Source organism: Argiope bruennichi, chromosome 6 (genome assembly GCF_947563725.1).
Source record: "Argiope bruennichi chromosome 6, qqArgBrue1.1, whole genome shotgun sequence".
NCBI lineage: Eukaryota > Metazoa > Arthropoda > Arachnida > Araneae > Araneidae > Argiope > Argiope bruennichi.
In genome coordinates, this window is record NC_079156.1 from 97,137,146 (window position 1) to 97,209,234 (window position 72,089).

Genomic DNA, 72,089 nt, shown 5'->3' on the forward strand with positions numbered 1-72,089 from the left:
ATTTCATCTGTCTAGCTCAAAATGTTTTTGAGTTATCTTTGTCATAGACAGATATATAGTCAGACAAACATTTTCCAGAAATGTGTTTTTTGAGCTGAAGAAGGTCACAGACGTAAATACTAGTCGAAATCTCGAGTTTAAATGTTTTGACGATACTTTCTTTACACTTCGAATGCGAGAAAGTAATAATCAGAAAAATAGTGGGAATTTCATTATTAAATTAGAGTTTTACATAACATAAACATGAGAGGTTAAATAAAAATACTGAACAGGAGATGGCATAGTTGAGTGTTGTTGCAAAGTTGTTGAGTTTTGACTAGAATGAGTAGCAGAGGTTAAAAAATATTTTTAATGCAATTGTATATATTGTAATTGTAAATATACCTAAATGCAATTGTAATTATAAAATTGAATTAGATATTGCATTTACCTAAATGCAATTGTAATTATAAAATGGAATTAGATATTGTATTTACCTAAATGCAATATCTAATTCAATTTTATAATTATAATTGCATTTAGGTAAATACAATATCTAATTCAATTTTATAATTATAATTGCATTTAGGTAAATACAATATCTAATTCAATTTTATAATTACAATTGCATTTAGGTTTTTCAAATTTTGATCAATTGACTAATTCAATTTTTGATCTCGTTCTGAAATCTGACACAGAATTATGGTTATAGTTAAATATCACATTTTATATATTTAAGTCATCGCTTTTTTGAGTTATGACATGTTTCAGAAGGTACAGACAGACATACGTTCAATTCCTTGTTAGATATGGCTCAACAACTGATAGGTGTCTACACTGAGATGCCAAATCTGTGCACCGAATTTTATCTATCTAGATTGCTCCGTTTTGTTGATATCATGTTAACGTATATTCGGACAGCTGGACAGACAGACTTCCTCTGAAAGGAGTGTGCTCAAAATGTGATAAAAAATCTGTAAATTTAATGTATAGATCGTATACCAAATTCATCCGTCATTTTTAAAGTGTATTTGAATTATTTTTTGTCACAGATAGACGAACTAAGAGACATTTTTCGGTGTTTTCGAACTCAGGTAGATCTAAAACCTGGAAATTAGTAATCTGAGAAACCAAGATGGTTGGCATAAATTATAATAAATTTATAATATTTCTTATAATAAGTTAATTATAATTATAATAAACTTATATAATCTTCATAAATTATAATATTTCTTATCACAATAATATTTTTTGGAAAAAGAAGAAAATAATAATAATAATAATAAAAAAAAAACCCATTGGGAGTGATTTCTCCCAAAACTTTTGCATTCTCTCTAATAAACTTACCGTGCCAGAGAACCCCTTACATGGTACTGGCGTTCAGGAGTTACAAAATAAGAACTTTTGGCTTGAATTTAGCATTTTTACTGAATTTATCATGTGAACCTTGGCGAGTTATTTGTTGATTAATCCGTTGCATGCGGTTAATAGTATCCGAAAATCGATTTTCTACTTTAGACATATTTTTCTCAACCTATTGAAACAAAAAGTTGACACAAAACGGTTATTGTAGGTACCAAATCTCTTACCAAATTTGATATATTTAAGTCATTGCGTTTTTGAGTTATTGGGTTTACATTGAAAGAGTAGAAACCGATAGAAAGTCAACCCATTAATGAATTTGGGATAAATTCATTCAATTCGGTTTTCAAAGGCGTCTACACTATAAATGTTAAATCTATATACCAAAATTTAGCTATCTGGCTCTCTTCGTTTTGTAAATATCGTGTTATCTTACATTCGAAGAGCAGGAAAAACGGCTTCCTATGAACAGATATTACTCAAAAGTTGATAGAAATCTGGAAATTTTGTGTAAATACCGTATACCAAATTGAAATATCTAGCTGAAAGAACTTTTAATTAATTTTTATCACAAATTGGCAGAATTAAATTTTCTAAAAGTGTATTTTTCGAACTCAGAGTGGTTTAAAACGTGAAGATTCATCAAAATCTCGAATTCGAATTTTTCGACAATTACAATAATTCCTCTGTACTTCTACGAGAAAGTAAATAGCAAATATAACCTTATTGTATTATATAAATACAATGGAACAGAGTTGAGGGATGAACACTTTCTCTAAATCGAGAAAGCCTTTCTTGTAAATAATCTTAAATAGACTTCAGTTTTCTTTCTTAGAATACCTACACCTACTTTTGAAAGTTGTTAATTTTATGGAGGCAATGGACCAAATGGAATAGCCCTTATTTTAAAGAACTATTATAACATTCTTTAGGCTCTTTCTTCTTCCTATTTTGGCTTTCCATCTCCATTATTCTTAAAGTCTTCAAGTAGGGTTAAATTTTCATTAGACTCTGCACTCTGGAAAGAGAGAGAATATATAGATAAAAAAAAGTAAAAAAATATATTGGAAAAAAAAACGTATTTGGAAACGACGTAATTGCGAATTTGAAATAATCGTTTCATGTGTTTTCTTAAGAATAAAAAAAAAAGATACAGAAATGTCTCAAATGTTGAAAGAGAGAATAGAAAATTGCCTAACAAAATTACTGCATATTATCAGTGGAAAGATAGCTGCGTGAAGTGAGATATCGGCACATGGATTGATTAATATATTTCACTGGGTATTTTTTTCAATTTGGGACATTGCTTATATTTTGAAGTCAAAAGGTGTAGTCTCCTTAAAACTTTCCCTCATACCGTCCAAAATGTTTTTAATCCGTTCCACAAAAAATTGTGGGCCGTGGTAAAGTCACGAATATCATGCATGGCAATGGTGAACGATCGTTTCATTATTTTGTAAGAACATGATGTTCTGATTTGTTATTTTTCAAGCCTCAAAATGCACGAGCAGTATTTGTATTGCAAGTCAGAAGTATTTTGTGTGCTTCGTGGTGTATTTTTTGTGTTTGTATTAATCGTTTAGTAAAGGAAGCGAATATTGTACAGATATTTTAAGAAGAGTGAGAATGTAAACTTTTTGTAAACTTCCACAGTGTGATGTATTTTGTGTTTGTATTCATTGTAAAGGGAATGAATATTCAATAGAAATTTTAAATAGATTGAGAATGTAAACTTTTTAAAAACTTCCACAATATGATGCTTTTTGTTTTTTGTGATGTCTTTTTTTTGTATCCATCGCTTAGCAAGGAGGACAGATAATTATTTTGGTCACCTTTTTATCGGATTCAGAAGCAAATTTATTCAGGATTTTACAATTTTTGTGTAAATATCACATAACAAAATCCCCCCATCGAAGTACTCGTATTTTTAAATTATAGTTCTTTTTACATACGTACATATAGACATACCAACATACATTCAATCCAGCATTAGTTTTAATTCAAAGTTCGAAATGTATCTGTTATTCTAATGACAAAATCACACCTCAAAATGTATCCATCTAATGCATTCTATTCATTCACGGGCATTTAGTCAAAATTCATGTTGGTGTATTTCGTTATAAGATTTAAGAAAATTTATAATTTTTGTTTGCGAACTAAGTACAAAAATTCATCTTCCGAGTTTGTCACGAAACGGATATCTTAGCGGAACGAGTGGGAGTGGTCTTTCTTAAACTTACTCCCAGAATCTTCAATGCTTTTTTTTATCCTCTTCTCCCTTCTAAAACTGTTTAACTTGTGTAACGCAATGAATACCCTGCATGGCATTGATGGCTAATTGTTACGAAATCTGGATATTTTGCGTGAATCTAGCATTTTTACTGATTATATCATGAGAATATATATGACTTAAGTTCAAAATGGTGGAAATATATGGGACAAAGACAGTGATTTGTAACTGCTTGGGTAAAGAATCGATTATTTATGTGTGTATGAGGGAACATTTTCAATTATTTAGATATTTCATATGCGAATCTTTCTTTTTCTTCAATAATTTATCATTTTTGATATTTGATTCTTACCAAATTTGAATTTTAGGCGTAAATGTTCTTCCGGAAATTTTCAAATAACTTCCAATATATATACAAATGGATTTTTAATGTTATTTATTTTCCAAATCAGTATTTTAAATTGTAAATTGAGTGTTTTAGAATTTGCCCATATTATAAAATATAGTAAAATTAACTGATAGCAAAACAACAGCTCTGTGCAGAAGTATTTAGCCTTTAAAACAACACTTATCAAAGCATATGAATAAATGCCAAACTTATATTATTTTTGATGAAGAAAGCAGTCAGTTTAACATTGTGCTTGTAAATACCAATAAAAATATTTATTTTTCTGAAGGTGTTATTATAATTTTATAACGTTTACTTTTGGATGTTAGTAATATTATTGAGCCTAACATTTAAATAATAATGATTGAAATCCATCAATCTGCACATATTCTCAACTTAGAAAAATTGAATTACTTCAAAACAAATGCCATACAAGATATTAAATACATGTATTTTGAATGTTTAATGCAGGTAGTGATTTTTTGTGGCACGTAAATGTAAATGCGTAACTTCAAAAAAAAAAAAAAAGACTGTTTTGTCAGAATATAATTTCTTTATTTAAATATTTTGCTTGAGTAGCCTCTTAGCCGTTGCAGTTCCAGGGAACTGCCCCGTTGCCCAGGGAACACCACGTGGAGGTGTGCTACTCTCGTTCCCCACCCGCCAACCCTCCCTTGATGGCTGCATCTCATTTCTCTGCGACCGATAATTGAAGACAGTCTTTGAATGAGCGTCTGTCAATCGATGACACTTGTCGGAAAAGCATCTAGTGACCGATGTCGATTTTTGACGCAGATCTGGCAAGTGAAGACAGTTTTAAACACTATTGGCAGCTGAGGACAGTTTTGATGTTATACTGCATTCTGCCGTTGTCGGTACTCAGCTGGTAAGTCCAGAGCCATGCAAAGTTTGTAGACGGCATAGGACTCCACAACTGGTGTTCCTATGGGAGCCAGGCGTGCCGGCAAGCTTAGGGCGCAGCACATTTTGTAAATCGTTAACGATTTAACAATTGGAAGATCAGTCTTCTGAACTTCGATAGGAGCGAGTTCAGCAGGTATCTCTAAAGCCTGGCAGATCTTATAAACTACAAACGAGCGCACCACAGCAACTCGCGGAACAGGCGGATGAGATGGTACATCCATATCAAGATCTGTATCAACATCCCCAATAGATGGCGAATCGGGGTAAAGGAAATATTTTAGTATTTCCCTAATCATCAGTAACACGATGAAAACAGCGATGGCCGTAGCCTCACTGAAATCCTCGAAAATCGCACCAAACATTATTACTCAGCAAAAACAGTCGCACAACGTTCGGTTGCAAAACAAAGAATGAATTTTAACATAAAGCAACAGAGCAGGGATCCATTGTTTGTTCTATTAGATTGTTTACATTTTTTAACTTTGTTGAGCACTTCAACAGTTATTTTACTGCTGACAACAATTTCAAAGAGGACTGTTGGAATATTTTGAGTTCAGTAACAATTGAAATGTGGCGAATAGTTATTACTTACTTAACAATTGAATATCAGTAATTGGTAGTCGGGTGGTGGTAAAAAAAAGGGGAATTAATAATCTTATAAATAGGTATAAGTTTTTATTGTAAGAGGGATTAGTATTAGAATTATTACTTACTAATTTATTAAAAGTCATTTCCCAATTGAAAATCGATGCAAAATAGCACACTCGCACACTTGCGAGTAGACACACACGCACATACACAAACACTGTCATCTTTATTATTAGTAAAGATTTCCCTCATGCTGTTGTTCTGATGCTGATGTGATTTCAAAATTTTTTCCTTTTTTTTTGTAGGATTCTAAATCTAATTGGTGTGGTCCCCGTTCAAGTACAAAATGCTATGCCAATACATTTCGGAAATAATTTAGTCCAATTTCGTCATATAACAACTTCCTTTCATTGACGAGCGGAAACAACTTACGTCTCAACGCACGACTATAAATAGTTGCTTCTGCGAAAAAGGTGACGACATTACCCCAGGGTGTCTACGAAAACCAAAGGGGTTGAACTGATTGAGTCCATCAGTGAGTGTCATTGATAAGTTGATCTGAATAATGTACAAGGCTTGAGGGAGAGGACGCGGGTTCTGGAAGTGACAGTTCCCAATTCTTGTGTGATATCACCCGTGGTCATGTTTCTTCAGGTGCAAGAAGGGAATTGGTTTCCCTGTCATGCAAAGAATATGAATAGATATGTGGACAAATAAAGAAAAAAAAAGGATCGTTCTCGAGTGAAGAAATTATTTTTGGTTAGTTTCTTTTAAGCGAATCGTATTTATTTACATAGCGGATTAATATAAGTAAGCCAATCATTTTATTAGACAGTGTAATGCCATCATGTATTATTAGTATACCATTAATATTGATTAATATATTGCTTTTTAACATGCTATTGATCTATTTTAGATTTTCAAAACTTATTTCTTCTTTTCCTTTATTGATATTATTTTAAATTTTATTTCTTAACTTTCATGTGACATAAATTTCTTGTACTTTTTGCACTGATTTATTTATTTGTTTATATATTAAGTATTTTTTTAAATCGATTCATTTCATTAATTTAATTTCATTGCAATTGCCTTTGGAAATCAGTTGGTTTATGTGTAATACTGGATATATTTAATTTTAAATAAATCTCATATTCATAACTTGATGACCCTAAATGTCTCAATAAAGTGTCCATAAGCATTGAATTGTGTTAGATAATAACGGTGTTATTTCAGTAGTTTAACCCAACCTTCTCCATTTATTGTGTAAGCGAGCCTTCTTAATGAAATCAAGTTCCATGACATAACTATCTGTGCGATATAATTGTATGTCGCTTTTCTAGGTGCTGAAGCCACATTCTCTTATTCCTCATTAAAACTGCCGAAATAATAAGAATTATGTTTCTTCTTTAATTTTCAATAATGGGTGAATATTATAAGATTAAAAATTTGTTGAAACGCTGGAAGCTATTTGAATTTCCTTTTGCAGTGATATTGTTGAAAGCTTTATTAAAAAGAAACAATGTTTTTTTCGAAATTAAAGGAAAAAATTACAGGAGAAATAAATTGAAAACTTTAAAAATATATTTTTTTCCAGTTTAAAAGCGCTTCAAAATCATTATTGTATGGCATTTGGAGAATTTGTCACAGAAAAATTCCAACATCACGCTTAATTTTCATTCTCTATTTAAAAAAATCATCTTTGATGCATATATTTCCATAGTATGTTTGTATTAAATTCTACATGAATTCTCTTATATCTATGATGAACTATCTGCTATGAACGCACATATACATACAAACTATTAGAAGAGATTGCATTTGAGTGCTCCATACTCTTTAGAATTGAAATGTGATATTTTACGTTCTCACGAAAATTAAAGCCGATTTCACACAAAAGTGCCATTTTTAGAATCTATAGCACCAAATTTCTTTAAAGTCCTTGGATTATTGTTGACAATAAAGTAAGGGTTGAACAAGTGAACTTTGCATTTTGTGCCCTTATTCGTAACTTGAAAGATACTTTGATAATGATAATGTAAAATTTAAAATTTATTTGCTGAATAAAGAGTAGATTAAAACTTAATAAGAATTGTTAATCTTTAAATAATTGTTTTTTAATTTTTATATGATCACTCATTGTGAAACTCTCGTTTAATAAAAATTTAATTGGTTTAAATCTATTTTCTTCGATTCCTTCGTATCGAAATTGGGTGTCAAGTGGAACTTTATGTTGTTATCTTGCTTTTTGCCCCGATTTCCAACTGCAAGTGTTCTAGGAATCTGATAAGTTGTGATTTCCCAGTCTTACTCCATCTCCATCCTGGTCTTCATACAAGGCGAGGCAAAAAAAAAAAAAAAAAAAAAAAAAAAAAAAAAAAAAAAAAAACACCGGACAAAGTTATTACATCATAGATGAGAAGTTAATTAATTTCTTTTTAATTTTTGTTCATTTCTTTTTATCTACCACTTCAATTATAACACATTTTATAATGTATCTTTTAGTTTACATATTGCTTTTTGGATTTTTTTACAATGCTACACAAACAAACAAACAAAAAAAACTTAGTATTTTAGAGTTGTTTAAGCAAAGATAACGACAGTATGAAGTCGTTCGCTTGCTTAATGTATCTCCGTAAACAGTGTCTGATGAAATATATCGTTTCCATAAGCTTGGTAATGATGGTCAAAGTCCTGGAAATGAACGAAAACGTATGGTAAACACTTTTAATAGTCGTAAGATTATCAAAAAGCGAGTTCAATGAAATTCAAGGGTTTCCATGGAAAGATCGCTCTTGAACTAGGAATAAGGGACCAATCAGTGCAATGAATTGCAAAAAGAGAGCTTGGACTGAAGCTTTCAAGTTTCAAAAAGTACAGCTTCTCACTAAAGAAAGCAAACTCGTGCGGTCCAAAGATGCCGAACACTTTTGAGACGGGTCGCAAGTCAGTGTTGGGAGAGATTCCTTTTCACTAATGAGAAGCTCTTTACCGTCCAAAAGCTCATAACTCCTAGAACTATAGGATCTGGTCTGTAGACGCTCCAATTGTTTAACATTGCAAAAATTCAAAGTCTATCATGGTCTGCGGCGGAATTTGTGCAAGCTGCAAAACATGTCTTGTTTTTGTGGATGAGAGAGTTAAAATATTGCAAAAAGTGTACCAGCGGGACATTCTTGAAGCTGTTGTACTTCCGTAGTCCAAAACACACTTCGACAATGTAAAGTGAAAGTTTCAACAAGATCCTGCACCAGCTCACAAGACTAAGAGTGGTGCAAGGCGCATTTTCCGGACATGATATCAAATGGAGAGTGGGCACAATATTCACCGAATCTCAATCCCATGCTTACAATGCCTGGTCCATTTTGGAGTCTAGAGTATGCACTAAAGAACATAAAAGTTTCGACTCTCTAAATCAATGTCTTCGGCGGGAATGAGATAGATTAAAAGTAGAAGACTTGTTGCCCATTGCTGAACATTTCTACAAGCGTTGGCGCCTCTGCATCACTGCAAAAGGTGGCCACTTTGAAAAAAGTTAAATTTATTTATTAGTTAAAGTCTACTTTTATTATTATTTGTTAAATTTTATTAATTTATTTATTCTTAATCATGTTATATTAAAAATTGTTTGTCTGGGTTTTTCTGCCGCACCCTGTACGAAGACGGAGATGACATTTTCTTATGTAAGGTGGGCCGCGGTGGACTGGTGGTAAGGTCTGCGCTTGTAAGCCGTCGGGTTTTAGGTTCGAGACCCGATTTCACCGAAGAACCGTCGTGTAAGGGGATCTGTTGCACGTTAAATCCGTCATGCCAAACATTCTCCCGCTGGTGTAGTGTGGTGTGGAGAGGAGTGTGCCAGCTCAGGTGTCGTCGTCCTCGTCATCTGACCGCGGTTCAAAGTTACGTGGCCCGTCCCAAAATAGCCCTAGTGTTGCTTTATAACGGGACGTTAATATAACTTAACTAAACTTTTATTAGAAAATACATGACAAAATCTAAAGGAGATTAAAAACACTGGTTTCTGTCTTTTATTCTGCCACATTCAAACTGGCGAATGGCTCCGATTCTTGTTATAGGGGGATGCATCGGTGTTAATCTGAACTGTGAACGCAATGAACACTCGTCAAAGTTTATAAATTTGATTGATCCTGAAAATCATTGTGTAAGGAATGTAATATACCATTCTTTATTTTGTTCAACTTTTTTTGTAAAATGAATAATCAAGGCTATATAGAAATTGTAAAAACTGACAAAAAATTAATTTATATGCTGGTCATATAACAAAATTTTTTTCCTAATAAATGACTTATGTATCCTGATATAATCCTTAAAAATAATTGTAATTAAAATAGTGTAGAAGAGATAAAAAGTATAACAAAAAAAATCTGTCTTCTAATCTATACTACAAAATACAAATAAGTAAAAAAATATGTTAAAGTGTAATTTAGATATTAAAAAAATACAGTAAATATGAATAATTTTTCTCTAATTCGTAATTTTTTCAAACGAATTCGGAATTTTCTTCTTCTCGAGAGTATTTGCATTAAAAAAAAACAAATCCGCAACTTTGATGAATAACTAAATTTTTTTTGCAAAGAAAGCTCTAATGTAAAATAAAAATCAATTAACGAAGATAAAAATTAAATTTTACTTAAATTTTCTTCTATTAGAATTTCTGCAGAATTAAAAAAAAGAAAAACACAATGATTTCTCTAATCATAATAATTAAATATTCTGTTTAATAGGATTAGAATTAAAATCTATGATTCTACTTGATCAATGATTGTTTTTAATTCATAGGCAACACGATTGAAACAACACAATGATTGTTTGAGCACGTTAGTATTCGTTTAAAATCTAATTTTGATAACAACAATTGTAGGAAAACATTGAAAAAGAAATGATAAAAAAATATTCTTTATTTACACATCATAATGAATATGACATTCTTATGTTTTCAACAATAAATATATTTCTTCGATTAATTTTGTTGTTCAAAAATTTTTTGGTGTTTGTTTCAAATTTTGAAAATAGTTTTTAATGGATGAGAGCTTTGCCATATCCCAAACCGTATCCGAGGCCAAGAGGAGCTGCAAGGCCAAGACCATGTCCGAGCACTCCACCGTAAGCTACTGGGGCAGCAAGGGCGGCTCCGTGTGCGATCACTCCACCATAGGCAACTGGGGCAGCGACAGCTGGGGCAGCAACAGCCAAAGGAGCAGCGTAGGTGGCAGCATGTCCGACAACAGCGGCAGCAGGAGCTACATGGTTGACGACTGGGGCAACGGGTCCGGCGTAGGGGCTGGCGACGAGGGCGGCTGCTGGGGCGCTGGCAGCGGTTCCGGGTTCGTTGGTCTTGACGGTGGCTCGGAATCCGTGTCCGTCAGCAACGTAGTCGACTCGTCGGGCTCGTCCGTCGATGTCGGCAATGGTGTAAGATCCCTTCTTGTTTCCGTGGGCATCTCCTACTTCGGCGCGGGAGTTGGCAGCACCTAGTCCGTCTTGGATTCCATAATTGAAAGCGTAGTTGCCGAATGCCTATTAAAAATATAAAAAGAAATTATTTCAAAAGAAGTATGCAAAATTGATTTTCATACTCATCATTACATATAATATCTTACGGAAATAGGAAGTACATATTTTATGATTCATATGTAATGAAAACAGATACGTTTATTGGTTACAATATATTAAACTTTTTTAAATTTTAAACTTTTTAAATTCCAAAACTTTAAAAATCAACATCTGAATTGTTCTTTTTATGTAAGAAAACTGCGGTAAACCGTTCCCTTATATGAAGCACTTGAAATATCAAAAGAGAAATAGAAATTCTTATGAAATCCAAAAATGTTATTGCACTTTATAAATAACTAAATTAAGAAATTCCATTTTATTCACGATTTATCCTTAAACAAAGCTAAAACATGCGGAATTTTACAGCGAAGTTTCTTTTATGTTTAAACACAAATGCTTTCATCATTGTATCGCCGTATCGATAAAAAAGTAAAGCACATTTTTAGTTTTTTTTCAAAATTTCCGTTATAAGTGGTGAGTAAAAATATAATATATTTGATTATGAATTACCAGAATTTTATTTTTTCGCAATTGTTTCAAAAACCTTTTTTTGTCAGTTCACTTCAAATGTTAAGAAATTAGCTTTCTTGCTTTACAAATACAATAATTTAGTTACATATAACAATGAAGCATAATTCAAAGCGATTACTTACATCTTGAGATCGTGCACTGGTGCTAACACCGGTGTTGACTAAAGCGGCGTGTCCTCCGTACAAGATGGATGCCTGAGCAGCAGCGACGGCTACGAGAAGGATAGCGACCTGTTGAAGAAGACAAATGATCATCTGTAGGTGTCATTATGTGATTAAAAGAAAAGCAGGGACAAAATGTTATCGATTATATAATTTTTTGAAAAGAAAGGATTATAATCAGAGAATGTATTAAGTTTTTTTAAATATATGTGCTAATTTACCGAATTAATTTAAAATTTTACTTATAGAAATAATTTTATAGTAAAGGAATAAAAGAGAAATTAGTTATGAAACAAAAACATGTTTGAAACGTTCTTAGAATGATGATGATGTCTTGTCCGTGTTTTCACTGAAAAGGGATGCAGCAGCTTCTGAGGGTAAAGACCCCTGAGCACCCGATGGCAGAAGTCTGACTCCTAGCTCATATGAAGATGACACTCACGCAATCGCTTGCGCAACCCCTGTCTACAGGGTAGTTCTTTCACACATCTCACAGATAAAACACAGGGTAAAGGTATAACCATGCCTGGACCCCGGACTCAAAGATCATAGTTCTACACCTAGACCACGACACTGGCAGTGTTATTAGAAATCAAATTCTGAATGAAACTCACCAATTTCGAAACTATGATCAAAGAAACTTAAGCTATTAACATTTAAGTGCATTAAATGCATATAGAAAATATTGCATTTTGTTTGGTTTATCATTTCATATTTCGTTAACAAGATAATAAAAGTTAAATGTTCCAGTGAATAATGAGAAAATACTTTAACCACAACGATAATTAAATATTTTACAACTTTTAATATCCTATGAAATAATATAAGATAGATTTGTATATTTGCCACTTTAAAGCTTGCATATTCAGTTAAATATTACGTTATCTATCTAAATAACTGAAATTTTAAATTAATTTACAGTAAACATGTTTAGATTATCAATTGTTTAAAATCAGATAAGGAATTTGATTGGTGATAAAATATGAAATAAATGTTACATTTAAGAAGATGAGGCATATTTGTTTTCTATAGCGAATGGAACAGACAACAAAATTTTTTTATACAAAAAAAAAAAAAAACGAACAAATGATATTTGTTTATGTGCTTAAATTGATTATGACCCAGCGATAAGAATAGTTTCTTTTTAGAGTTTCTTTTTACCGAATGATTAATTTTTACTCATCGAGTTTTAGATTTTAATTATTTGACAACTTTTATGATAAAACGTGATTAAAGAATGTAGTCTTGACACTATAATAATCTTCTCAAATTCTGAAAGCACTTAATGAAATTAGATTTTTCAAAAGTATGTTTATATAAATTATGCAAGTATTCGAAAAAAATTCATTTTATTAAACATAGGACAGAAAAAAACCCCGGTAGAGTATGAAAAATTCGACTTACCTTAGTGAACATTTTAGATTACTTTTTGGTTAGTTCAAGAAACTGAATGAGTTATGTTTAGAATCAAATCCAATTTATATTCGTAATTCCCAAGGATTTTTAGTAATCGAATACGTAACAAGCGACAACATACGGAAACATTTTTGTTCATTTCAATGTCTTCACCCAAACCAACTAGTTAACACGCCCGCGTTACAATGTATGTGATATTTGGATGAAAAGAAGGAAATCCACGAGACTGACCTTCATTGAAGTAACTTACCTTCCTTTCAGGCGAGTATCAGACAGTTAATTTGCATCAAATAAGTAAAGAATTTTTTAAGGTTTCTTTTAATATCACCTTAATTCTTTTTGTTTTCTTGAATGCTATCGTGCATGTATACTATCTTATAAATAATTGATTTTGTTTTTTTATGTTTTAAAAACAAACTTATCTACCATATTTTATTAAATATTTCGTATTATTTTTTTCAAACTTTAGAATTCATTATGACTTTTCAAAGTACAGGGGTCAATACTGCAGGGAAACACTCGTAGAAATAATAAAAACAAAGAAAATATTTTTTGTTGAAATTCTTAGTGAAATAATTGAACATGCAAATGTGTGAGACATTGAGATATATTTTAATAAAATTTTAATTTCGTTAATCAGGAAATAGAATTTATAATTGATTTTTTAGAATTTTCTTCTTATTATTATATTAGTTGGGAAATAATTGCCGTATTGAGTTTAGATGCTTACTATCATGTGAGACATAATGTTGCTTTTGTTTGCGATTTTTGAAGCCTCAAAATGCGTAGACAAAAACTAAAGATTATGATTTGTTGGAACTCATAAATTGTAGGAGTATTTTTCTGATCGGAACCATAAATATGAGAAAATAATCTAAATTCCAAATTCTTAAGATTAGATTCTGAATCAAAACTACCTAACAGTTTTGTTATAAAACATCTTTGCAAAATGATCAGGATGCGAAATTCAATTCCTTTTTTCAAAATGATTTTGATGTCTCACTTTAATAATGAATTTCATGAAAGGAATGATGATTTAAGCTTTTAATTTTTGCTCACAAATTTGAAGTATTGTCAAATAAAATTGTTCTCTCATGATAATTTGAAATTTGCGACAGCAGATTTCAATTTATTTTTTAACATTTTGTTGAATTTGCTCTTGTTTGATAACAATATTAAGAATTTCTACTTTTAAATACTTTAAAAATAACTTTAATTAATAAAAACTATTTTCCATTTTTTTTATTCAGTCTTAATATTCTTCATAATTCTAATATACCAAATGTAACTCTAATATATACAATTCATAAATGAGTGAACAAACTTTGCAAGGCTATTAGAAGAAAGTGAAATAAAATACAACTTCGTTGTTCTTCAGAAGTTTAAAACAAAAATTGTTTTAAATTTAGTACAATAATAAGTGCTCAGTGTGAGCTCTCCGTTCCCTCTACCAACACGAATAATATGGATTAGTTACGATAAATCATCTCGCACTTTTTTAAGCATGTCTGATGTGAAGCTTTGAAAGGCTGCAGACACGTTTGTCTTTTTAAGTTCTTTAATATCGATTGGAAACAGTAACAAAAATACATGCAGTTACATAACTTTGATAACTATGTTGAATTTAAATTTTCAACTGTTATTCTTGATTTCATATGAATAACAAAGTTGTACTTTTTCTGTTTCAGCTTTAATAGCTCTGTAAATTTGGGATTTCATTTATGAGACATGGTGAGTGTAATGAAATATTACAATCAATTCATTTCTCATATACGATCAAAATACCATATTTTTATTCTATTATTTCTTTTGGAATTACAGTAGAAAGCCCATATTGACAATAAGCCTTTAACAGTTTCACACGTTTTATAACAATACATAGAATATGTAAGATATAATAGCTAATTTCCTTCCCCTGTATAAAAATGAATAAAAAATAAGTAAATAGAACGCATCAGATGTACAAATCATCATAAGAAAATATGTATTCTGAAGCTTTTAGAAAAATATAAATTGGTTCGTAAATTGAAATCACGAAATTTTTTTACGAAATCAATGGCTTTGTACATGTAGATCGAATAATCTTCATGAGATGAAAAATAATAAAACAAGGAGCTGAAAAAAAAATACATTTAACATGAAAGTACTTATATTCGACACTAAAAAAGATTACATGCATTTTAAAGATAAATAAATATATTATTTTATTCTAATAGATTGTTAAATCCGTATAAATACCAAATAATTCTAAAATACCAAAACAATTTGAAGAAATCGACATTTCTGGAAATAAATTAACATAAAAAGGTGCTGTTTGCTCAGAAATGTTGGATATCTTTTTTTTCGTGTAATCAGTATTTATCGGTAACGCAGCTCACAATTTATGCCGTTGTATGATTGTCTAGGTTTTGGAATCATGCATTATGTAGGTAAAGATACTGATCGGAAAAATTGTATGCAAATGTTCAATGCGTTTTCATTAGTTTGGGAAATTAAATATTGATGGAATGTTAAAACACAGAGTATAGAATTTCTACTTGCTGCAGTAAAATATTGTCTTATACTTAACGTAGCACGACTCTTCGATTATGTGTACTTTATAAACCACGAAACCATCTGATTCTGGATTTCTGAGCAAAAAAGTCGGATTTCAGTTTCATTCTTTTATTTTTTATCATCATGATTTTGCCAATTATTTATTTTTAAAGCTGCATCGGATTTTTTTATCACCCTTTTATCAACACTGTCTTTATTTTTGATCTCTGCAAATTCATTCTTATTTATATTAAAATCTGCAGTTTCTCTAAATTCTGAAAAGAATAAATTTCTCATATATTTCAAAATATTGATTTTCTTCATTTGAAATTCATTCAGTAATTCTTTTAAATTATAACTATTCTGGTGTGTTACATTTCCTTAATTCTTTATCTTACATACGTATACGTGATACAACGATTACTTTTATATTTATTTACAATTCTAAAACTTATTTGAATGTTAAAGAAAAGATCATTATATTAAGATGATTAATATATAAAGTTATATCTTAAATATATTTTATTTAGTATGTTTATTTGAAAGATAATTAATATAAAGGAATGCTTATTAAATTATATATTAAAATGCAGTAAAGACTTCATGTAAAATTATTTGACGCAACAAGTTCCTATATAGAATTTTAAATATATCTCATAGATTCCTTTTTACTATCTCGTATACGAAATATAGAAAAATTACTGTATTTAAAATACTCGAATTCGAGCATCTATCATATCTACAGGTTGGTTTAAATTAAACTTCCCCTATAAACAGCATCATACAACGCTAACAGGTGAACGGAACGTCCAAAATGTCCACTAGAGGGCACTTTTCCCGGAAAAACAATAATTTTAACACAATAAACGACCAAAACGGAATACAGAAACATTTATTGACTAGTTTCTGATCACTTTGTCATGGCACCCCACTAAGTAAAGAGAAGGAAAAAAAAAATAACAGTACGCTGTTTGAGGGGAAAAAATAATTCAATTTGCAAAAACAAGAACAGATTAGGACGAAATAGAACAAGAGGAGTAGTTGTTCATCGTGTCCAGGGGAACGTGCTTCATGTGGCCATCCTCCTTGACCTGCGAAATTTCAAGTAGATGGACAATGTGTTCAACAACAAATCGTAACTGATCAGTTGTGATGCTTCGTAGATGAAGCATTATGGAGTTCTTTAAGTCATTCGACGTCGCAACAAGATACCTTCATCATTACAGTCGGAAACATTGACATAAAGCATGACAACGACTGCAAACGTTTCTTACCCTAACCTGTTTTGCACAAAGCCTACTCTTCCTCGCAAGCATGCAAATCTAGACATTTTTTTCCCCTAGAATTGACAGTTTTCCCCGGTTTTACATTTTATTACTCATAATTCTTATTATGGCTTATTAATATTGTTTCTGTATTCCATTTTGGTCGTTTAATGTGTTAAAATTAATGTTTTTTGGGAAAAGGCGCCCTCTGGTGGACATTTTTTTCTGAAATTTCGTGAGAGCATCTCGTGTATAGTCTATATACTAAATTTCGCTGCAATTCGTTCATCCGTTTGCATTGTAGGATACTGTTTATAAGGGAATTTTAATTATAACCACCCTGTACAAGTTTCAGATTCGAAAACAGATACATTTGCATTATCACCTTGTAAAATTTTAATCTCATACGGTTTTATAGTTATTTTCAAGGTCAATAAATTGACACTTTTAAGATTTTTTTTATAAAAAAAAAAGTAAAATTTCTATAAATTGTAAAAAGAATAAATTTCTCATTCTTTTTTCAAAATATTGATGTTCTTCAGTAAAATTTTTGTCTTAATTCATTAGTTTATAGCTATCTTGTTATGTAACAGTTCCTGAAGCCTTTGTCATACTTCTGTATTCAGAATGCTAAGGCTAATTTAATATTCCTCATTTACAATCACAAAATGTATATGAATGTTATAGAAAAGTAAAAACAAACATCTTAAACATATCTTATTAAATTATGCTTATTCGAAATATTATTCATCAAAAAAAAAAAAAAATGCTGTAGAGATTTCGTAAAAAAATTCTTCAACGCAACGTTATCTTATACGAAATTCTAATTGGCTCATCGATTCATTTTTACTTTCTAGTAAACGAAGTAGGGAGAAAGATATTCGAATTCGAGAATTTCACATATCTCCAAGATTCAGATCTCTCTAGCTGGAAAAGCTTTTTTTTTTAGCATCATGTCTGTTTGTCGCTCTGTTTCCCTCAGTTTGTCTGTCTTTCTATTAACAAGATAAAAACTGGACTTATGAAATTTGGTATATGATCTTTAGACCAAGTTTGTAGATTTCTTTTATATTCTAAATAAAATTTAGTAAGAGAAACTTTGTCCCTCTGCCTGTTTGAGATCAAGATGAAATTAGGTACACATGCGTATAATCTAGGCGTCAAGTTTTGATTGAACTCTTTCAAAGAGTTAACCGTCTTTCTGTTATTTGGTATGGATAAAAACACTATAATAGGAAAACTTAATAACTTAAATAAGTGAAATATGATATGTAATCTGGTAATTATAATTGTTGATGTCTAATATTGATTTCAATTATTTGGTATAAAGGGCATCCGAGATACATATTTGAGTTTCAGTCCACATACATATGATCAATATCTAAGATTATGCGCTAATTTAGTAAAAATGCTAATTTTACTTCAAACAACGATCTTTTGTAACTATTGTTCACCAATTGATTGCAATTAATACACAAATACTAGTTTCTCCCGCTGCAGTGTGAAGTATATAACTCTCATGTGTAGGACTATGAAAATAAAAATCTGAGCAATAGCGGCATGATCCATAATTTTATGTCGTTAGAAAAGGATAACACTTTTATTATTGAATGCGCGAAAAAGTTCTGGGGAGGCAACATCCGCTGATATATATTAACCGCATTCCAATGATTCGCTTAAGATTCCACACAAATTGATTGAATAGGTAATGATATACACGTACCGAATTTCTTTACTAACCTGTGAAAACTCTCTCATGTGCATTAATCAAAGAACCCTTATTTTCAAAGAAAGGAAAATCTTCTTTTAACAGGGAAATACGAAAAAATATAGGGAAGACAACACTCATTGATTGCTACCTTTCGCAATTCTTTTTGACTGCCACGCGTAATTAACAAGGGCAATTAATCATGGTCCAAATTTATAAATATGATCAATCCAAAAAACCACCATATAAAAAAAGAGATATGGAATTCCTTATTATGACTTAGGCAATATTTAACTTAATTTAGTATGAAATATATTAGATGTTTCTGTAGAAAAGTTATAAGCAAATCTACAAACCGTGAAGAGACAAGGGAAAAAATTAATTGTTTTTACAAAATTATATCTAAATTATTAACCATGGCTGTATGGAAGTTGCAACAAATGAAAAAAAAATTCTTTATACAATTGCGAGTTACGCAATAAAATGCTTTTTTTTCCTTAAAAATTTTTTTTTTCATAATTAGTACCTCACTCGTGCATTAAAAAAAAATTTTTTTTGTTAATGCATCACTTTAAAAAAAATGCAATTTTGATAGCTATTTGTATTTTTTTTTGCACGAAAGAATTAATTCCATTGGATATGACATAGAATTAAAATCAACTATATACAAGTATATACCAAAAACAAATATTTATATTAAATTTTTATTTGACTTCCTAATATCATGATTTTTGTTAAAGTAAAAAATCTAAAAACACAGTTATTTCTTTAAATATCCTGTTAAACAGGTTACATTCCCGATGTTTTCCCCCTTTATGAATGATTTACGAACCAAGATATAAGTCATAAAAATGATTGTAATTAGAATACTACAGGAAAAATAAAATGTATAGCAAAAAAGAGGTAAGTTTACTAATCTATGCTAGGAAAATTCGAATAAATTCCAAAAATATATAGTACAATATACTAAAGAATAATTTAAAAATTGTAATAAATCCAAATAAAGAAAATATGGAAATATTAATAAATTTTCTCTAATTTCGTGACAAAATCATAATTTTTTTCTTCTTGAGAGCATTTACCTTTTCTTAAATAAATTTCATAATTTTTTGAATAACTGACATTTTTTTTTGCCAGAAAAGAATTACACCCAACGCATATGATGCAGAATCAAAAACAATTAAAGAGTTTAAAAATTTAAGTTTTATTTGACTTTTTTTTATAATTTATAATAAAAACTCACAGTTATTTAAAAAAATAAATATGCTGTTCAAAAGGATTAGGATTAAAATCTATAATACTACATATTAATCAGTGGTCGTTTGTAATTTATAGCTAAGCTTTGGGAATGAACACATTAATGTTCACTTAAAAATTCTTTTTGATAACAACAGTAGTAGAAAAACATTGAAACAAAAATAATGACAAATGCTTCTTTATTTACACATCACAATGAATTTATAATCTTATGTTCTCAACAATGAATACATTTCTTCGACTAATTTTGCTGTTCAAAATATTTTGGTGTTTGTTTCAAATTCTGAGAGTAATTTTTAATGGATGAGAGCTTTGCCATATCCCAAGCCGTATCCGAGTCCAAGAGGAGCTGCAAGGCCAAGACCATATCCGAGCACTCCACCGTAAGCTACTGGGGAAGCAAGGGCGGCACCGTGTGCGATCACTCCACCATACGCAACTGGGGCAGCGACAGCTGGAGCGGCAACAGCCAATGGAGCAGCGTAGGAAGCAGCATGTCCAACAACGGCGGCAGCAGGGGCTACATGGTTGACGACTGGGGCAACAGGTCCGGCGTAAGGGCTGGCGACGAGGGCTGCTGCTGGAGCACTGGCAGCGGTTCCTGGTTCATTGGTCTTGACCGTGGCTCGGAATCCGTGTCCGTCAGCGACGTAGTCGACTCGTCGGGCCCTTCCGTCGATGTCGGCAATGGTATAGGACCCCTTCTTGTTTCCGTGGGCATCTCCTACTTCGGATCGGGAGTTGGCAGCACCGAGTCCGTCCTGGATTCCATAATTGAAAGCGTAGTTGCCGAATGCCTATTAAAAAAATAAAAATGACTAAATTATTTAATAAGAAATATGCAAAATTATTTTTATACCAATCATTACATATTACATCTCACGGAAATAAGTATATTTTTTTTTATAATTTGATTGCAATGTAAATAGATTTGTTATGGGTCGTTCTAAATGATACCTTTTTAAACTGAAGTTTTGAAACTTTAAAGATCAAACATTTGAAGAGTTTTTTTCTTATCTCTGACAACTCCTTTCTCACTTATATAAAGCATTTGAAGTATTAAAAGAGAAATCCAAACGTGTATAATTGCATATAATAAATAATTAAATAAAGAAATTCCATTTTGTTCACAATTTATGCTTAAAGAAAACTAAAATGTGTTGACTTCCAAGCAGAGATCATTTCATGTTTAAATATAAATGCTTATATTTCATTTCATATCTAAGGATGAAATATCTTTATATAGGAAAAAGATCATTAACCACCCTGCAGAAATTTTCAGTTTTCTTTCGTCATATTCTCACCATTTGTTTGATGAATAGTTTCTCTACCAATCAGGAAAACGATAATAGTCAATAGAAAAATAAAACAAGGTGACTCCTACCATAGAATGGGCTGTCAAAAGGGCAAAGCACTTTAAGATTTCAGTCACAGAATCGCCGTTAAAAAGAGAGAGTACAGATAGAATATATTTGAATATGGATAAATAAAATTTTATATTTTCGCGAAAATTTCAAAAATTAATATTTCTGTTACCTTACTTCAAATGTTAAGAAAATAAATAGTAATTTTGCTACTTTACGAATACAATAATTTAGTTATATCTAATATTGAAGCAAAAATCCAAGATTTTACTTACATCTTGAGATCGCGCACTAGTACTGACACCGGTGTTGACCAAAGCAGCATGTCCTCCGTATAAAACGGAAGCTTGAGCAGCAGCGACGGCTACAAGAAGGATAGCGACCTGTTGAAGAAAAGAAATAATAATCTGTAGGTCTCATTTCGTGATTAATGAAAAAAATAATAGGGACAAAATGTTATAACGATGGTTCGAAGAAATAATGATGAAGCTTTGACAAGGAATGAATTGTTATTAGAAAATTTATTGAATTTTTCATATGCTTGTTATATTATCAAACTTATTTAAAATTTTATTCTCAGAAATAATTTTATAGTAAAAGAATAGAAGAAAAATTAATTAGGAAAGAAGAATGCATTTGAATCACCTGAAATTTTATTTGTTAAATTCTGAATGAAAAGCTCCAATTTCAAAAGTCTGATCGAAAAAACTAAAGTTAATGGCATTCAAAAGTAGGCACTGAGGCACTGTCAAAATATTGCCTTTGGTTTGGATATCATTTTATATTTTGTTAATAAAATAATTAAAATTAAATTTTTAAAGAATAATGAGAAACTATGTTAAACTTGAAGACAAATTAATGATTTATAAATTTTAATATCCTATACAATAATATAAGACAAGGATATATATTTGCCACATTAAATCTTGTATATTCAGAAAAGTACTATTTTATTTGTCTAATTAATTGAAGCTTTAAATTATTTTTTGCTAAAAATATTTGGATTACAAAATTGATTAAAATCAAATGAAGAATTTATTTAATGATATAATATGAAATAAATAACATTTAATAAGATCAGATATATTTATTTTCTATAGCAATTGGAAGCGACATTGGCATTTTTTTTAGATTGAAAAAAAGCAAAAGATACATTTCTTTATTTATGTGCTAAGAATTGTTTCTTTTTAGACTTTATTTTTACAGAATGATAAATTTTTAAAAAAATAAAAGTAATTTTTATTCACCGAGATATTTTATTTATTTAATTTGTAACTATTAGGATTAAATGTGTCTAATGAATGTAGTCTTAACAATATATTAATCTTTGGAAATTCTGTAAACTAGCGTACGAAATTATATTTTTCGAAAGTGTGTATATGTAAATTATACAAGTATTCGCAAAAATTTATTTTATTAAAGATAGGACACAATAATAACAGCTGAATAAGGAGAATTCCACATACCTTAGCGAACATTTTAGATTTCTTCTTGGTGAGTTCAAGAAACTGAATGAGATTTGAGCCGAATCAATTCCAATTTATAGTCGCAATTTCCAAGGATTTTTAGAAATCGATACGCAACAGACGGGAGCATACTGTAAAATTTTCATTTATTTCAATATCTTCACCCCTAGCAATTTGTTGCCACGCCCGTGTTACAATGTATATGATAGTGAGATGAGAAGAAGGAAATTCGCGCGACCGACCTTCATTGAAGTAACTTGCCTTCCTCACAGGCGAATATCAGTCAATTAATTTGCATCAAATGCGTAAAGAATTTTTTAATGGTGCTTTTATTATCGTATTACATTTTTCTGTGATAGTGCGTATTATGGTGAATTCTTAATTATTTTGTATTATTCGTATTATTGATTCGTATGGTGAATTTCTTATATATTTCGTATTATTTTTTTCAAACTTCAAAATTCATTACGATTTTGCAATTTATAATGGTCAATACTGCATGAAAATGATCGTAAAGATAATAAAAATACCGAAATTATTATTTACTCAAAAGTTTAGGGAAATAATTGAGCATCCAAAAGCACGATTTATTGAAATATATTGTAAATAAAAATTTAATCTCGCTAATTATGTTATAGAATTTCCGATGATTTAAAGTTTTCTTTTTTAGAATATTATTTGGGAAATAATTCCCTTTTCCGTATTGATTTTAGAGGTCTATTATTATATTTAGAGGTCTATTTTACATTTTGTCTAATATACTGTTCGAGTCCTTTCGTTGAATCTGCTTTTGTTTGATAATTATTTTAAAAATTTCAACATTAAACAGAGATGCCTTTAGGAAAAAAAAACTATTTTACAATTTTCAATTTTTATTTTTATTTTTTTGTCTTAATATTTTCATAATTCTTTGTCATATGGGATGTACATAAAGGAATATAAAAATTTTGAAACCTTTTGAAAAGAAAACAAAACAATATATAATCTTGTTGTTAATCGGAAGTCAAAAATAATGGTTGAATATTCAAATTCAGTACAATAAAAAGTGTTTAATGTGAGCTCCCTACCGAAACACGAAGAATATAAAGGATGTGAGGTAATTCATCTCACACTTTTTTAAGCATGTCTGTTGTGATGCTTTGAAAGACTGCAGACATGCTTGTCCTTGAATTTTTAAAATCAGTGGCACAAATATATGCTTTTACTGAACATGTATAACTATATTGAATTTCAATTTTTACTGTTATTTTTAGTTTCCTATGAGCAATAAAGTTACACATTGTTTGGTTTTCCTTTAATAGCTACGAAATCTTGAGATTTCATTTATTAATACATAGTGTATATTCTGAAATGTTGCAATCAATTCATATCTCATATATTGTCATGAAGATGTAAAGAAAAACGCCGTTAGACCAACAATTAAATTAACAATTAAAATTAACAAACAGTCAAAGCAACTCACTGCAGCACGAGATTGACGGGGTTTAGTTTTTATGTATGCACAGAAGTTTTGGAGAACAATCTAATTTGAATGTTTAAGAAAAATCTAGAACCTTCCAGATGTTAGAGAAATTGTAGATAGCATTATAAATAAAATAATTCCAGTATTTGGCTGAAGCATCGTGGCTAGGGTACAAACAATGGACCAACCAATAAGAAATGAAACACTCTGCTGATGGAGGTACGGCGAGAGCTGGGCAATCTGATTTGAGCAGCAATATAATGTACATTTCTCATATCCAATGAACAACAAGATTGCAATTTGTGTTGCTTCCCTTTAATAGCTCTAAAAAGTCGTTATTTTATTTATGAAATCATAATGCATATTATGAAATGTTACAATTATCTCATTTCTCATATATAATTAAAACACCATATTTTTATTCTGTAATTTATTTGAAAATGAAGTAGTAAGCCCCTATTGATCATCAGTCTTTAACATTTTCCTACGTTTTATAACAAAAAATATAATGTGTAAACAATATGTAGGATACAATTCTAATCTCCTGCAGATAATGCATATGAAATAAGAAAATAGAAAGAGTCAGATGCTCACATCATTAATAGAAAATCTGTATTCTGAAGCTTTTTTGTAAATTGTAAATTGGTTTTGGTGAAATCACGGAATTGTTTTATGAAATCAATGGCTTTGAACATGTAGACCCATAAACTTTCTGAAGTGAGAAATAATAAAACACGGAACATAAAGACATGAAGTAAAATAAAGAAAATATGCAAAGACTTATAATTGACACTAAAATGAGAACAGATGTGTTTTAAAGATAAAAAAATTAATTATTTTTATATATTCGAAAATGGGTATGAATACTGAATGATTAAAAAGTTCCAAATAACTTTAAAAGAAAATTGATATGTCCGAAATGAAATAAATATATAAATGTGCTGTTTGTTCAGAAAGGGTTGAATCTATTTTTCATATAATCAGTATTTTTAGATAATACGTTTCATAATTTAAGCTGCCAGCCGGCGTCCTTGCATAGGGGTAGCGCGTCTTCTTCGTGATCAGGACGTCCCGGGTTCGCATTCCGGTTCGGGCATGGTTGTTAATCTGTGTTCTCTCTGAGAGGTGTGTAAATGTACCCCCCCTCTCCGTAAAAAGGGGTTGTGCAAGCGAATGTGTCTGTTTCATCTTCATATGAGCTAAAAGTCATACTTCTGTCCTCGGGTGCTCAGGGGTCTTTACCCTCAGAAGCTACTGCACCCCCTTTCCGTGATAACACGGACACGACATCATCATCATTTAAGCTGCCGGATTTGGAGTTATATAGAAAAAAAAGAAATTGGCCAGAATGATTGTATGCAAATGCTCAATGTGTCTTTTTCGTTAGGAAAACTACATTTTTTGAGACAGTTCTGTCATTTTTGGTTATGTAAAGTAAAGTAAGATTATGAGTAGAATAATTCTGTGCAAATACTCGACGTATCTTCCAAGTTTAGGAAGACTACATTTTTTTTGCTCATATAGTTTAGCAAAATGTTAGGTAGTTAAAAACATAATTTTGAAATTTCAGTTAAATTTCTGTAATAAAGACAGTACAATGAAAAACTGAAATTATTATTCTGTTTGCTTAATATAGCACACATCTTCACCCAACGTGCATTTTGTAAACCGTGAAAACACCTATTTCTGGATTTCTGAACTCAAAATGCTGATTTTATTTTCATTCTTTGATCATTTATTATCGTTATGCTTTTGCCAAATCTTGATTATTTTTAAAGCTGCTTCAGATTTTTTTGTATCACCCTGTAAACTTTTGAATTTAAATATACTATTATTGTCTTTTGTTTTTGATCTTTACGAATCCTCTCTTTTAAGTTGCTTGTATTAAAATGAGTAATTTCTATGAATTCTGAAGAGAATAAATTTCTCGTTTATTTCAAAATATTGACTTTCTTCAATTAAAATTCATTTTATAATTCTTTTAAATTATAGCTATCGTGTTATGTAATAGTTTCTTATCCTTTATAATTTATATGTATACGTTTTGATACTGCTTATTTATAATTCCAAAACTCATTTGAATATTAAAGGAAAGTAAAAAAACTTCTTGAACATCACTTATAAGCACGCTTTTGCGAAATATTATGTAAAATATTTAGTAGGGATTTGATGTAAAAATTCTTTGGTGCAACGTGGTCTTATATAAAATTCTAAACAGCTCTTTAAATTCCTTTTTACTGTCTTGTAGACGAAGCAGGGTGAAAGTATTGTAATGTTCAAAATATTCGAATTGAAAAATTTGGCATATCTCCAAGATCCAGTTCTTCCTAGCTCTAAAAACTGTTTTTAGAATTATGTCTGTTCGTCTTTCTCTGTCAATCAGTTTGTCTGTTTTTCTTAATAAGATAAAAAAACTAGACTTATGAAATTTGGTATATGGGCTTTAATCCAAGTTTGTATATTTCTTTTATATTCTAAATAAAATTTACTAAGAGAAAGTTCGTCCCTTTTTTTAACGAGTGCAATTAATCATCTTCAAAATTTATAAATATGATCGATCCAAAAAATCATCGTTTAAAAAAGAAATATGTAATTCTTTATTATGACTAAAACAGTATTTAACCTAATTTAGTATCAAAAATATTCATTTTAAAGAAAAGTAGGACAAATAACAGCAACATCTACAACTCTTGAACAGACAAGGGAAAGAATTAATTGTTTTTGCAAAATATTTAAAGAAAATTAGAATTAAATGATTAACCGTGGCTATATGGAAAATGCAATAAATAAATAAATTGTTTTATACAAATGCGAGTTATACAATAAAATTCTTTTGTTCAATTAGAAAATACTCCCCCCCCCCGAAATTGGTGAATATCTTATACATAAAAAATTTTTTTTTGGTTAATTCGTTATTTTTTCTTTAAAAAAAAATCGCAATCTCGATTTTTATTTTTGCAATTTGAATTTTTTTTTTGCACGAAAGAATTACTCTATTGGATATGACATGGTATCAAAATAAGCTATAAACAAGTATATACCAAAACAAATATTTATATTAAAATTTTATTTGACTTCTTTCTATTGTGATTTTTGTTGAAGTAAAAAATTGAAAAAGCGCACTTATTTCTCTAGTCATAAAAATTAAATATTCTTTGAAACAAGGAACAATTCTGAATTTTTTTCCCTTATGATTTGCGAACCGTGATATAAGTAAGAAAAATGACTGTAATAAGATTATTACAAAAGAAATAAAATATATCACAGAAAGGTCTGTCATTTAATCTATGTTAGCATAATTCGAATAAATTATGAATATATATAGTATACTATATTAAAGAGTAATTTAAAAATTGTAACAAATCGAAAGAAAGAAAACTAGGAAATTTTAATATATTTTCTATTATTTCGCGACAAATTCATAATTTTTTTTCTTCTTGAGAATATTTCCTTTTTCTGAAATAAATTTCTAAACTGAATTGTTTTTGGCAGAAATGAATTACATTTAACGCATATGATGTTGAATCAAAATCAATTAAATAATATATCAATTGAAATTTTATTTGATTTCTTTCTATCATGATTTTTGTTGAAATAAAAAAAAAACAGTTACCTCTCTAGCCATAAAAATTAAACATTCTATTAAACAGGATTAGGATTAAAATCTAGAATATTACATCTTGATTAATTATGACTAATAATTTAAAATGAACTGTTAGAAATGAACATATTAGTGTCAGTTTAAAATCTCTTTTTGATAACAAAAGAAATTGAAAAAACATAGAAACAAAAATAATGACAACTGTTTCTTTATTTACACATCACAATGAATTTGATAATTCTAGATTCTCAAAAATAAATACATTTCTTCGATTAATTTTGTTGTTCAAAAATTTGAAGGTGTTTGTTTCAAATTTTGAGAGTAATTTTTAATGGATGAGAGTTTTGCCATATCCAAAACCGTATCCGAGTCCAAGAGGAGCACCAAGACCAAGACCATGCCCAAGCACTCCACCGTAAGCTACTGGGGCAGCAAGGGAGGCTCCGTGTGCGATCACTCCACCATAGGCAACTGGGGCAGCGACAGCTGGAGTGGCAATAGCCACTGGGGGAGCATAGGTGGCAGCATGTTCGACAACGGTAGCAGCAGGGGCTACGTGGTTGACAACTGGGGCAACGGGTCCGGCGTAGGGGCTGGCGACGAGAGCGGCTGCTGGAGCACTGGCAGCGGTTCCAGGTTCATTGGTCTTAACAACGGCTTGGAATCCATGTCCGTCAGCAACGTAGTCGACTCGTCGGGCTCGTCCGTCGATGTCGGCAATGGTGTAAGATCCCTTTTTGTTTCCGTGGGCATCTCCTACTTCGGCGCGGGAGTTGGTGGCACCGAGTCCGTCCTGGATTCCATAGTTGAAAGCGTAGTTGCCGAATGCCTATTAAAAAACGAAAAAAAAAAATTATGAAAAAAACGCAAAATCTTTTTTATACTTTTCATTAACTATAATATTTCACGGAAATAAGAAGTACATTTTTAATGATATGTATTCAGTGTAAACAGTTTTATTTATTGGTTACACTATATTATATCTTTTTATATATAACTTCTGAAACTTTTACCTAAGAGATATCTGATAACTCTTGCTACCTTATAGGTATTTGAGATATCAAAAGAGAAATGATATTTTACACATTAAATAATTAATTTTAAAAAAATTCATTTAATTCGTGATTTATCCTTATGCAAAACAAATATATATTAATTTAACAGTGGAGTTCATTTTTTGTTTGAATCCAAATGCTCATATTTCATTTCATATAGAGAAATAAAATATCTCTAGGCCTTTAATTACCACACAGGAATTTGGAATTCCCTTTAGCTATTATATCACCATAAATATGATGAATAAGTTCACTGTCAATCAGGAAAATCGAATACAGTCAATAGCAAAATAAAAAAAGTGACTCCTATCTTCGAATATGCTGAATAAGGGGCAAAGCACTTTTTTTAGCTGAATATCCATTATAAAGGGAAAGTATATACTGCAGTGTAAAACATCAATTTTTATTTATTTTTTCGCAAATATTTCAAATACTTATATATTTCTGTCAATTTACTTCAAAAATTAAGAAAATAAGTAGTAGTTTTGCGACTACAGTTACTTTACGACTACAGTTACATCTAACAATGAATTATATATCTAGGATTTTACTTACGTCTTGAGATCGTGCACTGGTGCTAACACCGGTGTTGACCAAAGCGGCATGTCCTCCGTACAAAACGGAAGCCTGAGCAGCAGCGACGGCTACGAGAAGGATTGCGACCTGTTGAAGAAGACAAATAATCATCTGTAGGTGCTATTATGTTATTTAAAAAATACATGAACAAAATGTTTTAATGTTTTAATAATCATGATGTTTGGTGGATACGTTATTTAAAAAAACATGAACAAAATGTTTTAATAATGATGAAGTTTAGTGGATACGTTATTTAAAAACACATGAACAAAATGTTTTAATAATGATGAAGTTTAGTGGATTAATGATAAAGTTTTTTAATGAAAGATTTAAAGTCAGAAAGTGTTTTAAGAGTTTTATATACTTTTTAATTTTTCGAATTTATCTAAAACTTTTTTTAGAAATAATTTTTATCGTAAGGGAATAGAAGATAAATTAATTAAGAAACAAAAAACCTGTTACAAACATTAGAAATATGATTGAATTCTGAATAAAAAGGATAAATTTCGAAAGTCTGATTGAAAAAAACTTAAGTTACTAGCATTCAAAAGTATTAAAAGCATAGAGAATATATTGCACTTTGATTGGTTATCATTTTATATTTTATTAATAAAAAAAATAAAAATAAAATTTTTGAATGAATAATAAGAAAATATGTTAAACATGACGGAAAATTAATATTTTATAAATTTTAATATTTTGTAAAATAATTTATGACAAAGATGTATATTTGCCATGATGTAGATGTATGTATTAAAGTTGTAGATATTAAAGTTTGTAGATTCTGTTCAAAATTATGCTATTTATCTAACTAGCTGAAACTTTAAATTATTTTTTCGTAAAGATGTTTATATTATAAAATGGATTAAAATCAAACAAAGAATTTGTTTGATGAATAATAGTTTGAATAATAATTTGATTTTCTATATCGACTGAAAATGACATTGGCAATTTTTTTTTAAGATTGAAAAATGCAAAAGATGCATTTCTTTACTTATGTGTTTATTAGATTGCTTCTAAACCAGAGATGAGAACTTCTTAGAGTTTATTTTTATAAAATGATTAATTTCTTTTAAAAATAAAAGATTAATTTTTAAAAATTCATTTTTTAAAAATAATTTTATTTACTGAGTTATGAGTTTTATTTATTTGATAAACAGATAGGATAAATTGTAATTAATGGATGCAGTTTTAGCAAAATATTAATCTCTGGAAATTCTGTAACTATTGTGCGAAATTATATTTTTCAAAAGTATGCAAGTATTCGCACAAATTTATGTTATTAAAGATTGGACACAAAAATAACATCCGAATAAGGAGATCTCAACTTACCTTAGCGAACATTTTAGATTTCTTCTTGTTGAGTTCAAGAAACTGAATGAGTTATGTTTAGGATCAATTCCAATTTATAGTTGCAATTTCCAAGGATTTTTTGTATTCAAATACGTAATAGATAGGAGCTTACTGTAACATTTTTATTTATTTCAATGTCTTCACCCTATTCAACTTGTTGCCACACCCGTATTACATTGTATATTATATTGAAATGAAGAAGGAAATTCTCGGGACTGACCTTCATTGGAGTAACTTACCTTCCTCAGAGGCGAATAGCAGACAATTGATTTGCATCAGACATGTAAAGAATGTTTTAATGTTGCTTTTAATACATCTTTATAATTGATTTTCGTGGATTCGTCTTTTGAAAATTAATTTTTGTTTGAAATGCATGCCTACTATCTTATCAATGTTCAGTTTTATTATTTTACAGTTGTTAAATGCTTTATCTCTCACAATTTCCTAAATACTCCGTATTATTTTTCTCAAACTTCAGAACTCAATATGACTTATCAAACTATAATGAACAGTACCGCATAAAAATCCTAGTAGAGATAAAAAAAAAATTATTTTTTTTACTCAAAAAGTTGGGGAAATAATTAAGCATGCAAATGTGAGAGGCAGTTAGATATATTCTAAGCAAAGTTTTAATCACGTTAATCAGAAAGAAGAATTTTCGATGAATTTTTAAGAATTTTTTGTTTAGTGTATTAGTTGAGAAATAATTTCTTTGCCGTATTGATTTTAGCGATCTACTTTATGTTATATTGAATATTCTGTTTGAATTTGCTTTTGTTTGATAGTTATATTAATATTTTCTACTTTTAAGTACATTAAAAAAACGTGCTTTAAAGAAGACATTTTCCATTTATTAGTTTTAATATTCTTCACAATTCCTGTTGTGCTTATGGCATTTTACAAACCCACTGGCAGTTATCTGTCAGCGATTTAAACCGAATGAACGTCTCTTGATTTTTCAGCAGAGCCAACTAGGGCCAAGAGTACGATTTAGCTACTCACACGTCCCAACCCCTTTTTTACGGAGCGGACTTTATTCATGCATTTCGTTTACTCATCCACAGATCATAATTTAGACCCGAATCAGAGAACTATCATCTCCAAACCAGTGGTATTATTTTCGACACGGAGGACTTTCTGACCAGGACAGATTTATACGCGCGCCAGCGACCACAAACACGGAAAGTCTTCGTCCGGCGGATTTCCGATAATCCGTGGGATGCGCATCCAACGCTATCCGGACCAACCAGGCTATCCCGGCCGGCTTATAATTCTTTATCATATGGACTGTACATAAATGAATATACAAACTTTACTTGCTTGAAAAGAAATTGAAACAAACACAACCTCATCGTAAGCCAAAAATAACGCTTGAATATTTAAATTTTATATATACAGTGTTAGTCCCCCCAACCTAAAGAAATACGAAGAATATATGGGGTGGGATAATTTATCTCACATTTTTTTAAGCATGCCTGATCTGGCACTTTGAAAGGTTGCAGACATACCGAAGTTTTTTAACATTTTCTGGTAGCGGTGGCACAAATAAATGCTTTTATTGAACATTTATAACTACAGTACACTCCCGATTATCCGCGGAATTGGGTGGCGCGGCCGCCGCGGATAACAAAAATCGCGGATAATCCGAAAAAAGCTAAAAACGGGTATAGCAAAAGAGAAAACAGTCATTCCAACTTTGAAAAATCGTTTTATGTACAATAAAACATAAAATAAACAGCAGGAAATGTTTAACTAACACATAATATATTAGTATATCACTCAAAACTAACCTAAAATGCATTTTGTTAATGAAAACAGAAAAGTGCTTTGTACTTACGAGAGGCGTCAAGGATACACAGAAAAATTAATACATATGTACTGTTTTAATACTGTAATTACAAAAGCATAACTGTAAAACTGCGCCTTTTTGAAAAAATCAGTCAAAAAAAAAAAAAACTTTGTGCGGCAGGCGCGGATAATCAGCACCGCGGATAACCCGCCCGCGGATAATCGGGAGTCTACTGTATATTGAAATATAAATTTCAACTGCTATTTTTAACTTCTAATAAACAACAAAATTGTACTTTGTTTTAATTTCCTTCAATAGCTCTGTGAAATTGGGATTTCATTTATGAACACAAAGTGTATATAAAGAAACATAGCAATCAATTCATCTCTTATCTAATGAAAATACCATATTTTTATTCTGTTATTCTGCTTGAAAATACAGTAGTAAGCCCGTATTGACTGTGGGTCTTTAACAATACATAAATAGGATATGTGACAAATATGTTGAACTATATGGAGGATACAATTCTAGTTTCTCCACTGGATTAGAATGAATTTGAAATAGGAATATTAAGTCTATCAGTTGAACAGATCATCAATAGAAAATCTGTATTCTTAAGCTTTTAGAAAAATATAAATTGGTTCTTGTGAAAACACGAAATTTTTTTTTTTTGTACGAAATCAATGGCCCTGAGCACGCAGACTTTATGAGATAAGCAACAGTAAAAAAAAGGAGTATTTTTTTCTGACATAAAATAAAGTACAATAAAAATGAGAGGACATATTTGATACTAAAATAAGAATACATGTATTTTAAAGATAAAAAAATAATATTTTATTCTTCTAGATTGTTAAATCCTTATGAATAAATACCAAATGATTCAAAAACAATTTAAAAAAATCGGTATTTCGAAAACTAATGTAGATAGAAAGCTGCAGTTTGCTGAGAAAGCGTGGATATCTATTTTTCATTCAATTTGTATTTATCGGTAACAGGGCTTTTCAACTATGCCGCCATATGATTCTGAAGGCCATGGTGGCTTCGGAACCGAAGGGTTTCAGGTTCGACACCCTGTTCCGCCGAAGAACCATCGTGTAAGCGGGTCTGGTGCACGATAAACATCCGGGCCGAGCATTCTTCCGCTGGTGTGGAGAGAGGAGTGCCAGCTCAGGCGTCGTCCTCGTCATCTGACAGTGGTTCAAAATTACGAGGTCCGTCCCAAAATAGCCCTAGTATTGCTTTAAAACTGGACGTTAATTTTTATAACTAAACTAAACTAATATGATTCCGTTGTTTTTGGAGTCATGTATTATATAAGTAAAGATACTGAGAGGTGTAGCTATATGCAAATGATCAATGTGTTTTCTTCCGTTTAGGAAAACAGCATTTTTGGCCGATGGAACGTTAAAACATAGAGTATAGAAATCCTGCTTACTGCTGTATAATATTGCAATTCGTTGTTTGCTTGGTTATGTTTTTGAAATCAAGAAAATACAATGAACAATTGAAATTCTTATTCAATATTATGCTTAATATGACACATCTCTCCAACAATGGATACTTTGTAAATCATGAAGTTACCTATTTCTGGATTTCTGAACAAAAAGGTCTGATTTCAATTTCATTCTTTTATTTTTTCCATTATAATGCCCTTTTTTAATTATTTATTTTTGGAGCTGCTTCGGTTTTTTTTTTAACACCCTGTAAACTTTTTAATCTAAATGCACCGATACTGTCCTTTATTTTTGATACTTACAAATCCTCACTTTTAAGTTGTTTATATTAAAATGAGCAATTTTTATGAATTCTGAAGATAATTGCTCATTTTTTCAACATATACATTTCCTTCAATTAAAATTCTTTTTGTAATTCTTTTAAGTTACAGCTATGGTTGAACAGGGTGGTTATAATTAAGCTTCCCCTATAAACAGCATCCTACAACGCAAACGGATGAACGGATTGCAGCAAAATTTGGTATATAGTATATACACGAGATGCCCTCACGGAATTTCGAGAAAAAAAAAATTAGTTCCAAAATGTCCACCAGAGGGCGCGTTTTCCGTAAAAACATTAAATTTCACACAATAAATGACCAAAACGGAATACGGAAACAATATTAACAATCCAGAACAAAAATTATGAGTAATAAAATGTAAAACCTGGAAAAACAGTCAGTTCTAAGAAAAACTATCGAGATTTGCAGAAGAGGAAGCTTTATGCAAAACAGGTTAGGATAAAAAACGTTTTCAGTCGTTGTCATGTTTTTTGTCGATGTTTCCGACTGTAATGATGACGGTATCTTGTTGCGACGTTAAATGACTTAAAGATCTCCAAGACGCTTCATGCGCGAAGCATCACAACTGATCAGTTACGATCTGCTGTTGAACACGCTGTCCATCGACTTGAAATTTTGCAGATGATTGAGGGTGATCACTTGGAACATCTTTTCCTACATCGTCCTGGGCATGATTAACAACTCCTCCTCTCTTGCAATTTCATCCTAATCTGTTCTTGCTTCTGAAAAGTGAACTTTTTTTTTCAAACAACGTACTGTATTTTGTCCTTACCTTTACTTAATATGGTTCGACGACAAGGTGATCAGAAACTAGTCAATAAATTTCTGTATTCCGTTTTAGTCGTTTATTGTGTTAAAATTAATGTTTTTTAGGAAGAAGACGATATCTGGTGGACATTTGGAACTAAAATTTTTTTACGAAATTCCGTGAGGGTATCTCATGCATAGTCTATACACCAAATTTCGTTGCAATCCGTTCACCCGTTTGTGTTGTATGATGCTGTTTATAGGGGAGGTTTAATTATAACCACCCTGTATGTAGCATTTCCTTGAGACTTGTCATACATTCGTATTCAGAATGCAAAGGATTATTTAATATTGTTTGTTTACAATTCAAAAACTTATATGAATGTTAAAGAAAACTTTACTGTAATAAGTTCCTTTAGTATGCTATAGTATTCTAGTATGCTTATTCGAAAGATTATTCATCTATAAAATGCAATATTGATTTGGTGTAAAAATTCTTCTTCGCAACGTGATCTTATGCAAAATTCTAATTTGTTCACATATTCCTTTTTTACTGTTTTAGTGCACGATGTAGAGAGAAAGATACTCGAAATCGGGAATTTGACATATCTCCAAAATTCAGATATCCTAACCCTACTAGAAAAACTATTTTTAGCATTTTATATATTCGCCTCTCGCTGTTAATTAGTTTGTCTGTGAAGAAGATAACTTTTTAACTAGATAAGTTTTTATTTTCTTCACTGGACACGGTCCATTCCCGACATACCTGCACAGATTCTATCTGGCCAACTCTCCTCACTGTAGCTGTACGGAGATAGGATCCCCAATTCACTATGCCACCGAATACCTACTGACTCTCTCATGGTACATGAGAAAGCCAGAAACAAGTCTCGAGGAAGAATGGTACAGGAGAATTGCATCGAATACCCTTTCACGCGGCAAGATCCACTCCATAGTAAATCATATACCAAGACCTCTTGCTGAGGTCTTGCCACTGAGACCAAAATGCCACTTGTTAAAATCAATTAAATTATTCATTCAAAAGTGTTCAAAAGTCCCTCAACAATTCTTACGAAGGAAATAGAAATACAAGACTCAGACGGACGCTACAAATTTCTGACTGTGCAATGTTTGTTTATATGCTTATACATGTCATACAGAGGTTCACAATGTAATTAATCAATTTTTTCTTTTTCAGTTAGTAATCTCATTTCCCTGTAAGTTCAACCCATAGTCGCCATTTGTTAAAGCATTCTTGTCCCCTCCATCCAGTTATTACTTCAACAAAAATTGAATACAGTCGTGTGGGATTTGACATCGATGAGATTTATTCTCTGTAATCCCTGGATGGTTTGTCATCTCTTTCTTTCTTTTAACATTTATTTTTTAATTATTTTTCTTCTTTTTTCCATCTTGTGCTTGTCCAACTGGTTAGTGCTATAGGCACCGGGATGGCGTTATGTTAAATGAACAAGATAAAACAAACTAGACGTATGCAGGTTGGTGTATGAACTTTAAACTAAATTTGTAGATTTCTTTTACATTTTAAATAAAATCCATTGAGAGGAAATCTGTCTATCTCTCGGTTTGAGCGCAAGTGAACTCGATGCCTACAATCTGAAGAGCTAGATAGATAAAATTAGGTACACAAGCGTATACTATAAGAGTAAATATGTATGAAGTTTTGATCTGAAAAAGGGTTAATTGACTTTCTATCTGTTATTTAGTATGGATGTAAATGCTATAATAGAAAAGCTTACTGTCACAAACGTTGTCACAAGAGCACATAATAAATGAGCTATGCTATGTGATCTTGTGATAATAACTGTTGTTAGATATCTAATTTTGTTTTCAATAAATTGGTGGAAAAGGCGTACAAGATACAAATTTGAGTATTGATTTCTTTGTATATTAACCTCATGCCTATGATTAATCTCTAAAGATTACACGCTACATTCAGTAAAAATCCTAGATTCACTTCAAACACCGGTCTTTTGTAACTATCGTTCACCAATGTTATACAGTTAATACAGAATTACTGGTTTCCCCTGATAAAATATGAAGCATACAACTCTTATATGAGGGAATATGAAAATAAAAATGTGAACAATAGCGGCATACACAGCCGCAACCGAGATCCATAATTTTATATCGTTAGAAAAGGATAACCCCTTTATTATAGAGTGGTGAATTTTTAGGGGGAGACTGCATCTGTGAACCATATCCCAACGATTCGCCAAAGATTCCACACGAATTGACACTTTCGACAATGATATACAAATACCGAATCTCTATAATACCTTGCGAATAGGGATTGCAATACCGGACCAAAATTTCAATACCGGTATTCGGTATTTTTTAGATCTTAATACCGGGATACCGGTTTTAATACCGGTATTAGAAATTTTAGAAAAAGAAAGAAAAAACAGGTGTTTCTTTGTTTTATTTGCCAGATTTATAAGAGAGTGTAATATCACAAAAAATAATATGGAACTTATAAATTATAACAGTATATAAAGAATCACAAAAAAGTAAAGGAACAACTTATTTATTTAAATCACAAAAAAAGTGTAAATATCACTATTCAGTCTGTGGTACTATTACAAATTTTTGAAATGTGATCTTAAAAAACATAATGCATCAGTTATACTGTCATTAAAGCTGAAAATTAATTTTGTGTAAAAATTACCAGCTGTCGAAAACACTCTTTCGGCATCTACGTCTACTTTCTTCAGATAGTGATTTGTGCTGTTCTTTCGTGATTGCAACATGAAATTTATTGTTGCATTTTAGCTGTTAATAAATTAAAATCTCTCCGACATAATGCCTCTATAGTCAGTTTTATTGGAAGTAGAGCTGATATAGTTCTGGATATTAAGACGAATTCACTGTCTGAAAAAATTAATTTGCAGGTTTAAGTCGATTATTGCTTTTTGGATAGAATTTCTAAATTTCAAAAACCGTTCCATCATTAGGAGTAAACTGTTCCAACGTGTCTTAGAATCTATTATTAACATATATTCTGTTTTATTTTCAGTTAATGTATATTTTTGTAATATGGCATTTTTTTGTAGGGGTAAGTTTAAATATCCCAACAATTTTTCGAACTTTATAAATTATAGGAAGCCATTCTTGATGGGTTAATACTTCATCCTCATTAGCAATATCTTCATCCACAATTACATTGTCATTATCTTCATTGTCAATATCACTCTCACTCTTTTACTCTCTTCAATGTCGGAATACGAAGTTTCTATATCCATAATATTTGGATTCTTCTGTTCTTTATTTTTTTTGGCATAGTACATCTATTACTCCTAATTGAAATCCAAGAGCATAGCACAATTGCTGATTTGCACCAATCAACTTTCCAAATTTTATTCATAACTGTTGCTCCATTAATCGTTATAGATACAATATCTTCTTTCAGGGATAATCCATGTTTCGCTCATTTAGATTTAAGCAATTAATTAAGCCATTAATTAGCTAATTAATTTCGCCAGTTGGGGAGACATAAAAACAAAAACGTATACTATTTTGCTATGTTGGCGATCCCTGAACATATAATGGAGACAATTTTAAAAATTTATAGTAAATACCGAAAAACCGGTATTTAAACTTGTGAATACCGGTATTACGAAATTGTAAAATGGCTCAAAATACCGGTATTCGGTATCCCGGTATACCGGTATTGCAATCCCTACTTGCGAAGCTCAAAACTCTCTGAAATCTGAATCTGAAAACCCTTATTTTCCAAAGGTATCCAAAGACACAACAGGAAAATACAGGAAATATTTTTTTAACAGGTAAATACGAGAAAATATAGGGAAGACCACACTGCCACGCATAATTAACGAGCGCAATTAATCATGAAAAAAATTCATAAATTTGATCGATTCTGAAAATTATCATATAATAAGGAAATATGTAATTTTTTTATAGTGACTGGGATAGAATTTGTCCTAAATATTGATTTTAAGTAAACGGGAAGAAAATATCAACAACATCTATAATTAATGAAGTGACAAGAGAAATAATTATTTATTTTTGGAAAATATTTTTATAAGATTAAAATTAAAGGATTGACCAAGGTTATATGGAAGTCGTAATAAATGAAAAAAAAATTCTTTAATACAAATGCGAGATACGTTATAAAATGCATTTTTTCCTTAGACGTAATTTTTTTTTTTTGAAATTGGTGACAAACTCTTAAGTTTTTTCACATTTTTTAGTTAATACATTATTTTTTCTAAAAAAAATCATAGCTTTGATAAATATCTGAATTTCATTTTGTATGAAAGAATTAATTCTATTGGATATGACATGGAATCAAAATCAGCTAAATACAAATATATATCAAAAACAAATGTTTATAAAATTTTTTGTATGATTTCTTTCTATTATGATTTTTGTTAAAGTAAAAAATTTAAAAGCACAATTATTTCTCTAAAAGTAAAAAATGAATATTCTGTTAAATATGATTACATGCCCGATTTTTTTCCTTACGAATGATTTGGGATTCCTATTATAAGTCGGAAAAATGATTGTCATTACAATGTTGCAGAAAAAATAAAATGTAAAAAAAGTTTGCGCTTAAATCTATGTTAGCAAAATACGAATAAATTCAACAAATATATATAGTATATTAAAGAGTAATTTAAAAATTGTAAGAAATCCAAAGAAAGAAAACTTAGAAATATTAATATATTTTCTCTAATTTCATAATAAATTCATAATTTTTTTCTTCTTGAAAATATTTCTTTTTTCTTAATTAATTTCTAAAACGAATAAATGAAGTTTTTTTTCGAAAAAAAGAATTCCATTTAACGGATATTAAGTTGAATCAAAATAAATTAAAGAATATAAAAATAAAATTTTATTTGACTTCTTTCTATTATGATATCTTGAATTAAAAAAATAAAATAAAAACACAGTTATTTTTGAAATCGTAATCATTAAATATTCAATAAAGTAGGATTAGGTTTAAAGTATGTGACATTAGATCTTGAGCAGTGATTGCTTGCAATTTGTAAATAAACTGTTGGAAATGGACATATTGGTGTTCATTTAAAATCTCTTTTCCATAACTGCAGTGATTAAAAAACATTGAAACAGAGGTAATAGCAAATGCTTCTTTATTTACACATCACAATGAATTTGATAATCCTATGTTCTCCAAAATAAATATATTTCTTCGATTAATTATGCTGTTCAAAAATTTTTGGTGTTTGCTCCAAATTTTGTGAGTAATTTTTAATGGATGAGGGCTTTGCCATATCCTAATCCAAAACCATGTCCGAGCACTCCATCGTAAGCAACGGGGGCAGCAAGGGCGGCTCCATGTGCGATCACTCCTCCATAAGCAACTGGGGCAGCAACAGCCAAAGGAGCAGCGTAGGTGGCAGCATGTTCGACAACGGTGGCAGCAGGGGCTACGTGGTTGACGACTGGGGCAACGGGTCCGGCGTAGGGGCTGGCGACGAGAGCGGCTGCTGGTGCGCTGGCGGCGGTTCCGGGTTCGTTAGTCTTAACAACAGCTCGGAATCCGTGTCCGTCAGCAACGTAGTCGACTCGTCGGGCTCGTCCGTCGATGTCGGCAATGGTGTAGGATCCCTTTTTGTTTCCGTGGGCATCTCCTACTTCGGCGCGGGAGTTGGTGGCACCGAGTCCGTCCTGGATTCCATAGTTGAAAGCGTAGTTGCCGAATGCCTGTTAAGAAACGGAAAAAAATATTTAATGAAAAATATGCAAAATTGTTTTCATACTTATCATTGGCTGGAATATCTCACGAAAATGGGGAAAACAATTTTTTATGACATGTATACAATGTAAACAGTTTTATTTATTGGTTACTCTATATTATACCCTTTTAAATATAATTTCAAAAACTTTTATCTAAGATATCTCTGATAGCCCCTGTTCCCTTATAGGTATTTGAAATGTTAAAAGAGAAATCCAAAAATAATATTTTTACTTTAAATTATTAAGGTAACCGACTACGTTCGAAGGAATATTTTTGAAAAATTGGATTTTTTAAAAATATTTACGGTTTTTAGATGTATTGTCAACTATAAACACTATAAATACAAAAAGTATTTGGAAATATAATATATTTTGAGAAATAGGAAAATTTGTAGGAAATTTTAAGGAAATTTAACCAAAACGGCTAACACTCTACACAAAATTGTAATGTAGCAATCCTATTTTTCTTTGTACACAAGTTATAGAATATACTGATGAATGAAATGAACCAAAATCTAAGAAACATTTTGTGATTCAAAGAAATTATGGGTAAAAATATACGTATATATACATTTTTTCCATAAATTTACAACTTAATTTTTCTAAAAACACCTATAAATGAAAAAGTATCTCACCGACAATAAAACTTTTGATTCATTTCATTGCCCACAGTATTTAAAACACACGCTGAAATTTTTATGTAAATACCTCTATTAGTTTTTGAGATATCATGTTAACGGTGGATAGTTTTAATAAAAATTTAAGTTTTGAGAAAATTGAAGTTAAAGAAAAATTTTAGCTAAAAAATTGTTTAAAATTCTCCTGGATGATAGGTCAGACCTTCCTTTTCCTAGAAAATACTATTTTGGAAAGAGGAAAGTCTGAACTACAAGAAAAAATAATAAAAAAAGAATTCGACAGTATGACCAGTGTTTTTAACGTAGTCGGATACCTTAAATTAAAAAAAATAATTTTATTCATGATTTATCTTTATACAAAACTAAAATATATTAATTTAACAATAGAGTTCATTTTATGTTTGAATCCAAATGCTCATATTTCATTTCATCTACAGAAATATTTTCTAGGGCTATTAATCACACTCAGAAATTTTGAATTCCCTTCAGCTATTTCATCACCATATATATGATGAATAAGTTTAGTACCAATCAGGAAAAATGGAAATAGTCATTAGAAAAATGAAAAAAAGGTTGCTTTTTTTTGCAAATATTTGAAAAACATATATTTCTGTTAATTTACTTCAAATGTTAAGAAAATAAATAGCAGTTTTTCTGCTTTATGAATACAATAATTTAATTAAGAATGAAACACACACACACACACACACACACACACACACACACACACACACACACACACACACACACACACACACACACACACACACACACACACACACACACACACACACACACACACACATCCAAGATTTTACTTACATCCTGAGATCGTGCACTGGTGCTAACACCGGTGTTGACCAAAGCAGCGTGTCCTCCGTACAAGACGGAAGCCTGGGCAGCAGCGACGGCTGCGAGAAGGATAGCGACCTGTTGAAGAAAATAAATGATCATTTGTAGGTTTCATTTGTGATTAACAAAAAAAAGGGGGGGGGGAGAGGGATGTTATAACGAAGGATCGAACAAATAATGTTGAAATATTGTCGAGAAATGAATTATTATTAGAAAGATTATTGAGATTTTTTTATATAAGCGATAATTTATAAAATTTATTTAAAATCTTACTTATAGAATTAATTTATAGTAATTGAATGGAAGAGAAATTCATCATTGAAACAAAAACCTGTTTGAAATAATTAAAATGTTATTGGTTGACTTCTGAATGCAAATTTTTAACTTCAAAAATCTGATCGAAGAAACTTAAGTTATTAGCCTTCAAGTGCATTAAAGGCATATAGAAAATATTGCATTTTGTCTTGTTATTGTTTCATATTTTGTTAATAAGATAATTAAAATTAAATATTGAATGAATTATGAATGTTAATTGCATTTTATATAACGAATTTGATTGTTGATATAATATGAAATAATGTTACATTTAAGAAAATTAAACATATTTATTTTCTACAGCGATTGGAAATGACGTCAACACTTTTTTAGATTAAAAAGAAGCAAGAAGATATATTTCTTTGTTTCTGTTTAAGAGAATTATTATTATAATTTTTTTAGATTTTATTTCTACAGAATGATTAATTTTTATTAAATAAAAGCAATTTTCATACATTGAGCTGTGATTTTAATTTATTTGGAAACTCTTAAATTAATTTATTTGGAAACTCTTCAATTTTCATACATTGAGCTGTGATTTTAAATTATTTGGAAACTCTTAAATTATTTTATTTTAATTTATTTGGAAACTCATGAAATGTGATTAAAAAATGTAGTCTTAATATTATTTTAATCTTAAAAAATTCTGAAACTACTGTGTGAAATTAGATTTTTCAAAAGTATGCACCTATAAATTATGCAAGTACTCGCGAAAAAATTATTTTATTAAGTAAACAACTAAAAGAAACCTCAACTGATTAAGAAGAATTCCACTTACCTTAGCGAACATTTTAGATTTCTTCTTGGTGAGTTCAAGAAACTGAATGAGTTTTGTGTCGAATCAATTCCAATTTATAGTCGCAATTCCCAAGGGTTTCTTAGTAATCAAATATGTAACAACTGGGAACTTACTCTAATATTTTTTTTCATTTCAATGTCTTCACCCAAACCAACTTGTTGCCACGCCCACGTTACATTATATATCATATCTGGATGAGAAGCAGGAAATTCACGAGACTGACCTTCGTTGGAGTAACTTACCTTCCTTACAGGCGATTATCAGTCCACTAATTTGCATCAATTTCGTAAAGAATTTTTTAATGATGCTTTTAATATATATTTTTCTGTATTCGTGCATACTATCGTGCAAACGTCCGTGTATGCATATCTTATCAATGACAAATTTTGTTATAATTCATGTGTTAAAGCTTCTATTTATTACAATTTTCCATATATTTCGTATTATTTTTTTGAACTTAAAAACTCATGACTTTTTAAAGAAAATTGATGAATGATCAAAATAGTAAGAAAACACTCGTGAAGATAATTAAAATGAAAAAAAAATTTACTCAGAAATTCAAGGAAATAATTGAACATGCAAAAATGCGAGGTATTGAGAAATATTTTAAGTAAAATTTTTACCACTTGAATCCAGAAGTAAAATGTTCGATTATTCGAATTTTCTTGTTTAGGATATTAGTTGGGGGAGGGAAATAATTATTGATTTTAAAGATGTATTTTATGTTTTGTTGAATGTGCTTTTGTTTGATAATAATATTAAGAACTTCTACTTTTAAATATGTTGAAAATAGTGTGCATAAAAAAAAAATTCACATTTTTTTTCATTTTTTTATTTTGTTGGAACAATATTCTTCATAATTCTTTATTATATGGATTATGAAGAATATGAATGAATATACAAACTTTGCAAGGCTATTGAAAAGAAAATAACTCAAACTATAATCTCGTTGTTAACTGGAAGTAGAAAATAAAAGCTGAATATTTAAATTCAGTTACAATAATAAGTGTTTAGTGTGACTCCCTCCACCGATAAAATCAATATTGTGGAGAAGGTACGATAATTCATCTCGCACTCTTTTAAGAATTTTTGATGTGTCGCTTTGAAAGGCTACAGACATGATTGCCTTTAAGTTCTGTAACATTAGTTGGAAGAAATGGCACAAATATACTCTTTTTCTGAACATTTATAACTATTCTGACTTCAAATTTTCAACTGTTATTTTTGATTTCCAATGAACAACAAAGTTTTAATTTTTTGTTTGAGCTTTAATAGTTCTGTAAAGATGAAATTTCATTTAGAATATACAGTGTATATTATGAAATTTTGCAATCAATACATTTCTCACATATAATGAAAATACTATATTAATATTCTGTAGTTTTGTTTGAAAATATAGTAGTAAGCTTGTAAAAACCATCATTATTTAACATTTTCCTACCTTTCACAACAATAAATAGGATATGTGAATGATTTGTGGGACTAAATGTAGGATATCCTTATCTCTTCCCCAAATAAGATTGGTTGGTTGGTTGGTTTTGTGGGGTTTATTAGTGCAAAAGCTAGGGTTTGACGGGTTTTAAAAAATCCGTTTTTAAAAGTAATTTTGTCACTTTTCAAAACCGGTTTTTAAATTAAGAAAACCGGTTTAAAGAAAAAAAACACTGAAATAAGTTTGAAATTATTATATGCTTTAGAAGAATGAATTCAAGAAAGAAGATAAGTAGAATTAGCAACTCTTTAACTGTATTTTCAAAGTCCACAAAACGTTTCTAGCTCAACGAAAAAACTGTACTGTACTTTCTGCACTTCTACTGTACTTTCCTTAGCTTCAAAAACTGAAATTATTAAGTTATCTGGAAAGATATTGTCTAGAATATTTCCAATTCTTATGTGGAAACCGATTCTGATAAAGAGCAAATCGAAGAAACTACTCATCAGAGTAATGCTTTTTAAAAAGAAGCCATGGAAAAATCAATTTATAAGCTTCTCGAAGACTCTGAAGAAAAACTTACAAATTTAAAGACACTGACAGCAGAATTTTTATTATTTGAGGCAACGAATAAAAAAAAACAACTTATACTTGTTATTTGATGCCATGAAAGCTATAAAACCAAGCTCAGTAGCTAGTGAACGAGTATTTTCAATTTCAGGCAATATTGTTTCCAAAATAAGAACAAGACTTAGCCACCGTTCAGTGAATATTTTAAGTTTTTTAAAATCCTATTTTCTTAGGAGAAATTAAAATTAGTGAAAATAATATAAATATTGTTTGAAAATTTTGTTTGAGTTTTCGTTATTTTGTGTAAGTAATATGTAATCCTTAATTTTTTTTAATATTTTGACTTTGACTTTCATATTGATTTCGTTTTTTGTTATTTTATATAAATTAAATAAAATATTTTTCCTTATTCTATTTTTTGACAAAAATTCGAAAACCGGCTAAAACCGATTTTTTTGAAATATTTAATGCGAAAACCGGTTTTTCAAAAAGTCGGTTTTTGTATAAACCCTAGCAAGAACCATATTTGGCTATACTCAGCTATCCCCGAATAAAAATGATCAATAAATAAATAAATAGAAAATATACACAAATCATCAATAGGAAAATGTAAATCGGTTATTGTGAAATCATGTAATTAATGGCTCTGAGAATGTAAACCAATACTCTTTTTGAGGTGAGAAATAGTAAAGCAAGGAGCAGAACGATATAAAATAAAGCACAATAAATATGAAAAGTCTTATATTTGACACTGATATAAGAACAGATGTATTTTTTAGATGAAAAAAATAATATTTTATTATTACGATTATTAAAAGCGTATGAATCTTAAATGATTAAAAAGTTCCAAACAACTTTAAAAAGGTACACAAAGAAAAGAGAGAAAAAAAAGTATAGAAAGGTGCTATTTGTTCAGAAAGGATGGAATCTATTTCTCATGTAATCTCTATTTATAGATAATACGGTTCAAAATTAAGCTGGAGTAATATGTTAGATAGATGAAGATAATGATCAAAATAATTGTATGCAAATGCTCAATCTGTTCTTGTTTAGAAAAACTACGTTTTCTGCCGATGGAGCATTAAAATATTCAGTTTGGAAATCTTGCTTACTGCAATAAAATATTTTAATTCAGAATTTTTCAGCTATGTTTTGGATATGAAGACAATAGACTGAGCAGCCGAGATTCTTATTCTGTCTTATGATTACTATAGCATAATGTGCACTTTGTAAGCCATAAAAACATCTATTTCAGAATTTTTGAACAAAAAAGCCTGGTTTCCTTATCATTATTTTATCTGTCTTCGTCATCATGTTTTTGCCAAGAATTTATTTTTAAAGCTGTTTCGGATTTTTTTACCACCCTGTAAATTTTTTAATGTAAATAAACCAATACCATATTTTATTTTTGATGTTAAAAATCTGCTCTTTTAAATTATTTAAATTAAAATGTGCGATTTCTATAAATTCTGAAGAGAAAAAAAAATTCTCATTTATTTCAAAAAATTTCTCATTTATTTGACTTTCTTTAATTAAAATTCGTTTTCTAATTATTTTAAGTTATATGTAACAATTCCTTAGCCCTTTATCCTACATAGTATAACGCCATCCTGTGTCCCCGGTGCCTATAATACTACTCTTTTAAATTATTTGCATTAAAATGTGCAACTTCTATGAATTCTGAATAGAAAAAAAAATTCTCATTTATTTCAAAATATTGACTTTCTTTAATTAAAATTCGTTTTCTACTTATTTTAAGTTATATGTAACAATTCCTTAGCCCTTTATCCTGCATAGTATAACGCCATCCTGTGTCCCCGATGCCTATAACACTATCCTTTTAAATTATTTATATTAAAATGTGCAATTCCTATGAATTTTGAAGAGAAAAAAATTCTCATATTGAATTTCTTCAATTAAAATTCATTTTATAATTATTTTGTTATATGTAAAAATGATATATAACAATTCCTTAATCCTTTATCATACATAACATAACACCATCCTGTGCCCCGGTGTCTATAACACTGAGTTATCTAACCAGTTGTATGAGCACAAGGTGGAAGGAAATGAACAAGGGAAAGTAAAGAAAGAAACGAACTACCAAACAATACATCATGCAAGGGGTAATTTGATGCTGTTTATTTACAATTCCAAAACTCGTTTGAATGTTAAAGGAAAGTAAAAAATTCTTGAAATAAAGATGAATTAATATGTAAAGTTGTATTTCGACATATCATATATAGTATGCTGATTCAAAAAATTATTTTTTTATAAAATTGCAGTAACACCTGGTATGTGTACAAGTGATACCCAACCTAATCAGAGACCACTTGATGTGATCGCTAAAGAGCAACCCCACCTTGTATGAAGGAATAAGCGACATTTGATAGCATTGGATATTTGCAAACAACAAAGAACCCATTAGAGAAAACGCATATTGGTACAGAAAAAAGAATAGAAAAAAAAACATTCCCTTTTTTACATTACATTTTAAATTGTGAAACATTAAAAAGGAATAAAATACACTAAATGAAAGTTAAAATTTTAGATTAGTAGAGAACTAAAGACAAGAGCTTTATCAAAATGTCCTTAAAAGAAGATTTAATGGCTGGAATTTTTATAAGTTCTGCGAGGTCAAGAGAGATCCAATTTCTTGCCATAGTATAACGTAAATACTTGGTGTAAATTTTTTTGTGGCAACATGATCTTTTACAGAATTATAAATAGCTCATCTATTCTTTTTTATTTCTCGTATATGAAGTATAGAGAAAGTACTGAAATCTTGCCATGCGAAACTAACAAGCCGAATTAAGCATGATTAAAAATTTATAAACTTGATCGATCCTGAAAAAATTTGTGTAAAAAAAGAAACATGCAATTCCTTATTGTGACTAAGACAACACTGATCGAAATTTAGCATCAAATATATTACATTTAATGTAAAGGAAAGAAAAAATAACAGCAATACCAAAAACGCGTGAAGTGACAGCAAAGAACATTTTCTTGTAAAACACTTTTAGATGATTAGAGTTCAGACGTAAACCAAGAATTAATAAATAAAAAAAAATTCTTTAATACAAATGCAAGTTAGCTCTGAAATGTTTTTTTTCCTTATAAATAACTCAGTAAATATTTTTCAAATTTGGTGAGAAAACTCGTACATTTATCTAATCCTTTGGTTAATACCTTATTGTTTCTAAAAAATTTTGCAAGTTTGATAAACATCTGATTTTTTTTGCATGAAATAATTAATTCTATTGGATATGATATAGAATCAAAATCAAGTATATACAATTGCACACAAAATCAAGAATTTATATTAAAATTTTTTTTGAGTTCTTACCATTTTTTCGGATAAGTTAAACTTTTAAAAAGACGTTAATTCTAATAATACTAATTAATTATTAAATAAAACAAGAAAGGGATTAAAAGCTACAATATTACATCATGATCGTTCATTGCTTTGCAGTTTTTGGATAAACTACTAGAAATGAAAAATGATTTTTATAAATCTTTTTAATAATAACTGCGCTGGAAGAAAATCATTCAAACTGAAATAATATAAAAATGATTTTTATTTACATATCACAATTTGATATTCACGCATTCTCAACAATAAATACATTTCTACGATTTAATTTCTTTTTCTCCATAGTCTTTTGGTGTTTGTTCGAATTCTGAAAATAATTTTTAGTGGATGAGAGCTTTGCCATATCCCAAACCGTATCCGAGTCCAAGAGGAGCACCAAGACCATGTCCGAGCACTCCACCGTAAGCTACTGGGGCAGCAAGGGCGGCTCCGTGTGCGATGACTCCACCATAGGCAACTGGGGCGGAAACAGAAAATGGAGCAGCATAGGTTGCAGCGTGTCCAACAACGGCGGCAGCAGGGGCTACATGATTGACTACTGGGGCAACGGGTCCGGCGTAAGGGCTGGCGACGAGAGCAGCTGCTGGGGCGCTGGCGGCGGTTCCGGGTTCATTGGTCTTAACAACAGCTCTGAATCCATGTCCGTCAGCAACGTAGTCGACTCGTCGGGCCCTTCCGTCAATATCGGCGAGGGTGTAAGATCCCTTTTTGTTTCCGTGGGCATCGCCTACTTCGGATCGGGAGTTGGTGGCACCGAGTCCGTCCTGGATTCCATAGTTGAAAGCGTAGTTGCCGAATGCCTATTAAAAATAAATAAATAAAATTAATTTATGAGAAATATGCAAAATTGTTTTTATTTGCATTGTGGCATGTAATATTTTATCGAAATAAAAGCAACGTTTTTTTATGATTTAGGTGCAATTAAAATAGATCTAACTATTGACTTCTCTATGTTACCCTTTTTAAAATTCAGCTACTAAAACTTTAAAGCTAAAAATTTTTGAAATTTTTTTTAAATTGAATACACCTTTGTAGCATTTTACTCATTTTATAATATTGAAGCGCTGGAAATATTATAAGAAAAATTCAAGGATCTCATACATTAAATAATTGTATTAAGGAATATCATTTTATTCATAATTTATCTTTAATCAGAGCTAAAGTTTCATTTAACATCAAATTTGATTTCATATTTAAACACTAATGCGCACATTCCATTTCATATATAATAGTAAAGTTTTTATTAATACAGTAATTATTTCATTCATTACTCATGCTGAACCAATAAAAAAATAAATCCTTACAAGTACTGTCATAGCAATTAAACATCTAAGTCATTTTTATCACTACCTAATATAGCTTATCTATACATTCCCTATTTTAATCACCCTGCAGTGCAAAATATTTACTACCCATCAGGGTTCAGTTAACGTTTAAACGCTAATGAAGATATTAGACGAAGGAGAAGGGAAAAAAAAAGAATATCTGTCTTCGAATGAGTTGGAAAATGGATAAAAATATTTTTAAAAAAACTTTTCAATATTCATCTTGGATTTAATTGAAGAGTAAAATAGATTATATTGGGATATGGATTAGCAGAGTTTTATTTTATCTCAAATACTACAAAGATTTATGTTTCAGTTAACGTACTTTGTATATTCAGATAACTAATTATCGTTTCGTTGGTTTATATATAAAATCTAGTATTATTTAATAATGAAACCTTAATTTAGGATTTTACTTACATCTTGAGATCGTGCACTGGTGCTAACACCGGTGTTGACCAAAGCGGCGTGTCCTCCGTACAAAACGGAAGCCTGGGCAGCAGCGACGGCTACGAGAAGGATAGCGACCTGTTGAGGAAAACATTCGTAATCTTTATTCTGTAATTAATATTAAAGAAAAGGAACAAGGAGTCCATTGGGAAGATGAAAGGAATAATGATAAAACGCTACCGAGAAAGGATTTATTATGAGGAAATATAATGAGATTCTTTTATAGCACGATAATTTACCAAATTTATATAAAAGTTTGTTTATTGTAATAATTCCAACGTAAGGGAATAGAAAAGAATATAATTATGAAAAAAAAATACATCAAATAGTTAAAACGCTATTTGTTAATTTCTAATTTTTTTTTTAAATTTACTAACTACTTGTACTAAAAGACGTTAGATACCAATACTCAATACCATTAAATGCAATGATTCAAGAGTATTAAATGCATTAAAAGAATATTGCAGTTTCTTTATAAAACCATTTCATATTTTGATATGAAAATAACAAAAATGAAATGTTTGGTGTCATATTGAGAAAAAACATTAACCATGGCGATAAATTAATATTTGTCAAAATAATAAAAGTTACATACGAGATATATATTTATACCAACCGTTTATATTTATACCAACAGATATGCATATTTATTTAAAAATACTGTTTGTGAAATTAACTTTCATTTAAAATTAATTTCTTAAAAAAATTGTCGGATAAGCAAACAAATTAAAATCATATAAGCAATCTGATTGTTGATATAATATGAAATAAATGTTCCTTTTAAGAAAATCGGAATTATTTATTTTCTTTAGCGATTGGAAATAACATTCACATTAATTTACGTTTTTTTTTATAAAGCAGCAGATAATTTATTTAATGCATTTTAGATGGATTCTAACTCAGAGATATGAATTATTTCCCTTAAAGTTTATTGTTACAGAATGCAATTCTTTAATTTTTTTTTTTAATAAAACAAAAAAAATTGTACATTGAGCTATTTATTTTCATTTACTTGACAAAATTTATGATAAAATAAGACAAAAGAGAATAGCCTTAACTTTGTGCTAATTGTTGCAAATTTTAAACTTGTGTAAATTAGGCAAGTATTCGCGAAAAATTAATTTTATTAATCAAAGAACAGACAAAGAATCACAGCAGAATAAGAAGAATTCGACTTACCTTAGCGAACATTTTTGATTTCGTCTTGTTGAGTTCAAGAAACTGAATGAGTTATGTTTAGAATCAATTCCAATTTATACTCGCAATTCCCAAGGATTTTTAGTGATCGAATACGTAACAGACGGCAACTTATTGTAACATTTTTGTTCATGTGTTCAATGTCTTCACCCAAACCAAGCAGAGTGCCACGCCCGCGTTACATTGTGTATGATATTTAGATGACCAGGAAAAAATTCACGGAACTGACCTTCGTTGGAAGTAACTTACCTTCCTTATAACCTAATATCAATCAATTAATTTGCATCAGACACGTAAAGCATTTTTCTTTGTTGCTTTTACTGTCCCACAACATTTCTCTGGTTATGTCAATTATTATTCTAATTATGAATTTTCGTTTTAATTTGCATGCATAGTGTCTTATTACTGATCTCATTTTCTACTTTTGATGGTTTAAAATCAATATTTGTAGCCTTTACTTTAATGTTACCCATTATTTTTTTTCAAACTTTATTTTTTTTTCAAAATTATTATAACTTTTAAAAATACACAGAAAAGTTTTAGGAAAAGAAAAAAATCTTAATAATAATAAAAATAGATAAAATTTTTTTGGAAAATCGGCTTTGTTTTAATGTGCATAAATTTTAAATTCATTTTGAACTCGGGAAAATCTGGGGAATGAATTTGTACAAAAGTGCGAGGAATTGATAGATATTTTAAGAAAAGTTTTAATCACGTTGATTGAAATCTACGTCTCTGAATATGTAGATAGGTATTCTTTATGCACCGAAAAATTGTAAAACAAGGGGCAGAAAAAAAGGTACTAACAATATGAAAAGATATGCAATTGTCATTAAAATAAGAATATATTTTACAGATAAAAATATTTTATTCTTAGAAATTATTAAATGCATGTGATTACAGGATGAATTCAAAAATTTCCAGAAAACATTTAATTAACTGATAATTCTGAAACTAACTGAGATTGAAAAACGGAGTTTTCCCAGGAAGGGTGACTATATATTTTTTCATATAATCAGTATTTATCGGTAAACGGGCAATCAAATTATGTCACCCGATGATTCTCTTGTTTTTGGATTGAATGCATTCTATATATAAAGATTCTGATTATAACAACTATATGCAAATCTTGAATGTGTCTTCCACCTTTTAGTCCTACTCCGACTAGTCCGAAAGTATGTGGGTTAGTGCTAGTTTCAATTACCTAACCTACAAATTTGCCTGCCTAATTTAAAATATGCTAGAGCTAAGAAAACAAGGTTTAAGTTAAAGAAAATTTAATTACAACATATTTACAAGACTTTGTACAATTGCGAGATTAGTGAAAACACGCTTAAAGATTCAGTCAACATCGTTCCGGTCGCGGCAGCGTTTTTTGTTTTTCTCTTCTTGCTTCGCGAGCTTAAGCGTGTAGAGAGCGTGCGCATGAGACTGGAGGAGTCGTTAATTTGCATACTTGCCGAGATAAAAAATAACCACAAAGCGGCACTATCAATTTGATTTGAACCTCGAGGCAAATGTCAGTTTTTAGTTGCACGTTGTAGTACCGCTACAAGCACATGGAAAAACTTGAATGATCGGACCGCCCGGGCAGCAACACAGACGGGAACTGTGGCTGATTCCTAAAGGCCATCACCGACTACGGAACAACACTTCCCTAAGGAAGTACATCTCTTCATCGATGGGAAGAATCCACTCCTACGCTTTCGTATATCTTCAAGGGTGGGTGGCGAGAACCAACCACCATACTGGAAGCTTTTCATCCACAATTACGAAATGCCCCTCCCCTCGATGGAATCACCTTGTAGGAAATCCACATCTTTCGCTAATGGAATGTTGAAACATAGGGTTTATGAATCGTGATTGCTGCATTAAATGATTTTAATTCGATATGTTTCAACTATGTTTTTGAAATAAATACGATGCATTGAACAGCTGAAGCTTTTTTCTGTCTTATGCGAAATACAGCGGAACTCTTCGACATTCTGTACTTTGTAAATTATGAAACAATCTAATTCTACAATGCTGGGCGAAAAAGTCCGATTTCATTTTCATTGTTTAATCATTCTGTTATCGTCTTGCTTTTGCCAATGATTTAATTTTAATGCTGCTTCAGATTTTTTTATCACCATGTGAACTTTTTAATCTAAATATGACAATGTCTTGATGCTTACAGATACTCTTTTATATTGTTTACATTAAAACAAGCAATTTCATTAAATTCTAAAGGGGATTAATTTCCCGTTTATTTCAAAATATTGACTTTGCTCAGTTAAAATTCCTTTTCTAATACTTTTAAACTTACATGTGCATACATAATGCAAAAGGTAATTTGATATTACTTATTTACAATTCCGAAGCACCGGCGTCCTGGCATAGGGGTAGCGCATCTTCTACGTGATCTGGGCGTCACGGGTTCAACTCCCGGTTTGGTCATGGTTGTGTGGTGAATCGCATATAAGCCAGTAACAGCGCTTTTGCCCGAGCAGCTGTTTTGGCAAAATGGATTGATTTGTTACTGGACTGCTAACCTAAAGGTCCCAGGTTCTATCCTCACGCGTCTCAAACCTGCACATTGGTGACCTCGGACGCTGAACCTTCAACACCTTCGTACAGCTGTTGTGGAGCCATCTACCCGCAACTACAGTCGCCAGACTCACTTGGCGCAGCAAAATCGTCAGACTCACGTGACGCAGCAACCCCAAAAGTCGCCAGACACACTTGGCGCATCAGCACCCACAAAACTCTCGTCATAACGCCTGGCGCTACTGAAATAGGGTACGGCCCATTAAGACAACAGCTACTACTCAATACATCACCACTCAACGCGATATCGTTCGTCTCCCCTTCGCCTCACTGGAGGGAGAGTACTGTGGTGAATCGCATATAAGCCAGTAACAGCGCTTCTGCCCGAGCAGCTGTTTTGGCAAAATGGATTTGTTACTGGACTGCTAACCTAAAGATCCCAGGTTCTATCCTCAAGCGTCTCAAACCTGCACAGTTGTTCTTCCTGTTCTATCTGTGAGATGTGTGAATGTACCCTCCTGTAAAAAGGGGTTGTGCAAGCGAATGAGTGATGCGTAAGTAGTCTCCTACTCTTGTCTCAAGTTGGCTCTAGTATAAAAACAAGAGGCGCTCCCCCTTAGGTTTAAATCGGCTCTCTTTGAACAGCGGGCTTGTCCATGGCAAGTGCAATAAGAAACAACAACAGCAATTCCAAAACTCATTTGAAAGTAAAAAGAAATTCTACTAATCAAGATAATTGATATATAAAGTTATAACTTAACTTATATAATATGCTTATTCGAAAGATTATTTATAATGTAAAGTCTTGATTATTTGGGGTAATAGAATTCTAAATCATTCAGAGACATTTTTTTTCTTGTCTCGTGTACAAAATATAGAGAAAGTAATGTATCTTCAAAATATTCGAATTCAAGAATTTGACATATCTCAAAGATTCAGATCTCTCTAATTCGGAAAACAAATTTTTGGCATTATTTGTGTCTGCCTCTCTCTGTCTATTCGTATATATGTCTATCTGTGAACAAGATTTAAAAAAATCTAGATATACGAAATTTGGTATTTTAGATCATATTTGTAGATTTCTTTCAAATTTTGTTAGTGCAAGTGAACACAATAACTAAAAAACTGGATATCTAATAGATAAAATTAGGTACCTATACTTAGCAGCAAAAATATGTATCTTTATCCAGTTTTGATTCAAATCTGTCAACAGGTTAAATATCTTTCTATCTGTCATTTCGTTTGCATGTATACACAATAATAGAAAAACGCAATTACTTAAATGAATGAAATTTGACATGAGGTCTTCTAAATATAACTTTAGATCTATGTCTAATTTTGGTTTCATGAGCTGATAGAAAATGTTTCCAAGATACATATTTGAGCTTTATGTGGTTGTATATTAACCGCATGCTGTTGATTTATCTCATACATTTATCATATTCATTTAATACACAAATCCTGGCTTTTTTATGGTTGTGTATTAACCGCATGCCTCTGATTGATCTCTATAGTCTAGATTCAATAAAAATGCTAGATTCATTTCAAACATCAATCATTTGTAATTACTGTTCATCATTTGTATGCAGGTAATACAGAAATACTAGTTTATTTTTCTTTCTATATTACGAAGCACACAACTCTCACATGTGACACTCTGAAAATAAAAATCTGATCTCACGTGACTTTCACAGCCTTAGCGAAGATCCATAATTTTATGCTGGTAGATAAGGTTAATGCCTTTATTATAGTGTGTGCGAGAATGTTTTGTGAAGACCAATACCTCTGATGTATTAACCACATCCGGACAATTCGTCAAAAATTGTACACTAATTGGCTGTTTCGATAGAGATACAAAAGTTCCGAGTTTTTTTTACTGCTCTGTGAAACACAAAACTCTTTCATGTACAAGAATATGTAAACCCAAAGAAAAAAAACTTCTTTTAATAGGGAAATGCAAAAAATATAGGAAAAGTCACACGCATTGGTTTCTAACTTTTGCATTTCATTCTGACTGACAACTGTAATTCACAAGCGTAATTAACCATGATCAAAAATTAAAAACTTAGTCGATCCGAAAAGACATCATGCAAAAGATATATGCCATTCCTTATTGTGACTAAGACAGTATTTATCTTATTATCTTAATTTTGAGTTAAGTAATTAATCGAAAAGGAACAAATGAAAAAATTCTTTAATACAAATGTAAATTATGGAAGGAAATATATTTTTTTATAAATAACTTTTTTTTCCAAATTCGGTGACTAACTCGCAGACTTAAAAAAATATTTTTGATTACAACGTTGTTGTTTCTAAAAAAAATTCGCAGCTTGGTAACTATCTTATTTGTTTCTGCATGAAAGAATTACGTCTATTGAATAAGAAATGGAAACAAAATCAAGTGAAAGAAGAATATACCAAAATCAGCATATATTAAAATTTTATTTGAGTTCTTTCCATTAAATTTACTGCTGATTTAAAAGTTTAAAAGAGAAGTTAATAACCTATCATAAAAATAAAATTTTCTGTTAGACAGCTCAATGATTGAAATCTCCACTATTGCATTTCAATTAGTGATTGGTTTGTTATTTGTAGATAAACCTTTGGAAATGATCAGAGTAATATTCTCTAAAAATGTCTTTCTGATAATTGCAATAAAAGAAAAGCATTGAAACAAAAATAATAATAAAAAAAATTTGTTTTTTTATTTACATATCACAATGAATTTCTGAATGAATGCTCACAAACAATTTTCTCAACAATAAATGCATTTCTTCAACAAAATTTGATGTTCGCCGAGATTTGTTGATGTCTGTACAAATTCTAAGAATAATTCTTAATGGATGAGAGCTTTGCCATATCCCAAACTGTATTCGAGGCCAAGACCATGTCCGAGCACTCCACCGTAAGCAATGGGTGTAGCAAGGGCGGCTCCATGTCTGATCACTCCACCATAAGCAACTGGGGCAGCGATAGCTGGAGAGGCGACAGTCACTGGAGCAGCAACAGCCAATGGAGCAGCATAGCTGGCAGCATGTCCAACAACGGGGGCAGCAGGGGCTACGTGGTTGACGACTGGGGCAACGGGTCCAGCGTAGGGGCTAGCGATGAGAGCTGCTGCTGGGGCGCTGGTGGCGGTTCCGGGTTCGTTGGTCTTAACAACGGCTCGGAATCCGTGTCCGTCAGCAACGTAGTCGACTCGTCGGGCTCGTCCGTCGATATCAGCGAGGGTGTAGGATCCCTTTTTGTTTCCATGAGCATCGCCTACTTCAGATCGGGAGTTGGTGGCACCAAGCCCGTCCTGAATTCCGTAGTTGAAAGCGTAGTTGCCGAAAGCCTATTAAAAATTTAAAAAATGATTAATGAGAATAATGTTTAATGTTTTACCAAAATAAAAAGAACATTTTTTAAAGATATGCATTCAATTAAATTATATCTGTTTACTGCCTCTTTTCTGTACTAACCGGTATAATAGACTTTAATAACCTTTTTAATTTCAATTTCTAAAACTTTAAGGCGCGCAGTTTTTGAGGTGATTGTGTGTATGAAATCACTTCAGCAATACTTTATCCTTTCTGTAACACTGGAGCGTTTGAAACATTAAAAAAAAAGTGAAGGATGCAATCGCACGTATTAAATTATTGTATTAAGAAATACCATTTTATCCATGATTTATCTTGAATCAAAACTAAAGTTTGTTCATATAAAACCAACGTTGATTTTATATTTAAACTCTACTGCGCATATTCCATTTCATAAAAAAACATAAAATTTTTGAAATTGATTAATTATTTAATTAATTTCTCTCATACAGAAGAAATGCTGAATCAATAAACAAAAAAAAAATCGTTACATGAGTATTTACACAACATTTAGACAACCAAGTCATTCGTGTTTCATTTAATAATATAGCAAATTATAAGTCTCTTTTTTTTAATCACGCTGCCAGGATTTTGATTCGCTGCGTCCCTAATGTAATTCCATGTTTGACGAATAACATTCCCTGTCAAAAGGGAAAGTCAAAGCAGGTATTAGATTAAAAAAAAGTACCTATAGATGAATTAATTAAAAAAATGGGTAAAATACACATTTCCTCATCTGAATCTAAAATTTTAATTGAAGAGTGAAGACAGAATATATTGGGCTTATTGACCACCAAAGTTTTATTTTATCTGAAATACTACAAAACCTGATGTCTCTATTAATGTATTTCAAATGTTTGAAAAATAAAAAAATAGTTTATGGTTTACAAGTGAAATCGATTAACATAAATTAATCAATATTTATGTTAGTACAATAATGAATGTTTAATCAGTATAATAATGAAGTATAAATCTAGGATTTTACTTACATCTTGAGATCGTGCACTATTGCTAACACCGGTGTTGATCAAAGCAGCGTGTCCTCCATACAAGACGGAAGCCTGGACAGCAGCGATGGCTGCGAGAAGGATAGCGACCTGTAGAAGAAATGAAATAGTCATATGTAAACATTATTCTGTGATTTACAAAATATAGAATCAATCAATTTATAAATAAGAATTTATAAAATAGAATAAAGAATTTATCAAATTTATTTAAAGTTTTATTTATGCAAATAATTGTATAAAAAGGGAATAGAAATGAAAATAAGTATTAGAAAAAAATCTGTTTGAAACTGTTGAAATGTTATTAATGAAACTCTAAATGGAAGGTCATAATTTAAAAACCTGTTATCGCAAAGATTTAAGCTATTAACATTCAAAGATATTGAAGGTTTCAAAAAAATGTTGAACTTTATATGTATACCATTTCATATTGTGATATTTATTAAAATAACAAAAATTAAATCTTTGCTTTAATACAGAGAAAAAAACATTAATCATGATGATAAATTAATATTTGGTAAAATAATATTAGTTAAACAACATGCAAAAATAAACACTTAAATTAAAATATTGTTTATGTAATTAACTGTTCTTTTGAATTATTTTTTTAATAATAATTTTTCTTCATCAAATTGATTAAAATCAGATAAGGAATTTGATTGATGATAAAATATGAGATAAATGTTACTGTTAAGAAGATCAGACACATTTTATTTTCTGTAGCGATTTAAATAACATCGACATTATCTTGCGTTTTTTTAGTGGAAGATAAAGGAAGATATATATTTTTTTATGGATTTTAGATTGATTCTAAAAGAGATATGAATTATTTCCTATAAATTTTAATTTTACAGAATTGAATGCTCTTAATTTTTTTAAATAAAAGAAACTTTTATACATTGAGCTTTTATGATAAAATATGACGAAAGAATGCAATCTGAACACTTTAAAAATATTCGCAATTTTTAAAACTACTTTGTTGATTCTAATTTTGCAAAGGTACGTGTCTGAAAATTCTGTAAGTATTCGCGAAGTATATTTGTAAGTATATTTGTTTTATAAAACATAGGACAGAAAAGGAAACTGAATAAGAAGTAGCTGAAATGAAGAATTCGACTTACCTTAGCGAACATTTTAGATTTCTTCTTGGCGAGTTCAAGAAACTGAATGAGTTATGTTTAGAATCAATTCCAATTTATAGTCGCAATTTCCAAGGATTTTTAGCAACGAAATACGTAACATATGGGAGCTTACTGTAACATTTTTGTTTATTTCAAAGTCTGCACCCAGACCAAGTTGTTGCCACGCCCATGTTACAATATATATGATATTTGGATGACAAGAATGAAACTCAGGAGACTGACCTTCATTGGAGTAACTCACCTTCCTTGCAGGTTAATATTAGTCAATTAATTTGTATCGGATATGTGAAGCATTTTTTCTTGTTGCTTTTACTGTTTCATAACATTTCTCTGTTTTTGTAAATTATGATTCTAATTATCAATTTTCACTTTAATTGACTTGAGCATTGTCTTATCAATGATCTCGTTTTTACTGTTTTTGATGAGTTAAAAGCAATATTTGCAGCAGTTTCTTAATTATTTCAAATTAATTTTTCAAATTTCATTTTTTTTTCAAAATTATTATGACTTTTAAAGATACATTGTATAGTACTGGAAATGAAAAAAAATCTTATTAATAATAAAAATACATAAGATACTTAAAAATTGTTTTTTTAGTATGTACACATTTTAAATTTATTTTTAAGTTAAAAATCTGGAGAAAGAATTTGTTCCAGCAAAAGTGCATGGAATGACATATTTTAAGAAACAAGTGGATAAGATGTGGACAAAAAAAAAGTTTGATTTCACTTTCATTCTTTTGTCTTTTTTTTATCATCATAATTTTGCTAATTATTTATTTTTAAAGCTACCGAGTTTTTTTTACAACTTGTAAGGCTTATAATCTAAATATACCAATAATATCTTTTCTTTTTGAACTTTACAAATGCATTCTTTTAATAGTAAAATGTGCAATTTCAATGAATTCTGAAGAGAATAAACACCTCATTTATTTCAAAATATTGACTTTCTTCATTAAAATTCGTTTCCTAATTCTTTTAATTTATTGCTATCATGATATGCAAAGTTTCTTAACCCTTTATCATATATACGTATACATAATGAAAAAGATAATTTGATATTGTCTATTTACAATTGCAATACTCATTTGAATATTAAAGAAATGTAAAAAATATCTTAAGTATAACTTGTATAGTATGTTTATTCAAAAGATTATTTATATAAAAATTTCAGTACAGACTTAGTATAAAATGCTTCCTATCAACTTGATTTTAGAAAGAATTCGAAATAGTTCTTAGATTTTTTTTTTGTTTTCTCGTATACGAAGTATCGAGGAAATACTGTAATCTTCAGAATATTCGAATTCGGGAATTTGACATATTTTCAAATATCTCATATCCAAATTTCAAAGAACAAATTTTGGTATTATGACTGTCTCTCTCTCTCTCTCTCTGTGTGTGTCAGTTTTCACTCTATCTGTGAACAAGATAAAAAAAATCTAGACATATGAAATTTAGTATTTGGATTTAGATCAATTTTTTTTACATTTTTTTCTTTCAAATTTTGATTGAAATCACACCAGAAACAGAATCTCTGTCTGTGTGTTCGAATATAAGTAAACACAATAACTAAAAAATATCTAGACAGATATAATTAGGTGTACACATTTTGCATCTAAAATGTAGATGTATATCCAATTTTGAACCAAATATCTCAAAGGGGTAATTATGTTTCGATATGTTTTTTTACATGCATGTAAATACAGTAATAGAAAAACCCAATGACTTAAATGAATGAAATTTGATATGCGATCTTGTGAAGTGAGACTGTAGTTCTTTTTGTAATTTTGGTTCCAATCATTTGGTAGAAACGACGTCCAAGAAATATATTTCAGTTTTAGGTGGTTGTATTTTAACTGCATGCCACTGATTATTCTCAAAAGATTTTACTCTAGATTGAGTAAAAAAAAGGATAAATTCCCTCAAACTTTTATATCTTTTGTTTACCAGTGACATACAACTATACACAGTAAAAGTCATATTATTCTGTGGGACTCTGAAAATTGAAGTCTGAGAAGTAGCGGTATTCGCAGCATTATTCAAAATCCATAATTTTATGCGGTTCGATACTAGGGCTGGGCGATGATGGAACTTCATCATTGCGATATATCGTCCAACACATGAATATTTTTCGATATATCATATCATTATATATTTATAGCTATAATTAATTATAAGTAGCTTTTTTTAACATATTGACGGATTAAAACGACTCCAGATAAAAGATAGTTCGGATTTAAATAATAAAATTATTGGTTTTCTTTTGAATAAAAATAGTTAGCAAATAACTTTGTTAAAACCACTTTAATCAAGTGTGTCAATTCCGAAACAATGACTGAATGTTATAATTTATAACATTGCGTTTAAAACAAGTATTTTTAATAGAATATGACAGTATTTATAGTAATATTAACAACAATTCTGTATGAATGGTCGATAAGAATGAAGAACAACAAAAATAAACAGTAACTGATAATCAAAACGAAAATTAAATGTGAATATCGATTTATTGTGTCGTGATTTATCATGAGCTGCTAACCTACAGCGGAAGTATAACAGAATTCCTATTTTTATTGCGAGTACGCTGATGTGTGAAAATGCGAGCTGCGAATAAAATTGTGAATTTAAACTGAGCTAATCCTTTTTGTTTTTATTTCTGAAGATGAATATTTAGCGATTAAATAAAGAACAGCCAACAACCTTCTGACAACCGCAATTATTTTTTCTTAATGGTATCATTCAGTTAGAGAACAGAAAACAATTTATTCCAAAATGACACGCCCTTAATGACTTAGAACAAGCACATCTATATATTAGAATAAAACTGTGTTTATAGAAATATTAACGAAAAATTAGGAGAATTATTTTATAGAATTTATTATAAAGAATTTATTTTATAGAAATGTTAACGAAAACAAGCCGGCGTCCTGGCATAGGGATAGCGTGTCTTCCCCGTGATCCGGGCGTCCCGAGTTCGAATCCCGGTTTGGGCATGGTTGTTCTTCAGCTGTATATCTGAGAGATCTGTGAATGCGCCCCCCTGTAAAAAGGGGTTGTGCAAGTGAAAGTGTGTGTGTGTCATCTTCTGCCCACGGATACTCAGGGGTCTTTACCCTCAGAAGCTACTGCAACCCCTTTCTGTGGTAACGCAGACACGACATCATCACTAACGAAAATTCTGTAGGAAGGTTATGAAGAGCAATAAAAATAAACAGTAATTGATAACCAAAATGAAATCGAAACTGCTAATTAATTGTGAATATCTATTTATCGTATCGCGATTTATCGTGAGCTATTATTTATGATCACAATTTCGATATTTTTCGAATGCTGGCATCGAAAAATCGCTTTTTTTCTTGATAAATCGAAAATCGGCACTGTCCTGTTAGATACTGTTAATGTCTCTATTATAGTGTAAGAAAATGTTTTGGGGAGTAATTTATTAATCGCATCCCATCGATTAATCGTCAGAGATCGCATAACATTTTGCTGTTTCGATAACTATACACAAGTGCTGAATTCCTTTACTGGTCTGCGAAGCACAAAACTGTCTCATGTGCAGGAATCTGAAAACCCGTGTCTTCCACCGGAAGGAAATGCTTCCTTTAACAAAGAAACGCCAGAAGATATATAAAAGAACATATTTATTGATTTCCATCTTTTGCATTTCTTCTGGCTGCCACACGCAATTTACCATGATCAAAATTTATAAACTTGATGGATCCAGAAAATCATCTGTAAGTAAAGAGATATGTATTTACGTATTGTGACTAAGAGGGTACTTATCCTAATTTAATTATCAAAAATACCTATTTTAACGCTTTGACTACACATTTATTTGAAACGGCTTTTGTATTTAAAGCAAATTTAATTTTTTTAACATGTGAAGACAGTAACTCTCCGTAAAAATTCTTTAATTTCTTTTTATTCGGAATATATAATGTTGCATAATATTGAGATAACTTAAGCTAATTATAATTATAAAAACAATAAAAATTTTAAACATATATTCTAAAAAATACGGAACGTTCTGCTACATCAAACGTAAGAGAGAGATTAAGAGATAAGAGAGAGCATTTATTGTTTGTGAAAAATATTTTTATAAGATTAGAGTTAAGAGATAAATCAAGAGGAAACAAATAAAAAAAAAAAATACAAATGAAGATCATGAAATGAAATTTTTTTTTTTTTTTTTTTATGAATTACTTCTTTTTTGAATTTGGTGAGTAACTAGTAGATTAAAAATTTTTTTGTTTCATACGTTGTTGGTTTTTTTTAAAAAAAATCACAACTTGGTAACTATCTGAATTTGTTTTTGCATGAAAGAATTAATACTATAGAAAAGAAATGGAATCAAAATCAAATATATAAAAGTATATACCGAAGTCAAAATTTATATAAAAATTTTATTTGGCTTCTTTCCGTTATATTTCAGTTGATTTAAATATTTTAAAAAAAGTTAATCCCCTATCATAAAAATTAAATTTTCTATAAAACAAGATTAAGATTGAAATCTGCGCTATAACATTTAAATTAGTAATTGGTTTATAAATTGTAGATAATTTGTTGGAAATGAACAGAGTAATGTTCCCTAACAATCTCTTTTTGATAGCTGCATCGAAAGAAAGACATTGAACAAAAATAATGAAATGTTTTTATTATTTACATATCACAAGGAATTTGATATTATTATGTTCTCAACAATAAATATATTTGGAAATTTGTTTTTCACCATAATCTATTAGGCTTTGTTCAAATTCTCAGAATAATGTTTAATGGATGAGAGCTTTGCCATATCCCAAACCGTATCCGAGTCCAAGAGGAGCTCCAAGGCCAAGACCATGTCCGATCACTCCACCATAAGCTACTGGGGCAGCAAGGGCGGCTCCGTGTGCGATCACTCCACCATAGGCAACTGGGGCAGCAACAGCTGGGGCAGCAACAGCCAAATGAGCAGCGTAGGTGGCAGCATGTCCGACAACAGCGGCAGCAGGAGCTACATGGTTGACGACTGGGGCAACGGGTCCGGCGTAGGGGCTGGCGACGAGAGCGGCTGCTGGGGTGCTGGCAGTGGTTCCTGGTTCGTTGGTCTTGATGGTGGCTCGGAATCCGTGTCCGTCAGCAACGTAGTCGACTCGTCGGGCTCGTCCGTCGACGTCGGCAATGGTGTAAGATCCCTTTTTGTTTCCGTGGGCATCTCCTACTTCGGCACGGGAGTTGGCGGCACCGAGTCCGTCTTGGATTCCATAGTTGAAAGCGTAGTTGCCAAATGCCTAAAAAAATGAAAAAAAAAATTATTGAGAAATAAGAACATTTTATGATGATTTACATACAATTAAATTATATTATAACTCCTCTATATTACCTGACATAATAGCTTTAAACAACTTTTTTAAATTCATTTTCTAACACTTAAAAGTTTATAATTTTTGACCTGATTGTGTATCTAAAAGCCCTTTGGAAATGGCTTTCCCTTTGTATAATACAGAAGCATTTGAAATATTAAAAAAAGCAAATCAAGAGTGCTGTATGACGCTTTAAGTAATTGTATTAAGAAATACCATTTTATCCATGATTTATCTTGAATCAAAGCTCAGATTTGTTTATGTAAACACCAGTGTGATTTTATATTTAAACATAAATGTACATATTCCATTTCATAAAGAATACGAAATTTTTTTTATTTGATTCATTATTTAATTCATTCTTAACGTGCAACAGAAAAGGTAAGCCAACAAAAAAATTTATTTATTTAGGTACTGACAAAACAATTAAACATCCAAACCATTCTTGTTTCATTTTGCTAATATAGCTAATTTATTTATTCTTCTGTTTTCATTGAATTAATTTAAAAATGGATAATACTCATTTCTTCTGATTCTCCAATTTTAATTGAAGAGTAAAGATAGATTATATTAAGGAATGGACTACCAGAGTTTTGTTTTTCTGAAATACTACAAAATCTACAATACTACTGTCTCTGTTAATGTATTTCAAATGTTAAAAAAATAGTTTATGGTTTACAAGTGAAATTTAGTAACATAAATAAATCATTATTTGTGTTAGTATAATAATGAATGTTTATTCAGTATGATAATGAAATATAAATCTTGGATTTTACGTACATCTTGAGATCGTGCACTGCTGCTAACACCGGTGTTAACCAAAGCAGCGTGTCCTCCGTACAAAACGGAAGCCCGAGCAGCAGCGACGGCTGCGAGAAGGACAGCAACCTGTTGAAAGAAGCAAATAGTCATATGTAAGATTTATTCTATAATTTACAAAATAAAGAATCAATCAATTTATATATAAGAATTTATAAAATAGAATAAAGAATTTATCAAATTTATTTAAAATTTTATTTATGTAAATAATTGTATAAAAAAGGAATGGAAATGGAAATAAGTATTAGAAAAAAATTTGTTTGAAACTATTGAAATGTTATTAATGAAACTTTAAATGAAAGTTCATAATTTAAAAACCTGTTATTGCAAAGATTTAAGATGTTAACATTCAAGGATACTAAAGGTCTCGAAAAAATGTTGCATTTTATATATATACCATTTCATATTATAATATTTATTAACATAACAAAAATTAAATTTTTTTAGTCTAATACAGAGAAAAAACATTAATCATGATGATAAATTAATATTTGGTAAAATAATATTAGTTAAACAAGATGGAAAAGTAAAAAAGTAAATTCAATTGAAATATTGCTTATGTAGTTAACTATTCTTTTGAATTAACCCTTTCTAGGGCCATGAGCAGTATGCGTCCCACCAAATTTATCAATCTTTGTATGAAATTATGTAGGTTGGCATAAGTTCTGACAAATATTTTTAGAAAGACAGAAACTTAGATGCTCCAGTTCTTTATTTCACACAAAATGATGCGTCTTGATTTGTTGCTTAATTATAAATTAACGAAGTTAATTAATTAATCAAAAAAAGTTATCGAATAAGCTAAATGAATCCCTTTTCTTATTCTTATTTCAAACCTAAAAATATTTTAACATAATATGACTAGAAAAAAATGGACCTTTAAAGGATTAATTTCTAAATAATAATTTTTGATTCATCAAAATGATTAAAATCAGATTAGGAATTTGATTGAGGATAAAATATGAAATAAATGCTACTGTTAAGAACATCAGACATATTTATTTTCTTTACCGATTGAAAATAACATCGACATTGTCTTGGTTTTTTTTAGTGGAAGGTATATTTTTTTATGGATTTTAGATTGATTCTATAAGATATACGAATATTTCCCTTACAGTTTAATTTTTACAGAACGAAATTATCTTAATTATTTTTAAATAAAAGAAACTTTTATACATTGAGTTTGACTTTTTTTGATAAAATATGACGAAAGTATGCAATATTAACACTTCATAAATCTTCATAAGTTCTGAAACTACTTTGTGAATTTTAAGTTTTAAAAGATACGTGTCCGCAAATTCTGTAAATATTCGCAAAAAATTTGTTTTATAAAACATAGGACAGAAAAGTAAACTGAATAAGAAGTAGTAGAAGTAGCTGAAATGAAGAATTCGACTTACCTTAGCGAACATTTTAGAATTCTTCTTGGCGAGTTCAAGAAACTGAATGAATTATGTTTAAAATCAATTCCAATTTATACTCGCAATTTCCAAGGATTTTTAGCAACGAAATATGTAACATATGGGAGCTTACTGTAACATTTTTGTTTATTTCAAAGTCTGCACCCAAACCAAGTTGTTGCCACGCCCGTGTTACAATATATCTGATATTTGGATAACAAGAAGGAAACTCACGAGGCTGACCTTCATTGGAGTAACTCACCTTCCTTACAGGTTAATATTAATCAATTAATTTGCATCAGATATGTGAAGCATTTTTCTTGTTGCTTTTACTGTCCCATAATATTTCTCTGTTTTTGTAAATTATGATTCTAATTATCAATTTTCACTTTAATTGACGTGAGCATTGTCTTATCAATAATCTCGTTTTTACTGTTTTTAATAGCTAAAAGCAATATTTGTAGCAGTTTCTTAATTATTTCGCATTAATTTTTCAAACTTCATTTTTTTTTTCAAAATCACTATGACTTTTAAAAATACATTGTATAGTACTGGAAATGAAAAAAAAAATCTTATTAATAATAAAAATACATAAGATAATTTTGGAAAAGTTGATTTTTTTAGTATATACAGATTTTAAATTCATTTTTAAGTTAAAAATCTGGAGAAAGAACTTGTTCCAGCAGAATTGCGTGAAATTGACAGATTTTTTAAGTAATGTTTAACTCATATTGATTGAAAAATCAACAGCTGTGAATATGTAGATAGGAATTCCTTACGTGACGAAAAATTGTAAAACAAGGAGCAGAAGGACAGGAAAAAAGTGCAATAAATATGCAAAAAAATATGTACATAATTAACATTAAAATAAGAAAAAATATATTTTATAGATAAAAAATATTTTAATTTTAGACATTGTTAAATGCATGATTACAGGATGAGTCAAAAGTTTTAAAACTTAAGAAAAGTAAATAATTCTGAAAACAAACGAATATTTGAAGGTGCGGTTTGCTCAATAAAGGTAAATATCTATTTTTCATGTAATTAGTATTTAGAAGAAACAGGGCTCACAATTTGATGATTCTTTACTTTTTGGAGTGATTATTATGTAGTTAAAGATGATTATTGGAACAACTGTATGCAAATGTTAAATACGCTTTCACTACTTTTTTCGCTAATGCAATGTTAAAACTTTCTGTTTGTGAATCGTTATAATTTCAGTAAATTATTTTAATTCCTTATATGTCAACTATGTTTTTGAAATGAAAGAAACACAATAAAGAACTGCAACTCTTAATTTGTCTTGTGCTTAAAACAAAGGAACCCTTCAACATTTTATACTTTTTAAATCATAGGACTACATGACACTGGATATGTGGACAAAAAAAAGTTTGATTTCACTTTCATTCTTTTGTCTTTTTTTATCATCATAATTTTGCTAATTATTTATTTTTAAAGCTACCGAGTTTTTTTTACAGCTTGTAAGCCTTATAATCTAAATATGCAATAATACCTTTTATTTTTGAACTTTACAAATGCATTCTTTTAATAGCAAAATGTGAAATTTCAATGAATTCTGAAGAGAATAAGTACCTCATTTATTTCAAAATATTGACTTTCTGCATTAAAATTCGTTTTCTAATTCTTTTAATTTATTGCTATCGTGATATGCAAAGTTTTTTAACCCTTTATCATATACGAATACATAATGAAAAAGATAATTTGATATTGTCTATTTACAATTGCAATACTCATTTGAATGTTAAAGAAAAATAAAAAAATATCTTAAGCATAACTTGTATATTATGCTTATTCGAAATATTATTTATATAAAAATTTCAGTACAGACTTAGCATAAAATGCTTTCTAGCAACATGATTTTATAGAGAATTCGAAGTAGTTCGTTGATTATTCTTTTGTTTTCTCATTTACGAAGTTTAGAGGAAATTCTGTAATCTTCAAAATATTCGAATTCGAGAATTTGACACATTTTCAAATATCTCATCTCCAAATTTCAAATAACAAATTTTGGTATTATGACTGTCTTTCTTTCTCTGTGTCAGTTTGTCAGTCTCTCTGTGAACAAGATAAAAAAATCTAGACATATGAAATTTTGGATTTGGATTTTAGACCAATTTTTTACATTCTTTTTTTTTTTCAAATTTTGAATGAAATCACACCAGAAACAGAATCTCCGTCTGTCTGTTCGAATGTAAGTAAACACAATAACTAAAAAATATCTAGAGAGATATAATTAGGTGTATACATTTAGCATCTAAAATGCAGATTTATATTAAATTTTGAACCAAATCTCTCAAAGGGGTAATTGTATTTCGATATGTTCTTTCACATGCCTGTAAATACAAAAATAGAAAAACCCAATGACTTAAATGAATGAAATTTGATATGCGATCTTCTGGTTATAACTGTAGCTCTTTTTGTAATTTTGGTTCCAATTATTTGGTAGAAACGACATCCAAGAAATATATTTGAGTTTTAGGTTGTTGTATTTTAACTGTATGCCATTGATTACTCTCAAAAGTTTTCACTTTAGATTGCATAAAAAAGATGATTTGACTTCAAACCTCAAAATTTTATATCTATTGTTTACCAATGGCATACTGCTATACACAGATGCATGCCATATTATTCTGTGGGACTCTGAAAATAAAAATCTGAGAAGTAGAGGTATTCACAGCATTAGTCAAAATCCATAATTTTATGCGGTTCGATACTAGGGCTGGGCAATGACTGAACATCATTGCTATATATCGTCCAACACATGAATATTTTTCGATATATTCTGATATCATTATATATTTATAGCTATAATAAATTATAAGTAGCTTTTTTTAACATATTGACGGATCAGAATGACTCCAAATAAATGGTATTTCCAATTTATATAATAAAAATATTGGTTTTCTTTTGAATAAAAATAGTTAGAAAATAATTTTGTTAAAACCCCTTTAAAAGAGTGTGTCAATGCCGAAACAATGACTGAATGTTATGATTTATAACATTGCGTTTAAAACAAGTATTTTTAATAGAATATGACAGTATTTATAGTAATATTACCAAAAATTCTGTAAGAATTTTTGTTAATATTACTATAAATACTACTGAATTCTGTAGAATTTATTATAAAGAATTTATTTTATAGAAATGTTAACAAAAACAAGCCGGCATAGTGGTAGCGTGCTTTCCCGTGATCTGGGCGTCCCGGGTTCGAATCCCGGTTCGGGCATGGTTGTTCTTCATCTGTGTTCTATTTGTGAGGCGTTTGAATGTGCCCCCATGTAAAAAATTGCTGTGCAAGTGAAAGTGTGTGTTTGTGTCATCTTCTGCCCACGGATACTCAGGGGTCTTTACCCTCAGAAGCTACTGCAACCCCTTTCTGTGGTAACGCGGACACGACATCATCACTAACGAAAATTCTGTAGGAAGGTTATGAAGAGCAACAAAAATAAACAGTAATTGATAACCAAAATGAAATCGAAAACGCTAATTAATTGTGAATATTGATTTATCGTATCGCGATTTATCGTGAACTATTATTCATGATCACGATTTCGATAGATCGATATTTTTCGAACACTGGCATCGAAAAATCGATTTTTTTTCGATAAATCGAAAATTGGCACTGCCTTATTAGATACTGTTAACGTATCTATTATAGTGTACGAAAATGTTTTGGTTAGTAATTTATTAATCGCATCCCATCGATTAATCGTCAGAGATCGCATAACATTTTGCTGTTTCGATAACTATACACAAGTGCTGAATTCCTTTACTGGTCTGCGAAGCACAAAACTGTCTCATGTGCAGGAATCTGAAAACCCGTGTCTTCCACCGGAAGGAAATACTTCTTTTAACAAAGAAATGCGAGAACATATATAAAAGACCATATTCATTGATTTATATCTTTTGAATTTCATTCTGGCTGCCACACGCAATTAACCATGATCAAAATTTATAAACTTGATGGATCCAGAAAATCATCTGTAAGTAAAGAGATATGTATTTACGTATTGTGACTAAGAGGGTACTTATCCTAATTTAATATCAAAAATATCGATTTTAACGCTTTGACTACATATTTATTTGAAACGACTTTTGTATTTGAAGCGCATTTAATTTTTTGAACATGTGAAAATAGTTGCTTTTCCATAAGAATTTACTAATTTCTTATTATTAGGAATATATACTTCTGCATGATATTCAGATAATTTAAGTTAATTAGAATTACACACACACACACACACACAAAAAAAAATGAAACATAATTTTAAAAAAATAAAGAAAGTTCTGCTACATCAAATGTATCCAAAAGGTTAAAGACAAGGAAAGAAAATAAATAGCATCTACAGCGCGTGAAGTGATAAGAGAGAGCATTTATAGTTTTTTCAAAATATTTTTATAAGATTAGAGTTAAGAGATTAATTAAGAGGAGACAAATAAAAAAAATTACAGATGCGGATTACGAAATGAAATATTTTTTCTTATGAATTATTTTCTTTTCGAATTTGGTGAGTAACTAGTAGATTAAAAATTTTTTTGTTTAATATGTTGTTTTTTTTTTAAAATTTCACAACTTAGTAAATATCAGATTTTTTTTGCATGAAAGAATTAATCCCATTAAAAAGAAATGGAATCAAAATCAAGTATATAAAAGT

The 72,089-nt window shown here is 30.2% G+C and overlaps 5 protein-coding genes across 6 annotated transcripts in view; all 5 read right to left on the reverse strand.

Moving 5' to 3' along the window:
• Nucleotides 1–10,415: 10,415 nt before the first annotated feature.
• On the reverse strand, nt 10,416–13,203 carry LOC129972610 (adult-specific rigid cuticular protein 15.7-like). The gene is made up of 3 exons (XM_056086808.1): nt 13,139–13,203; nt 11,696–11,803; nt 10,416–11,006 (listed from the first exon to the last, which is right to left on the reverse strand). The coding sequence occupies exons 1-3, from the start codon at nt 13,148–13,150 to the stop codon at nt 10,506–10,508; spliced, it is 621 nt and encodes a 206-aa protein (XP_055942783.1). The 5' UTR covers nt 13,151–13,203; the 3' UTR covers nt 10,416–10,505.
• Nucleotides 13,204–20,211: 7,008 nt separating this feature from the next.
• LOC129971838 (adult-specific rigid cuticular protein 15.7-like) lies at nt 20,212–20,966 on the reverse strand. The gene is made up of 2 exons (XM_056085813.1): nt 20,940–20,966; nt 20,212–20,712 (listed from the first exon to the last, which is right to left on the reverse strand). Exons 1-2 carry the CDS (start codon nt 20,964–20,966, stop codon nt 20,212–20,214), a joined length of 528 nt encoding a protein of 175 aa, XP_055941788.1.
• A 7,170-nt stretch (nt 20,967–28,136) lies between these two features.
• Nucleotides 28,137–30,783, reverse strand: LOC129971839 (adult-specific rigid cuticular protein 15.7-like). Its single transcript, XM_056085814.1, has 3 exons — nt 30,772–30,783; nt 29,419–29,526; nt 28,137–28,637 (listed from the first exon to the last, which is right to left on the reverse strand). The coding sequence occupies exons 1-3, from the start codon at nt 30,781–30,783 to the stop codon at nt 28,137–28,139; spliced, it is 621 nt and encodes a 206-aa protein (XP_055941789.1).
• A 9,519-nt stretch (nt 30,784–40,302) lies between these two features.
• On the reverse strand, nt 40,303–43,479 carry LOC129972611 (adult-specific rigid cuticular protein 15.7-like). 2 transcript variants are annotated; one of them, XM_056086810.1, is made up of 3 exons: nt 43,449–43,479; nt 42,326–42,433; nt 40,303–40,832 (listed from the first exon to the last, which is right to left on the reverse strand). In XM_056086810.1, the coding sequence occupies exons 1-3, from the start codon at nt 43,458–43,460 to the stop codon at nt 40,377–40,379; spliced, it is 576 nt and encodes a 191-aa protein (XP_055942785.1). In that variant the 5' UTR covers nt 43,461–43,479; the 3' UTR covers nt 40,303–40,376. The 2 variants fall into 2 exon arrangements, with proteins under 2 accessions (XP_055942785.1, XP_055942784.1); XM_056086809.1 differs by lacking the exon at nt 43,449–43,479 and having other exon boundaries at nt 42,326–42,457.
• Nucleotides 43,480–49,083: 5,604 nt separating this feature from the next.
• LOC129971840 (uncharacterized) overlaps nt 49,084–72,089 on the reverse strand; it is a 25,968-nt gene continuing 2,962 nt past the window's right edge. Inside the window, exons 3-6 of the mRNA XM_056085815.1 lie at nt 57,199–57,679; nt 52,046–52,077; nt 50,590–50,697; nt 49,084–49,644 (exon numbers count right to left, since the gene is read on the reverse strand). Coding sequence (XP_055941790.1) covers nt 49,165–49,644; nt 50,590–50,697; nt 52,046–52,077; nt 57,199–57,679 — 1,101 coding nt within the window. The 3' untranslated portion in view covers nt 49,084–49,164. The remainder of the gene's footprint in view (nt 49,645–50,589; nt 50,698–52,045; nt 52,078–57,198; nt 57,680–72,089) is intronic.

Excerpts from the sequence above, each read along its gene's own strand:
- LOC129972610 (XM_056086808.1), bottom strand. Across the intron at positions 11,007-11,695 it reads CCAGTGCACGATCTCAAGAT|GCATTCGGCAACTACGCTTT; the intron begins GTAAGTAATCGC and ends TATTTTTAATAG.
- LOC129971838 (XM_056085813.1), bottom strand. The coding sequence starts at position 20,966 with ATGCTTTATATAAGTGAGAAAGGAGTT. Across the intron at positions 20,713-20,939 it reads ATATAAGTGAGAAAGGAGTT|GCATTCGGCAACTACGCTTT; the intron begins GTCAGAGATAAG and ends TTTTTTTAATAG.
- LOC129971839 (XM_056085814.1), bottom strand. Across the intron at positions 28,638-29,418 it reads CCAGTGCACGATCTCAAGAC|GCATTCGGCAACTACGCTTT; the intron begins GTAAGTAAAATC and ends GTTTTTTAATAG.
- LOC129972611 (XM_056086809.1), bottom strand. The coding sequence starts at position 42,457 with ATGATCATTTATTTTCTTCAACAGGTCGCTATCCTTCTCGCAGCCGTC. Across the intron at positions 40,833-42,325 it reads CCAGTGCACGATCTCAGGAT|GCATTCGGCAACTACGCTTT; the intron begins GTAAGTAAAATC and ends GTTTCTTAACAG.